The following is a 69,134-nucleotide window of genomic DNA, read 5'->3' as shown; positions in this document are numbered from 1 at the left end:
GATTGAGAGTTAGCAACAATTTGGTTTTTTTTTCCTAAATTTCATAATAGAAGTATTTATAGCTGTACTTAATCTCCCAACATCTCAAATTAATCAACCCTTTTACCTTCTTTCTGGATTTTATGACATTAGTGTACATTTATATTACTGCTGCTGTGCTCTAAAATTTTTTTTTTCCTTTAAGTCCCAAAAACATTATCCCAGGGTGGGGGGGGAGTAGGTTTACAGCTGTTCATATGCAAAGTAATACAATAATTAAAAGTAATGACACAGAATAAACTGTGTTTCAGGTACTCACAACTGTAAACCTCCTTTTGCCCCGCCCTGTGTTTTTGTAAGTAGCCCCTATTTGTTTAGATTTTTTTCTACAGGTTTCCCACTTTCTTTGCTCTAGAATCCTCTCCATCTGGAATCACTTAACTTCTGTCTGAGGGAAGCTTAGTTATTTTTTAAAATTGTTTTGTCCTCATGTGTGATTCTCTCTGTGGGTTGTAAGATTCCAGGTTGACCACGTCTTCCCAGCATGTTGATGTTCTCATTGCACTGCCTTTTTTCATCGGCATTGACAGCTGATCTCCTTCTGTCCCTCATCCACACGTTCTGGCTGCTCTCAGCCCTCACCCCATCACAGATGGAAAATCATTATCTTTATGTTTGGTGTTCTCCATGACTTATCCTACCAGGGGCAATAAGGAAGCTTGAACCTGGAGACTGGAGTCTTTCATCAGTTATACTAAACTTCTAGCCATTACTTCTTCAGATATTTTTTCTTCCTAGGATTCCCATTAAGTGTGCCAGAACTTCTCTATGTACATCTTTTTTTCCCCTCTTCATGCTGCATCTGCATAATTGTGATCTATCTTCTATTTTACTAATTTTCCCTCTAATTATGTCTAGTCTATTATTCAACCCATTTTACTAATTTTCCCTTTAATTGCATCAAGTCTACTGTTCAAACCATCTATTAGGGTTTTGATATTAGTTCTATTGATAATTTCTAGGTGTTCCACTGTATTTGTTTTCTCAATTTGCCGGTTTTATTTCATTTTATGACTTCCTTTTCCCTAAGGTGTTTAAACTTATTCTTTTCTTTTAAATAAAGGAAGTATAATGGTTTTATAGCTAATAAGCCTAGTTACTACTGTTTCTGAAGTTTGGTAGGTGTATCTGTTTCGTTCTTGCTCATAGTGTCATTTTTCCTTGTGTTTTAGGTTATTTTTAAGTATGTGTGGTATGTGACTATGAATGATTGTTTTAGGAATCAGTTGATAGCAAAGATTATGCTATTCTATTATCTACCTCCAAGGGAAATGTGTACTTGTTTTTTTCCCGGTTGTCTAGTTTAATATTTTTAAATATAAATGTATTTTTATATTGCCCTGGCTGGTGTGGCTCAGTGGATTGAGCACAGGCCTGTGAACAAAAGGGTTCCTGGTTTGATTCCCATTCAGGGCACATGCCTGGGTTGTGGGCTAAGTCCCCAGTGGGGGTGCATGAGAGACAACCACATATTGATGTTTTTCTCCCTCTCTTTCTCCCACCCTTCCCCTTTGTCTAAAAATAAAGAATTAAAATCTTTAAAAATATATTTTAATATATAAATTATATGTTACAAAATATATATAAACATACTTTAAATAAACATACAACTCTAGGATTTAGGGACAACCTCAAGTAGTCTGCATTTAGTCTACACAGACTAGTTCTGCATCAGCTTCTGGATATTTCTAATGTTTAAAAAATATTATCAGATATTTTTAGTATCTTGCAGTTCAAGGATTGAGCCAGATAGCCCTAACCCACCATTATGAAATCAAGAATGAATCTGACTCTTTTCTCACCTTATTTAGCTCACTCTCCAAGCAAGGGATACAACATTCTAAACTCTCAGATTTCTTGAGAGGTTCAGAAAAACAATTCTGCCTACTCCCACAAGTCTGTTGATTTCTCAGGGAGGGGCATTTGAGGATGAAATGCTATGCCAATGGGTCACTCCAGAACACCAACACCCACCACAGCTTACCCAAATATTTCTCAATTTTATAACACGAAATGAAGTCTTTTCATTCCCTGCTTTCCCATTTCCCTCTTAACTGCCCTTACTACTTCCTCAAGTATTCCTGTTTTTATCCATGTTCATTCTCACATATATTATTAGGTTTCCCATCCCCATGTTTAACCTTTCTACCTGAAATTTCAGCTTTTTCCCTTGATGAAACTTATACATATTATAGAATACATGGCAAATATCTAATCATAAAACTGTCCCTTTGCCCCGGCCAGGTGGCTAAGTTGGTTGAAGCATCATCCCATGCACCAAAAGGTTGAGGGTTCAATCCTGATGTTTCTGTTTCACCTCTCCCTTTCTCTCTCACTCATATCAATGGACATATGCTTGGGTAAGGATTAAAAAAAAAAAGCCCCTCAGCCCCAGTTGCAATTTCGCTCCCTCTTTTAGCTTTTATGTAGAGCCCAATAAAGGACCCCTTACCACACATTAAATCTGTGACTGGAGTCAAGAGACAGGTATGTTCACCTGAACATCTCCAGAATCTGAATGAAGTCGTTTTTAACTACCACCTTCTTGGTCATCGATACTATGGCCTTCCTCGATTCCAGGTGCCCTCCTCAGGAACCCCAGCCCCAGAGAAGGCGGCTTGGTCTTCCAAGTAAACCTCCAAGACACTTACCATAGTGACTTCAGGGAGCAGCCAGGATCTGTCAAGGCCTCACACAAGAGGTTCAAATTTTCGTATGTCAGGATGTTTGTGCTGATATCTAGATGGAGCAGGGTCTTGTTAAGCAGAAGAACCTCAGGCAGGCACCCCCAGCAATGTTCATTGATGTAGCAGCAAGTTAACCTGTGGGGACAAGCATTCGTGAGAAAAGGAGGAGAATGCCATGTCAGGGGGCGTGGTTTCACTCCATATTATGGAGACTATTCCTATAATCTTTTTTTTATCCTCACCCGAGGACATGTTAGAGATAGGGTAAGGGAGGGTGAGAAACATTGATGTGTGAGAGAAACAGCAATCTGCCTCTTGTACACAGCCTGACCTGAGATCAAACCCACCACCCAGGCACATACCCTGACTGCGAACTGAACCTGTGGATCTCGGTTGACAGGACAATGCTCCAACCAACTGAGTCACACCAGTGAGGGCTTCCTATAATCTTATACACATGAAATCCTCAAGGGAGGCCATGAATTTCTGCCATATCTGAAAATACCTCCCCTTTTTTCCTTCTTACGTATATGATAGAGAGATTAAAACAGAGAGCTGACCAAGTAATGGAGAAGGAAGAACAGAGCACAACTAATTCACAAGGAGAAGTTGGAAAGTGTTGGTTCTAATTTTACATCTGAGTCTGTCCTGGGCCAAAACCACTGCTTTGCCATGAACGAGTTGCGTGCATTGAATTACCTTACATGTAAAATCCATAACTTTTTCAGTTCTGTTCTTCTGTAATTTCTTTTTTTATTTTTCTATTACAGTTGACATGCAATATTATATTAGGATCAGATATATAACACAAGGATTAGACATTTATATAACTTAGGGAGAGATGCCCCCATGAATCTAGTACCCACCTGATGCCATGTATAGTTATTACAATATTATTGACTACATTCCCTATGCTGGACTTTATATCTGTTTTGTAACTACCAATTTGTATTTATTTATTTTTTTAAATTGCCACCTGAGGATATATTTATGGAGTTTAGAGAGAGAAGGGAAGTGGGTGGAGGGGAGAGAAAGAAAGAGACCTGTGCCCTGACCAGGAATCAAACCCACAATCTTTTGGTGCATGGGACGGCACTCGAATCAACTGAGTCACCCGGCCAGGGCAACTTGTATTTCTTAATCCCTTCATCTTTTCGCCCAGCCTGCCAAACGCCTCTCCCATCTGGTAACCATCTGTTTGTTCTGTGTCTATGAGTCTGTTTCTGTTCTGCTTGTTTGTTTACCTTGTTCTTTAGATTCCACATATCAGTGAAATCACTTGGCATTTGTCTTTCTCCATTTGACTCATTTCACTTAGCACAATATTATACCAGTTTGTGGCTTTCAAAAGGGTGCATGTTTACTTTGGGAAAATTGTCAGGTCTAGCTAAGTATAGAGCCGAGGTTGCAAGCTAGTGAGGTCGTCATCAATGGACAGATTTTGGTCAATGGGTTTGAGTTCAAACTCGAGGCCTCCACGGCTCTCCACAGTGGACCTTCCCAATGGTCACTTACACCAAGGCATAAAGGTAACAGGTCGGGTGGCGCAGGGCTTCACACAACAGGGACATCCCTGTGTCCAGGTAGTTGCAGGATAGGTTAAGGACCTTCAGCTTCGTGTTCTCCTGCAGGACGTCTCTGAAACCTTCACAGTCATCAGGTAAGAGGCCACAGTTGGTCAGCCTGTGGGAAAGAGAAAACATCCCCTTCATCAGATTCTATGTCCCTGATTAATGCCTCTTGCTAATCCTGTAAGAGTCAGGAAACCCACGTTTGCATTGCTCGAGACCCTCCCTGAGCCCCATCCATCCTTCTCTAGACTTCAGGCATGTATGCTCTAAGTCATTGTCTGTACACGGCTTCAACTTCCCCAGTGGAAAGCCCGAGGGGCACCATGTGATCCACAAGGCTCCTGCCTCTTCCTAAACCCATGTGTGCTGGTGACACTCACTGTGGTGATTTGCTTGACCTGTATCAGGTGTGATTCTTCAAGGTGTTCACTCATGTTTGCTGTTCCCCACACTCCCCCCCAGCTTGGGGTGTTTGTACTTGTTCACCCTGAATGGCCATGAAATGGACACACCTGTGTTACCAGGACTCAGGTCCAAGAATAGATCCTGTCCGTCACCTCCCCTCATGATCCTCACCTCTAACATCATAGACCTGCCTGACTTTGAACTTCATGTAAATGAAATCCTGTGATATATTTACTCTTAAGTTTGGCTCATTTCCACCACTGGGGGTCTGAGATTCATTCAAATTGTGGCTAGATGTGGATGGACCTGAAGAGCTTTATGCTCAGTGAAATAAGCTCATCAGAGAAAGACAAGTACCATATGATCTCACTTACATGTGGAATTTAATGAGCAAAATGAATTAACAAGCAAAATAGACATAGACTTATAGAGAGCAGGCTGACAGCTGTAGAGAGTGGAGCTGATGAGAGGATGGAGGAAAGGAGCAAAAAACAAAGAAAAAAGAAAAAACTCACAGACATGGACAATAGTGCGGTGACTGCAGTGGGGAGGGGAGTGAGGGTAGATGGAGGAGGGCACAGTGGGGATAAATGGTGATGAACAGCAACTTGACTTGGGGTGGTGAACACAAAATACAGTGTAGAGATGATGTGTTGTAGAATCATGCACCAGAAACCTGTATGATTTTGTTAACCAGTGTCAGCCCAATACATTCAATTAAAAGAGAAAAAAACAAACTGTTGTGCCCTGGCTGGTGTAGCTCAGTGGACTGAGTGCCGGCTTGAGAACCAAAGCGTTGCTGGTTCAATCCCAGTCAGGACATGTGCCTGGGTTGCGGGACAGGTCCCCAGTAGGGGGTGTGCGAGAGGGAACCACACACTGATGTTTCTCTCCCTCTCTTTCTCCTTCCCTTCCCCTCTCTCTAAAAATAAATAAAATCTTAACACACCCCTCCCCCAAATTGTTGCTATAATTGCAGATCATTCGTTCTTAGGAAGAGAGTCTATAACCACGGGTCTTTGCTCTAACTTACTGCTAGTAGGTATTTCCATCTTTCAGGTAATATGACTACTCATCATGAATGTTTTAGGACTTGTCCTTCAGTAAAGTTATTCACGCAGCTCTGTTGGGTGTATACCCCAAATGGCATTTTGAGGTTATAGGGAATGCCAGAACCCACGAAAGCTGGATAGAGGCAAATCGTTTTCCAAAAGGGTTGTATTGATTTAGAAATGTTAATTCCTGTCTTCGACTCTCAGGTTCACAAGAGGTTGAGGTTGCATGTGAAGCATAGAAAAGAGGATGAAAGTAGACAGATTAAAAAAAAATGCACGGTCCCTTCTGAAATCAAATGAGTGAGGCAGAGAGCTGGGAAACTTACAGTAAATCCTCTAGGTTGCACGCTGGGTTGTTCAAAGCTTGACAGAGCAGCATCACGTCATCACGGGAGAGACTTGTGCCACTGAGGTTCAGGTATTTTAAATCTGGGCTGTGAGTGAGCACCTCGAAGAAAAGCCAGCCGTCACCAGGGAAGGAAACACCATTTATCCTGCAAAAATGAAGAAAATTTTGGGTAGGTTTCATTCAACAAAACCTGAGTAGATGCATCTGTGTCTTTGATTTCCACCCTGTGACCTGTAATACTCTCCAGGGTGACAAACTCCCAAGTTTAAGTGAATTAACACAAAGTTTATTTTTCTCATATAATGGTTCAAATAAAGGTGCTACTGACTTTTTTGGGTGGGAGGGGAAATGTTCCTTTAAATCATAGTTCTCTACCTTGACTAACATTGAGATCGAGTGGGGATATTTTGATAAATTGATTTAGGGGCCTGACCTAGGCATGAAGATTTTTTTTTTTTTAGAGAGAGAAAGGAAGGGAGGGAGAAAGAGAGGGAGAGAAACATCGATATGTGGGAGTGAAATGCCAATCGGTTGCACATACCTCTAACTGGGGACGCAGCCTTAACCCCAGGCATGTGCCCTAACAGAACCAAACCAGTGACCTTTTGGCTCACAGTCTGGCCACACCAGCCAGACTTTTTAAATAGGTCTTTGTGGTCCTCAGTTGGTTCATCCCAATAGGCCAAGGGTGCAGGTTCAATCCCTGGTCAGGGCACATACAAGAATCAACCAATGAATGCATCAATAAGTGGAACAACAAATCACTGTTTCTCTCACTCTCTCTCTTTCTCTCTCTCTCTAAAAAAAAAATCAACAAATAAAAAATTTTAAAAATAAAATAAGTAAAAAGTACTTGCATGATTTTAACATGCAGTCAATATCAAGAAGTCCTGCCCTGGCTGGGTGGCTCAGTTGGGTGGAGTACCATCCCATGCACCAAAAGGTTGTGGGTTCAATTCCTAGTCAGGGCATGTACCTAGGTTGTAGGTTCGATTCCCGGTCAGGCCACATGTGGGAGGCAACCAACTGATGTTTCTCTCTCACATTAATGTCTCTCTCTCTCTCTCCCCCCCCCCAACCCTCTAAAAATCAATAAAAATCATAATCTTGGGTGAGAATTAAAAAAAAACAAACTATCCAAGGTCAGGACCATAACTCGAAGCCCCATTTATTTCTTGGGATTTGGTACAAAGCCAGACAACCAACTGGTCCTCGTATATTGGTTGATGTGATGTCCCTGAAGCATTTTAGGAAGCAGCAGGTACAGTGGCCACCAGCAGAAGCTCTGTGATTGATCAGCTCTGAGTCCAGAGCACAGCTTTGCCTTCTGTGAGCTTTGTGGCCTTGAGAATCTCACTGTATCCTGGTGAGTACGGAAAAGGTAGGTTGGATTCTCTCCATTTGCTCCTTTGTCCCCACCACCAGCTTGGGTCCAGCAGGACCTCCAACTCACGAAAGTTTTTGAAGGTGACACCAGGGATGCCTCAGCTGACTGCTCAGAGTTATAAAGGTTGACTCCTGGAAGTTACTGTGAATTACTTGAAGCTCCCTGAGGTTCTCGTTTGTAGTGAGCACGGAGCAGATGTGAGACCAAGAGGTTAAGTGGTTAGTTGACCTGCAAGGAAGGAAAATGTGAATGTTTGCCATGGATGAACAGTCAACCAAGTCATTCCTAACCTATAAGCATCAAATGTTGTCTTCCTGAACACAGGACATTTGACTGTGTTCAGATCAGACCCACCCCCGGTCATCTTGTATTCATGATTCTCAACCAGAGGCAACATTGTCCCTTCACCCAGGGGACACTGGGCAATGTCTGGGGACACTTTTGGTTGCTACCACTTGGGGAGAGGTACTCCTGGCATGTAGTGGGTAGAAACCAGGGATGCTTCTAAACATACTAGAATGCACAGAAAGCCACCCCCCCCATCTTGCCAACAATTATCCACCCCAAGTGTCAAAAATAAGTGCCAGGTCAGGAGCTTTGCCTTCTCTTTGGGCAGTTTTATAGAGAAAGCTTAGGCATCTCTCGAGCAGAACACATATGCCCAAACTGAACCTCCATCGCTTCCTCACTTGGGCAGCTTCCAAGACCTCTGCCTCAGTGTCCTCACCCGTAACATAATAGAGTAAGAGAATCTCTTTCATATGATATTTGTGAATATTAAAGTGAATTAAAATGCATTAGATTTTTCAGAATGCATACGAAAACCTAGCTTTTGGCTGGGAGGTCAAGAAAGTTGGAGTGTGGTCCTAGGGAAATGATACAGATATCAATTTAAGTACCTGTCAGCAAATATTAGAGCATAGGAAGCACACTGCCTACGGATCCTCATATTCATCTTCACAGTGCCTCACAAGGTGGTAGTTTGCATTGTTGCAATGAGGCAAGTTCAACGAAGAAAGAAGACCTCCCAAACAAGATCACATATTCCACAAGGAGTCCAACCAGGGTAGGAGCTGAGGTCCCAACCCAGGTCCCTCTATTGAAAAACTTGACTAGTGAAACCCACCCGGGAATAGGGACAGATGTGGAAAAGGCAATAGAAAGGAAATCATTGAAGGGACTCACATGGAAGGGTCTGCGCCCTCTTGTACCAAGACATTTTGGGTGGAAACACTAAGTTTCTTCAAGGCAGAACAGTGTTTTAAGCAGTAGGCAACAGGCGCCAAGTCCAACTTGTCATGAATACAAAGATGCATGTTTTGGGAGAGGTTCACTGCCCACCCTGCAAACGTTTCATTCTCCATCTCATACAGGCAGTAACAGAACGCCACGAAATCTACCTGTCTCCGGAGGTGTTCACTCTCACTTATGCTCTGTAAGTGCTGCAGAAGCGTCTGCTGGACCTCCTGCCGGCGCAGGTGGGAGCCGAAAAATGCCTCCAGCTTCTGTTGTTCTTTTTCACTTAAAAGGCCAAACAAGAAACACCCCAGAAAAACCCAATGGATCTTGGTTTTACTTAAAAAGGTAGATACCAGTGTCTCCATACTTTCCACAGCTGGGTTTGGATGGTCGGTGTGACTCTTCACGAAGTAGAACAGGGCGGCACAGAACTCCTGGATGCACAGATGGATGAAAGAGTATGAGTCCTCAGTGTCCCAGTGCCTGTGAAGAGCCTTGGCGTCCAGCAGTGCAGGGATGTCAGAATCAATTAGCCCATTTCTCCTGAGATCCTCTCTGCTGAATACAAACGTGTCGGTCCACATGCCCTCGGCAGCCAGGGAGCATAAGCCCATCAGGCGGCCTTGGCTTTGCCTGTCTAGACGACTAGCCCCCTTGGGTGTGAACAGGTTTAAGACAAAAGAAGAATAAAGGGAGGTGGTCCGTCGGAACGCCACAGCCAAATCTTGCCCTTTTTCCATCTCCCGCTTCATACAAGTGCCCACGGCCCAGCAAAGAGTGGGGATTTCACACATGGAAAAGAGGTGTTCGTTCTCTCTTAAGAGGCTGAAGGCTTTGATGCCTCTAGTCCTGTCTTGGAATAAGCAACAGAAATACAGCCTTTTCTCCGTCTCACCTAACCCCGTGAATATTTTGATCTCAGGGCACTCCAACCTGTCCTCAATGCTCTGTGGGTACTTGGGTACAGCAGCAATGAGCAGTGAGGACTCGGGGAGCATTTTCTTTCTCAGCAAGCTGCTCAGGACCACGCGGATGGGCCGCTGCTCCATACAGTCGCTGCACAGATCTGTGTCGGGTTCGTTCAGGTCGTATCTCAGTTCTTCGAAGCCATCGATGATGAACAAGAGTCTCTCTGGGTCAGACGTGATCTCTGCTACTGGGGAGAGGGAGTTGGACCAGTCTCTACAAATCAGTGCAGCCAAGCTGGTCTCCGTCATCTGCTTCACTTCCCGACAGCTGAAGTAGAAGATGTAGGAGAACTTCTGGTAGACAGTGCCCTCTGCCCAGGACAACATCAGCTTCGTCAGGACCGTTGTCTTCCCGACCCCCTGGAGTCCTCTAAGGACCACCGTCCGTCTCCCAGTTTCCTTGGGGGCAAAAAGACGCTCCATATATTCGTATTCTTTTAGGGTGAGTTTCTTGTCAAAGTGATCATAAATCCTGGTGACAGAGTCTCTGAACCACATTTTGGTGAATTTCTCCTTGATGTGAGCGCGATATATCTTTGTGTATCCTGAGTCGGTAAGCCCAAGAAAACAAAACACAACACAACACGTTTGAGTTAAAATACTCATGCAAACAATGGCTTTGTCCCTGCCCCTTCTCAACGTGTTTGCTTGGGGACCTGCCAACTGTGGCCCACAGGCCAAAGCTGGTTAACAGTCTGTTTTGTAAATAAAATTTCATTGGGACCCAGTGATACTCTTTGCTTACACATTGTCTACAGCTGCTTTGCCCCTACAATGGCAAAGATGAGCAGCTATGATGGAGATATGGCTCATGATGTCTAAGCTATGAACTCCATGGCTCCCTACATCCGACAAACCCTGCTCTAGACACACACACACACACACACACGTGCGCGAGGCTGTTCCTTGTTGCTACTATACAACAAACACTAGAGAATCACTTCTAACCATGGACAGAAGACTAGCTCAATTATTTATGGAATATGACATAGGTAGTAAAAGTATGTAATGATTTCTGTATTAAAAAAAAAAAGCCCTAGCTGGTGTGGCTCAGTGGATTGAGTGCCAGCCTGCAAATCAAAGGGTCGCTGGTTCGATTCCCAATCAGGGCACATGGCTGGGTTGCAGGCTAGGTTCCCAGTAGGGGGTGCACTAGAGGCAACCACACATTGACGTTTCTCTTCCTCTCTTTCTCCCTCACTTCTCCTTTGTCCAAAATAAATAGAGTATAAAAAAAAACAACCAACAACAACAGGAAAAAAACCCAAGACAGTTTCTCTACTGTGCACCCATTTATGTCTGCAGGAATTTAGACAGAGATAGCGGTTTTCTGGGTATGGAATTTATCTGAAGGACACGACACAGGGAAATTAGGTGTCATAGATATGATAGAAGGCCCCTTAATTGACAATTGGCTAAAAAATGTGGCACCTATATACAATGGAATACTACTCAGCCATAAAAAAAGAATGAAATCTTACCATTTGTGGTAACATGGATGGACATAGGGTGCTATGCTCCATGAAATAAGTCAGAAAAAGACAAATACCCTATAGCTTCATTTATATGTGGACTCCCCCTCCAAAAAAGCCCACAAATGAACAAACAAATCAAAAACCGACTCATAGAAACAAAGAACAGATAGATGGTTCCAGACGAGTGGGGGTAGGAAGGAAGAGTAAAAAAGCTGAAGCAGAATCTAGTCAATAATAGTGTGATAACTTGACATGGTAGAAGAAAAGTTCCGGTGAGGTATATAAATGTTGAGTCACTGTATTGTACACCTGAAACAACTGTCATATTGCATGCGACTATACTTGACTTAAAAAGTCAACATAAGGTCCTAACTGTCATAGTAAAATGGTATATATTCCAATATTTTAATGCTCCTCTGGGGCTACTGTGAGAATATAATGAAGCAGCTGAGAACCTGCATTATTTGTGAATATAGTATCTGCAAATGCAGATGGTTGTCACGGCGACTCAGAGATGGTGACAACTGTTGCTACTGGGTCTTCTATGTTGTAAGATGGCCAACAACCCTTGGTAAAGTTTTGAACAAGAGACAATCTTCCCTCAAAAAAATTGGCCCTTAAGACTGTATTGCTGTAGGTCATTGCTTCTCTGACATGATGTTTGCTTGTTAAATATTAAATATTAAAATATATACATATATGACAATTATTTAGAAATCTTACTAAATAAACACTGGCACTCTGTGACCTCTGAATACATACAGTTAACACCAGTTAATCTCAGTTCAAGGAGCCATCTACAAAAGATGTCAATTGTTATCTTTGCTGAACCACCAAGTCCATTGTTCCTGTGATACAACTTCACCTTAGAGCCTTGGCCAGGTGGCTCAGATGGTTGGAGCATTGTCCTGTGCACCGAAAAGTTGTGGGTTTGATCCCTGGTTGGGGCATGTATGAGAGTCAACCAAATTGATCTTTTCTTCCCTCCCTCCCTCCCTCCCTCCCTCTTTCTTTCTTTCTCTCTCTCTTTCTCTCTTTCTTTCTCTCTCTCTCCCTCTTTCACTTCCTCCCTCTCTCTCTAAAATCAATAAAAACATATCCTCAGGCAAGGATTAAAGTAGTAATAGTAATAATAATAATTAAAACTTCACTTTAGCGTTTCTGACTTGGATGCAAGGACAAATGATTGGCAGCCTAGACATGCAATCCAGACTAAGACATGGTCTCCACCCACATTCACCACATGGAACCACTGCCTTCTATCTACAGGGATAACCCTGTCCCACAGTGCACTCTCACCCTGCTGTGAAGATGGAGAAGATAGATGGAGACCATTTATCAAACTTGAGACATAATCCTAAGGATAAGAAGCCCTGTCCCCACCCGCTGATCCCAGATCCCCCCTCACCAGTAATCTCCTTCTTGGCCTTTTGGCAGAGATCCATTCTATTGATCTTCTGAAAGATGAAGAAGGTCACGTCCCAGGCTTGTTCTTCCCCATAATGTTTGGCCAGTAGGTTTGCCAGGTCTTCTCGAGTCCCTTTCTTCACGTCGGCCCAGGGCATTTGCTGGAGTCCAAGTTGCAAGGGCGTTTCCTTGAGGAGCTCCTTAAATTTCCTGAACTCGTCCTTTCTGAGCTCCCCCAGGTACCACATGAGGCCAAACTCAGAAAAGAATGATGAGGCCATCGTGACCAGGTCAGAGATGATGGTCTCCACAGAGAGAATGGCCAGGAACAAAGAATAAATGAAACCTGGGTAAAATTCAGAGAAGAACCACATTATGTGAAAATCCATTGATTGAGGTAACTCAATACCTTGTTAGTTTTGAGGGGGTGGTGACAAGGGCAGGAAGTTTTTTAGACCAGACTCATCTGTTCTCACCTTCTCATTGAACAAGGATACCTGAAATAAAGTTCCAGATGAATGAAAAATAATCCCCCTCAAAATTCCTGCTAACCCCAGTTCTGCTGATGGCTGGTGGAGCCATACAATGAAAGTATCTGAGTGGATATAGTATAGAATTGTATGCCTGAAACCTATATAATTTTATTAACCAATATCACCCTAATAAATTCAATAAAAAATAAACAAACTTTTAGCCCTGGCTGGTGTGGCTCAGTGGATTGAACACCAGACTGCGAAGCAAAGGCTCACTGTTTTGATTCCTAGTCAGGGCCCATGCCTGGGTTGCAGGCCAGGTCTGCTCTGGTTGGGAGGCACATGAGAGGCAACCACACATTACTGTTTCTCTCCCTCTTTCTCTCTCCCTTCCCCTCTCTCTAGAAATAAATAAAATTAAACAAATAAATTAAAAAAATAAATTTTTAAATGGGGGGTGACTAGTCTAGTAGTTTCTTTAGGCTGTATCAAAACCAAGTGGCTTAAAACAACAGAAATGTAATGTTTTGTGGTACTAGAGGCTTGAAGTCCACAGATGAAGGTGTCCCTGAACGCTGAGTCTTTGCCTGCTGCTTTCCAGTTTCTGGTGGTTTGCTGGCACTTCTTGGCTTGGAGCTGAATAACTCCCATCATTACCCCTATCCCCACACAACATTTTCCTGTGTCTCTGCCTTCAAGTGGCTTTCTTCTTGTAAGGACACCAGTCATCCTGAATTAGGGCAACCTCCTACTCCAGCAGCCCCTCATTTGACCTAATTAAATCAACAACAACCTTATTTCCAAACAAGGTCACATTCTGAGGTACGGCGAGTTTTAGGCCTTTCATGTGTGTACGGTTTTTAACGGGGACACATTTCAACTCATAATTAACTATAAAGACCAACTCATTGATGGGGGAGAGCTATTCTCTCTGTATATATTTATGTGATAGTCTAAATAAGTGTTACAAAACTAAGCAAAGTTTTCATCGATCACCCCTGAGAATTAGTTATCGAAGAGCTTTCTGTCTGAAGTCTGACAACAAGCTTAAGCTAGCCAAAGGGGTTAAACTTAATGTTCTTGGGGTGATGTCTCTGGACCTCATCTCTGTGTTTTCTTGTTGGTCTCAAGAGGTAGGACTCTAAAAAAATACTCATCCCTAAGCTCCAAGTTCTCCCATCCTCCTGATTCCTTTTGTGCATTAATGTCTTCCTGTGTGTTCAAGACACCCAACCCTTTGAGCTGATATGGAATTTACAAGCATACACAGTTCATCTGGTCTACCAGTTTAGAGTAGAAAAACCAGCTAAGTGGAGTAGGAGCAGCCTTTCTGGGCTAGCATTGGATGGGAGAGAGAGGGAAAGAGAGAGAGGAAAAAAGAGTGAGAAACATCGATTTGTTGTTCCACTTATTTATGCATTCATTAATTAATTCTTGTGTGTGCCCTGACCAGAACTAAACTCGCATGCAACCTTGACCTATCAGGTGGACACTCTAACCTGGCCTGAGCTACCTGGCCAGGGTACAGTCCATAGTACTGCACTAGAGCGTCTTGAGGCCCACAGGGCGAACACCAACATGGCAGTAATCTTTTAACTGAAATGTAACCTGTTAAAAAGTCACATTTCAGGGCCATGATGAAGGACACCAGGACACCTCTCTGGGCGGTCAAGAAAGGAGGCAGGACAAAGGGGAGAAAACGAAGACGGAGTGACAAACGAAATATTAACAGATGAAAGAGAGACCAAGGGGCAGGATCTGCTGACTCACCACTCCAAGTCTTCCTGGTGGGTCCTTAATGAGTGGCGGCTGGAACTGGGAAGAAATAGGCTTCGAGGACACCTGATTGGCCAATGAATTACTCCCCTCCCATTGGCTCAAGGGTGCTCTTGAAGACCAGGCCCAAGGATCTGTGAAACAAATTCCTCTCTCTTTGTTTTTTAAAAAAGAAGTTCCCCCCCTTGGGTGTGGTCCAGCTCTTTGGCCCTGGAGCCCTACCAGGGTAGGTATTTCAGATGGAGTTTCCGATTTTGGATTTTCCCAGGGCTTCCGTCTGCGAGAAAGTTCCTCCCGGCTCACCAAACTGGCTGACTTAGGAAGTGGTACGGACTCTCTTCTTTGTCTAAGTGATTATCGAAAGGATAAAGGCAGCCCCATTTGCCTAGCAGGCGTGGGACCTTGTTAAACGTGATTGCCATTTTACTCTCCCCAGCTCAAGAACTGGAGATTACGGGAAAGCAAGAACAGAACTAACCTCTCCCTGTAGCCACAGGCGGAAGATAACAGCGGAAGAAACTACAGCCTGCGGTTACGCCACACAATAGCACCACCTCCACCCTTTTTAAATCCAATCATAGTCCAATACAAACCCAAAGCCCCACTCCTCACAGCTGGTATGTCTCTCCCCACCACACCCCTCCCCTTTCTTGGTGAGTGAATAGAAACTTGATTCCCTGCACTTTCTTCTCTTTGTGAATTCTTTCACAGCCCACATCACGACCAGCCTAACAATTACGAAATTCGTATAAGCGATGGACTCCCTCTGACATCCGAAATGATGTTGTGCTGTGAACATTTTTCTGTCGCTCAGGAGAGGAACCTAGGGACTGCAGGCCGATGTCATTGGGAGTATGTATAGCATCAGGGCTCACGTGTTTCTGGGTGGTTTTCACTCTGCCCTGGGACTCCCCACTTGCCGCACTCATCTCTGAACGTCTGTGAGAACTGCATGGTGCCAGAAACGATCCTCATCTTATTATACATTTGCTCTCTCTTTACAGGAATTCTGTGAATTAAAGACTATTATTCTTGATCACCTGAACTACACACTCTTGGGATGTCCTTTTTGCCATTTATGTTGGTTCTCTGGATGTAATTGGGTTTTGATTGTTGTTGAGTCTTTCTTTGGTGAGTCCTTCCCTCCTGCTGGTTGACTGAGGGTCACTCTGCCCACCATGTCTCCTGTGCTGTTGTGCCAGGCAGATAGGTTGTGCCAAGGCTGATTATTCTGGCTGTAAGGTTATAAGGCTTCTCTCTCACTATTGCTAGTTGTTTGTTCCACGTGGTTTCTCCACAATTGAGTTGTGATTCCAGATTGGCCCTGGGAAGAGGTTAAGTGTGATTTCCACTCACTCCTCTGCCATCCTCCTTCTACCAAGAGTCTTCTCATAACATAGACAACATAATGGAAAACTTAAGGAATAACCACAGTCAGAACACGCTATCTCTGCTGCAGAACCTAGATGAAGAAATAGTTGCTGGCCCTGGCTGGGTGGCTCAGTTGGGTGGAGTGTCATTCCATACACCAAAAGGTTGCAGGTTTGATCCCCGACTGGGGCACATATGGGATGCAGCTGATGGATGTTTCTCTCTCATGTTGATCTCTCCCTCTCAAATTAATAAACATGTCCTCGGGTGAGGATTAAAGAAATAGCCACTGTAGAGCAGAGTCAAATATATGGTGATGGAAAAAGACTGGACTCTGAGTGGTGGACACACAGTGCAATATACAGAGGATGTATTATAGAACTGTACCCGTGAAACCTACATAATCTTATTAATCAATGTCACCTCAATAAGTTTAATTTTAAAAAGAAATAGACATTCTAAGGGTTTTTTTTTTTGTAGGCGCTGCCTCCCAGTCCCAGCTGCATGCCCTCTCCACCCTCCATATTTGCCAAATGAAGTGAATTTTGTGTTAATTATTCCCCATGACTTCCTCCCCCCACTGCCCGCCACTGATAAACGTTCTCCTAAGAGATGTGTTTAGTTCTCCCGGGTTTTGAATTAGAGAGAAGAGATCCTTCTAAGACTTGTTTCTTTTGCTTACTGTTGTGTTCTTCAGACTGTGCCAATGTGAAGTGTGTTTGTGTGAACCATTCACTTATTTCTTCCTGCCTTACAGGATGTAAATGTATGAATATATCACCATTTACCCATTTCACCACTGGCTGGTTTTGTTTCTCAGTTTCTCCTAAGGTGAACAACACTGTTTTGAATATCCTCGTACCTGTCTCCTTATTTCCATGCGCCTGAATATTGAATTTCTAAGAAGTGAAATTTCTGGATCATAGAGGGTTCAGAGGTTACTTACACCTATAATTATAGAAATACAGATCATTTTTATATTCATCAAAGCTGCCATTTTAAACTTGAGAACATTTATTCTTTTCCAGCTTTATTGAGATATAATTGGTATACAGGGGTGGGCAAAACTAGATTTACAGTTGTGAGGACATGAAACACATAGCTTATTCTTGTATTATTAATTAACTATTTATTAATGAAATGTATTACAACTGTAAACCTATTTTTACCCATCCCTGTGTAACAATGTATAAGTTTAAGGTGTCCAAACTGTTGATTTGATATATTTACATACTGCAGTATGATTACCACCATAGCATAGGTGGATACCTCCATCACATCACACAATTACCACTTAAGATCCAAAAGAGCCCTGACCAGTGTGGCTCAGTTTGTTCAGCATCATTCTGCAAATCGAAAAGTCAATGGTTCGATTCCTGGTAAGGGCACATGCCTGTGTTGCAGGTTCAGTCCCCAGGTGGGGTGCACATGAGAGGCAACTGATCAATGTTTCTTTCTCACATTGATGTTTCTCTCCTTCCCGCTACCCCTCCCCTTCCCTCTCTCCAAAATTAAATTAATTAAATCTTTAAAAATATCTGAAAGAGTTCTTTTTTAATTTAAAATATGTTTGTAAAGATTTTATTTATTTATTTTTAGAGAGAAGGGGAGGGAGGAAGAAAGAGAGGGAGAGAAACATCAATGTGTGGTTGCCTCTAGTGCACCCCCTACTGGGGAACTGGCCTGCAATCCAGGCATGTGCCCTGACTGGGAATTGAACCGGTGACCCTTTGGTTTGCAGGCTGGCACTCAATCCACTGAGATAACATTCAAATAAACTGCAGCCTCATGTTACAACGCCCCCAACAGCCCAGAGGCCACACAACAGCACCCCTCCACCACTTTTAATCCAGTAATAGTCCAGTAAAAACCTAAAGCCCCTGCACTTCACTGCAAGGGTTCTTAATTTGAAAACAAAAAGAACTACTCTCTTAGCAACTTTTGAGTATACAATACAATGTTAATCCTAACGGGGTTTTTTACATCAATTTGAGAGGAAATATAGTTTGCATAGATACAGCAAATCATCTCAAATTATAACTCTGCTTCTTTCTTTCGAATCCATTGTCTTGTCCTGCCGCCTTGGCTATACTCAGAGAACTACACTGAGGTAGGATTGGCAACAGAGGGCATGACTGTCTTGTGTCTTATCTTAAAGGATATTCTTTCATCACTTTTTCATTACTTAGGTTTTGGTTGTTTTTTGTTGGTTTGTACATTTGGGTGCTTTAAGGAAATTCCTGGGTTTTTTTTACTAGTTTACAAAGATACATCTAAGAGCAGTGGGCATGAAGCAGGATGCTGGTAGGTGAGAACAAGTGGCCAGGCATGTGTAAAGGTGCCAAGTGAGTGTAATTGGGTAGCCTTCTGGGAACCCCTGGGTTTGGGACTAGGAGTCCCTCCATGACACCTGTCATCCGTGTGATGCTTGTGTCTTCTCATTGTATTCACTCTAAATCTTATGTCATCCCCATATTTTTAAAAATCTATTGATTTTAGATAGAGAAAGAGAGGAAAAGGGGGAGGGGAGAGAGAGAGAAACATTGATTTGTTGTTGCATTCATTTGTTGATTCTTACATGTGCCCTGACCGGGGATTGATCCCACGACCTTAGTGTATCAGGATGATGCTCTAACCAACTGAACTACCCAGCCAGGTCTCATCTTGTGTTTGTAAGGCTCCTTGTTAGATCCTGATGGAGACTGAATAAAGTATTCCTCTTAGATAGTTTATGGTATCAATGGTTCTCTGAAGTTCTTGTCTTAGGCATGGCCCAGATCCCCCAGAGCACCAACATCAAACTTGGGTGTGGACTGTCTTGCAATCAGCAGAGGCCGTGAAGGAAGAAGAAGCTGGAGAAACACAGGTGAGCTTGAAAGCCCAGGTGAGGCAGTGTTTCCCTTCCACTGTGAAGCCAGTCACCCAGAACCCACCTTGGCCAATAAAAAAGAGAAGAAATCTTTGCGTGTAGCTTCTTGCTTCTCCCTCCTGGCTTGTGAGCCTTAGGAACTGGCCCGGAAGATGGTGTCAGGATTGATGAGGTCCCATTCTTGCCAATTGGCTTCTTTGGATTTTAAAACCCTTTTCTCTCTTTTCCCTTTATACTGTTCCAGAAGTTCCCCAGCTTGCTTGCTTTCTTTTTCCCTCCCTCCCTCCCTCCCTCCCTCCCTCCCTCTCTCCCTTCCTTCCTTCCTTCCTTCCTTCCTTCCTTCCTTCCTTCCTTCCTTCCTTCTCTCTGTGCTGTTTTTCTCAACCAGAGACTCATCCTTGTGCCCTTAGCATAGCCATCACTCCCATTTGGTGTGTGAACTGTTTGAGAGGGATGGAATGTTTTTGTTTGTTTGTTTGTTTGTTTCATTCTGGAATGCAAAACTCTTCTTAATTAAAGTACAGCTGACATACAATATTATATTAGTTTCAGGTGTAGAACATAGTGGGGTTTTATGTTTATATACCTTAGAAAATGATCACCTCAAAAGGTCTGCCATCATCTGTCACCCTACAAATTTACCGTGATACTATTGACTATATTCCCTTTGCTGTGTTGTACATCCCTGTGACTTATTTATGTCATAACTATAAGTTTGTACCTCTTAATTCCCCTCAGCTTCCTGCCCATACCCCCATTGCCCAACCGCCTGGCAACAATCAGTTTCTGTATCTGCAAGTCAGCTTGTTTTGTTTATTTGCATAGTTTTTTAGATTCCACCCATAAGTGTAATGGCACTTGTATTTGTCTTTCTCTGACTTATTTCACTGAGCATAATACTCTCTAGGTCTATTCACATGGTCACAGATGGCAAGACTTCATTCTTCTTCATAGCTAATATTCTACACACACAAATACAGGGTCCAGCAGAAGTAAGGCTTACTTGAGTGTGGGTGGTAGGGTACGTGAATGTCTCACATGAGCTGGGAAGTAATTTGAACATTCCACCTAAAGTGTTACATGGTGTGCTTGAGTGTGATACTGTTATTTATAGAATCACATGCTTCTGATTTTGAAGTAAAAGATCTTGTATTAAAAAAGAGGCATTCCTTGTGCTGGACCATGTATATCCACTTCTTTACTCTGTGTGTGTGTGTGTGTGTGTGTGTGTGTGTGAGAGAGAGAGAGAGAGAGAGAGAGAGAGACAGAGAGAGAGACAGAGAGAGAGAGAGAAACATCAATCTGTTGTCTCCCATACACACCCTGACCGGGGATCGAACCTGCAACTTAGGAATGTGCCCTGATGGAGAATCAGGAGAATCAAACCCTGAACCTTTTCATGTAGGGATGACTCTCCAACCAAATGAGCCACCCAACCAGGATGAGTATTTTTTTTGAGACATTAATTAACTTTTTTTGGAGTGGTTGTACTATTATGCATTCCCACCAGCAACAGTAGTTCTAACTAGATTATTTCTACACCTTCCTTAATATGACTTCACTCATCTAAATCACACACTTTACTGAGCAGCAGTCATGTAAGTAAAATCCAGGTTTAAAGGGAAATCTAGCCCTGGCTGGTGTGGCTCAGTGAGTGTCGTCCTGTAATCGAAGGGTTGCTGGTTGAATCCCCCATCAGGGTGTGAATAGGAGGTAACTAATTAATGCTTCTCTTGTATCCATTTTTCTCTTTCTCCCTTCTTCTCTCTCTAGAAGCAAAGAAAAAATGTCCTTAGGTGAGGATAAAGTTTTTTTAATAAAAATTAAAGATAAAGGAGAAACTACCCATTAGACAATATCTACATTCTGTATAACATGACAGCATATTGGAGAAATATGAATGAAATAAAGATAAAAATAATATATGTAAACACATTTTTATCTGCCAGGTTTCTTCATCTATGGAATAAAATCTACACCCACTGTGTAATAATATTTTTCTGGAATGTATTGGATTATGTGGCAATGTGTGTCAGGAATTATCCATATCCACATTGGGAAGATAAAACTTAGGGAAAAACTTCAAATATTCCCATAAAAATGTGATTTCTTTCAGATAGCTGCACTGGAAGTATAGTTTATAATGACTACAACAACCACTAAAAAAGCAATAATTTAAAACCAGTAATTTATATAAAATATAAAAAATACAAGACTGCTGCAAAAGAAAATAAAAACAGAGGAAAAACAAATGAATAGCATACCCTGGCTGGTGTGGCTCAGTGGATTGAGCACAGGCTATGAACCAAAGGGTCACCAGTTCGATTCCCAGTCAGGGCGCATGTCTGGGTTCTGGCCAGATCCTCAGTGGGACCTCCCTCTCCTTCTCCTTCCTTTCTCTCTAAAAATAAATAAGTACAATCTTAAAAAAAAATGAGTAGCACAAAAGGAAAACAAAACCCCCACTTCTATTTTTCAATGATAAAATAAAATTTCTATGGACAAATCTATAAATGGCAGGTTTGAGACATTTTAATAGCATTTCATCCAACCAACAAACTTCACAGAGAGTCAAGTGTAAAAAAACAAAAACAAAAAACTTCAACCCTGGCCCTGTGGCTCAGTTCATTGGAGTGTCGTACACCAAAAGGTTGTGGGTCACATCCTCAAACAGAGCACCCACCTAGGTTGTGGGTACAATCCTCAATAAGGGCACAGATGGGAGGTAACTGGCCCATGTTTCTCTCTTGCTCTCTCTCTGTCTCTGTCTCCCTCTCCTCTCTCTAAAACCAGCAAACAGATCCTCCAGTGAGAATTCTTTGAAATCTTCACATGTGGACAGTAGCACCTCCATGAAACAACCCTTATTTTACATGTAACATGCCAGCATATGGGAGAAATACGAAAAAAATAAAGAGACAAAATAATGTAGAAAGCACATCTCCATTTCCTAGGATTGTCTTCATCGAGTGGATAAAATATGCATCATTTTTTGGACAGGTATAAGGAGGGTGAGTGTAGAAGTGGTGAAGAGCACAGCAGGACAATCTCAGAATATCTCCCTGTAAATTACTGATGAATGACAAACACCAAATGGTGACTGTATGATGGGGAGACCTGGCCATCACCAACCTGGGTGAGTGACCAAGGTGACTGTCACCACTGTTGGGACAGGTGGGTGCAGTGTCCAGTCCTTGTTCTTTCCTCATCTGAGTTCTGGCTCCCTTGGTGGCCTCATCCATGCTCACGGGTTTAAATGTCATTTTCGTAGCATCACTTCCACATCTATGTCTCCAGTCCAGACATTTCTCCTCAAGGTCCCCACACTCATCTGTCCAACCTGACACCTCACTGGTGTTTCTCACAGAAATCTCACCTTGACCTTTTCATTCTCTGAATGCTTGAAATGCCCACCCCTCCCCCTCACATGCGCTGCCAGTGTCTTCCCCATCTCTGCTGATGTAACCCCATCTTTCTGCTGGCACAGTACAAATGTGGGGTGTCCTTTTTTTAAAAATATATCTTATTGATTATGCTATTACAGTTGTCCCATTACCCCACCTTCACTCCCCTCCACCCTGCACACCCTCTCCCACCCACATTCCCCCCTTTAGTTCATGTCCATGTGTCATAAGTTCTTTAGCTTCTACATTTCCCATACTATTCTTGCCCTCCCCCTGTTTATTTTCTACCTACCATCTATACTACTTATTTTCTGTACCTTTGCCCCCTCTCTCCTCCTCTCACTTCCCTGTTGCTAACCCTCCATGTGATCTCCATTTCTGTGGTTCTGTTCCTGTTCTAGTTGTTTGCTTAGTTTTTTGTTTTTGTTTTTGTTTTAGGTGTGGTTGTTAATAATTGTGAGTTTGCTGTCATTTTACTATACATGTTTTTTATCTTCTTTTTCTTACATAAGTCCCTTTAACATTTTACAAAATAAGGGCTTGGTGATGATGAACTCCTTGAACTTGACCTTATCTGAGAAGCACTTTATCTGCCCTTCCATTCTAAATGAAAGCTTTGCTGGATAGAACAATCTTGAGTGTAGGTCCTTGCCTTTCATGACTTAGAATACTTCTTTCCATCCCCTTCTTGCCTGCAAGGTCTCTTTGGAGAAATCAGCTGACAGTCTGATAGAAACACCTTTGTAGGTCACTGTCTCCTTATCTCTTGCTGCTTCTAGGATTCTCTCCTTCATTTTCACCTTGGCTAATGTAATTATGATGTGCCTTGGCATGTTCCTCCTTGGGTCCAGCTTATTTGGGACACTCTGAGCTTCCTGGACTTCCTGGAAGTTTATTTCCTTTGCCAGATTGGGGAAGTTCTCCTTTATTATTTGTTCAAATAACTTTTCCACTGGTTGCTCTTCCTCTTCCCCTTCTAGTACCCCTATAATTTGGATGTTGGAAGGTTTAAAGATGTCCTGGAGGTTCCTAAGCCTCTCCTCATTGTTCCTGAATTCTTGTTTCTTCATTCTTTTCTGTTTGGTTGTTTCTTTCTACCTTCTGGTCCACTCTATTGATTTGAGTCCCAGTTTTCTTCCTATCAGTGTTGGTTCCCTGTGCATTTTCCTTTATTTCACCTAGCATAGCCTTCATTTTTTCATGTAATTTGTGACCAAATTCAACCAGTTCTGTGAGCATCCTGATCACCAGTGCTTTGAACTGTGCATCTGATAGGTTGGCTACCTCTTGGTCACTTAGTTGTATTTGTTCTGGAGCATTGATCTGTTCTTCCGTTTGGACCTTTTTTTTTTTTTTTTTTGGCTTGTTGTGCCTGTTGGGTATGAGGGGCAGAGCCTTAGATGTTCATCAGGGTGGGGCAACCCAGTCACTGGGTTGTGATGCTGTATGTAAGGGTGGGTCCGAGAGGGAACAATGGCACTTGCTCCACTCTCCATCGGACTTCAGTCCCTTCCACCACGTCCCCCAAGCAAACTGGGCCTTTCTGGTGCTAATTCCCATGTGGGTGGGCTTGTGTACATTCTAGGACCCTGTGGGTCTCTCCAACGAACTCTCCTGTGAGGCTGGGAGTCTCTCCCTGTGCCTCAGCCCCCACAGGTGTTTTCAATCAGTGCCCGGAGGCTCTATTTTGCAGTGCTGGGACCCTGGGTTGCACGCAGTGCCTTGCTTCACAATCGCTGACTTGCTGGGTCTGCCGGGTGCCACCCCATGCCTGGGGTTTGCCAGTCGCCACCTGCGCTCCAGTCTTGTGCACCCGGGATGCCTTACATGCCCGATCCCACCGCTCTTTGTGTCTCGACCCCTCTCCACGCCTCCTATTGGTTTGGATGAACGTGTCTATTTTAACTTCTTGGTTGTCTGACTTCCATACAGTTCAATTTTCTATCAGTTCTGGTTGTTATTCTGTTTTTAAATTGCTGTTGTCCCTATCTTGGTTGTGCGAGGAGGCACAGTGTGTCTACCTATGCTTCCATCTTGGCTGAAGTCTGGGGTGTCCTCCTTGACTCCTTCCCCACACCCCAGATGGAATCATTAGGGAATGCTGTGAAATCCATCTTTGAAATGCATTCAGTGTCCAGTCCCTTCCCACTGTTTCTGCCACTCACAGCCCTGTCAGAACACCCAGCACCTGCAGCCTGGAACCATGGGAGCTTCCCCACACCTTTCCCTCCTGCCTCACTGGTCCCTTGTCTCCTGATTCTGTCCTCAGCTTAGCAGCCAGGCTGACTTAAGTCTGACTTAGCAGCCAGATTTCCAACAGGCCTCCCCCCTCTCCCAACACAACCCAGTATGTGTTGTGTCCCAAGGCCTCTCTCCTGGGGAGGAACTCTCAGAGGAAGCCACTAAGGAATTCAGCTCCCTGGGCTTGACCTTCCAGGACTCAGCATCTGCAGAATGAGAGCAGTGTTTACAGCGGGTTAAGGATCATGGATGCTAGAACAGTTCCTGCTTTAAGCAGGTGTTCTCACCTTCTGATTGGTCAGCTCTCTGACCCCACATGAACACCTCTGCGGTCTACAAGAGTGGGGACTGGAAGCTTGGGGTGACTCCTAGGCTACAAAGCAGCAATTGGTTAGAATCAGGGGACTCAACCAGCCATAGCCAGAGGCTCCAAAAGGTCACATTTGGATGTGCTGAAAGGAACCCTTAATTGCCCATGGAGCACAGGTGGTCACAGGGAACATCACTGGGAAGCCATGAAGTCCCCTTGTCCCGTGGCACACAGTTTGTCCCTCCCAGGTTGTCTCCACACTTCATGGTAAGTGCATGAATGTAAAGTTACGTAGAACAGCTTAATAAATGGGGTGAAGGTGTAGATACACTAACACCTATGGGAAACCACACACTTTGGAGCTTTTCATCTAAGTCAGTTCTGCTATATATACATACTTGTAATTTTACAATAAATCTTTCTGTAACTAAAAAAAAAAATTAAATAGCCCTGGCTGGCGTGGCTCAGTGGATTGAGTGCCAGACTGTGAAGCAAAGGGTCACAGATTTGATTCCCAGTCAGGGCACATGGCTGCGTTTCTGGCCAGGTCCAAACCCTGCTCCCCCTTCTGTGGGGAGTAAGAGGAAACCACATATTGATGTTTCTCTCCCTCTCTTTCTTCTTCCTTTCCCCTCTGTCTAAAACTAAATATATAAAATCTAAAAAATAAAATTAAGTAAAAGGGAAGTCATGCTATATCTGTCTTTGCTCAAAAATGACTCCCTCAAGGTGAAAACTCTCCCAATCTCCCCCAGGCCTGCATGATGTGGCCAGAATCTGACCCCCTCCCAAGACTCCGCTGCAGCCACACTGGCTCCTGGCTGTTCCAAACCACACCCAGAGGCTCCCTCCCCAGGGCGTCTTCATGGGAGGCTCCCTGCCTGGAAGGAGCCTGCCCCAGGCCTCCTGCTGGGCAATGGCTAGTGTCCTTCTCATCTCTCCTCCAAGGCCACCTTCCCGGGAGGCCCACGCTGACCACCTGAATTCTAACAGGCCTCCTGCCTCTCCCAACATACCCCAGTGTGTCCGCTTCTCCACAGCACCTCCTGCCTGCTCACAGGAACTCTTTCCTCACTGACTGTGGTCACAGGGCAGTTTGTCCCCTTGCCACAACACGGGCTCTGTGAGGCCGGCCATTCAGCCTGTGCTTGGTCACTGACACACAGGTGTACAGCGTGCTGCTGCACTTCATAGAGACTGCATTGTTTAATTTTCATCCTCACCCAGGGTTGTTGTTACTGATTTTACAGAGAGGAAGGCAGAGAGAGAGAGAGAGAGAGAGAGAGAGAGAGAGAGAGAGAGAGAGAAACATCGATGTGAGAGAAACGTTAGTTAGTCGCCTCCTGTACCCACCCTAACCAGAAATTCAACCCTAGCTGGGTAGTGCCCTCAATGGAGATGGAGATGGAACCCGTATTGTTGGGAGCCTACCAACAGCAGACCTTTGACACAGTCGGGTCAGGTGAGATGCATCTGTACATCTATCTCCTCCTGTATGCCTGTTCCTGCTAGCAATAGGTGGTGGGATTTTTGGACACCTGTGTGTTATAACAAAAAGTCTGCACGATGCCTCTGATTCTGCGTGAAATGACTTGCTGACCACAGAATAGGGACCCCTAGCAACCCTAATGTTGCCAGCTTCCCCCACCTGGGAAGTTCAGGACAAAATTAAACTATGGGCAGACCAACTGCCAGAATGCTGGAGGAAGCTGTTGCTAGGAATGTTTCTTAAGGAGTCACCACTCAAAAGCTTAAGATTTATTAGAGCCACTCCCCCTCCCATACCCTGGACAGGAGTGTAAAGAAGCAAGGAGTTCTAGTTGGAAATAATGATCTCAATACATGGAAACGAATACAAAACCTGTCCCCTCAAGATGTATAAAATCAAAAAACTCTGGCAAAAAACCAGTTACCTAACCGATAAATTTAACCTTAATGGATAAATTCATTTCTATATATCTATAAATCACCCTTTGCACCCTTTTAATTTAGACCAGTCCCTAGAATCTTAATAGATACCTAGTTACTAATTAGCACCTGAAAAGTCTGTGCCTGTATAGCTTTGTTGGCTAACTGATTGACCCTCTTGGTCAAAAAAAGCTTTAATATGGTTGATCTGTGGGACTTCCTGTACATTTCCATTTTTTTTTAACATGATTGATCTGTAAAACCTTCGTTTTTAGAAATTATTTCTGTGGTAACTGTTTCTGTTTTAATAACCACACTATGCATTGAATGTTGTATAACCTCCCTTATAAAAATATTGATTTTTTTCGGTCAGTCAGGCCCCAAAAAGCCTGGCTGTCCTCCGGCACCCCACTGGGTGTCTCAATTCACTCGTTTTGCCTTAGCTGTGCATCCTTTGGGGACCCTGAGACCCCGCTGAGGCTGGACCCCGGCACCGTAACCTTTGGTGTGTGGGGCAATGCTCCAACCAAGCCCTGCCCAATCAGGCTGTGTTTGTTTTGAAATTGAAGGTAAGATTTCCCACCAGCAAAAGATTACAACTCACTAAAGGTTCAGATGATAGTAGCATTTTTATTAACAACAAAGTATATTTTAATAAAGGTATGTATATTGCTTTCTAAAAAATTTTATTTTTAGAGAGGGGAAAGGAGGAAGAAAGAGAGGGAAACATCAATGTGTGGTTGCCTTTCACCCTCCCCTCACTGGGGACCTGGTCCACAACCCAGGCAAGTGCCCTGACTGGGAATCGAACCCATGTCCCTCTGGTTCACTAGCCTGCACTCAATCCACTGAGCTACACCAGCCAGGGCTATACATTACTTTTTAGACATAATACCTTTTAACACTTATAGCCTAAAGTTACCGTGAGCTTAACATCATATGCTCAGGGAAACCAAAACGTTTGTGTGACTCACTTTATTGTGATACCTGCTTTACTGTGTCGGTCTATACACTAAACCACATATCTGCAGGTGCATCTGGATTCCAGATGTAAAAGTGGAGCGTCATTTACCCAGGACTCAAAAACCACTGGTGGAGTGACTCCTCATTGCACAGTATCATAGAAATATACAACTGAATCCTATATGATCCCAGTAACCAAAGGCACTGAAATACATTTATTAAAAATAATATACTCCAATAAGTTCAGAAAACAAAAATAGGTACAACATCTACAAAAACAAAGAAACAGCAAATGACCAAAAGATACAGGTTGAGGAAAAGACCCAGGTCTGAGCCCTGGCTGACGGCCCATGAGGCCGTCACTGAGTACAGTCCTGGAGCCATGACAAGGCCTGGGTGACACTGAAGTCCCTGGGAGCCCAGGTCTTAGTGGGACAAGGCTCTCCTGAAGCAGCAAGGACAAAGGAGCAACAAAGATGAGGAAGCAGAAGAAATACCAGGATGGGGATGGGCTCACCCCATCTCTGCTAGGACAAGATAGTCCCCAGGGGAGAGGAGGAAGGTCCTTGTGGGGAGAGTGGCCTGGTGACCAGCTCCTCACATAATGCTGATGAAAATGTAAACACATTCTGATGCTGGTTGCAGAAACAGCAGACAGGGATCCTGAAATTCCCAAGGGGAGGCTGCAACAAGTGTTTAAGCACCAAGTCTTGTAGAAAGCAGCTCTGTCACACTGGAAAGAAAGTTGTTGTGAACAAATTCAGGTCAGTCTCAGAAGTGTCACATTCCCCCACAGCCACCTCATGCTCAGAATGTCCCACTCTGAAAATTCCCAAAACAGATTTGTGCCCCTAGGACCCAATGCCCCCACTTCCTACCCTCAGAGTCTCACCATTATGAGCTGTGAGAGACACATCAGAGCCCTGGGCACTGCTGCTGCCTGGGGAAGACACAACAGCAGAGTTAGGGGTGGGGGAGCCCCTCTTACACTCCAGCCCACACTTTCCCAAGGGTCCCAGATGTCACCTCCCCAACACCTAGACTTACAGGCAGCCTGAATGTAGCTCTTCCTGCCTCTGGCTGTGGGAAGAAAACGTTCTGTGAGAAGTCAGGGGGAAGGCTGGGTCCCGTGACTCAGTGTTAGGAAATAGGCCCCAGATGGACAAGCACCCGTGTGGGGACACGATGCCCATTAAGGAGGCAGAGCACACTTCCACCTGGACTTGACCTCCAGGGGTTCAGGGAACTCAGCCCCACCCCTTGCCCACCTGAGTACTTCCTCCTCCACAGCACAGCTCCAGTGACCACAGCTCCAAGGAGACCCAGGGCAGCAGCGATGCCCACAATGATGATGGTGGTCTGAGAAGGAGGTTCTGCGAGGGAAGGTGAAAGGTCAACCTCAGGCCTGAGTCCTGACCCTGCTCAGGGATGCCCTGAGGAGAGGCTCTGTGCCCACATCCCCTCCTCACCCCATCTCAGGGTCAGGGGCTCGGGCAGCCCCTGGTGCTGCACATGGCATGTGTATCTCTGCTCCTCTCCAGGGGGCACGGCCACAGCTGCCCACTTCTGGAAGGTACCATCCCCTGCAGGCCTGGTCTCCACAAGCTCCATGTCCTGGGTCAGGTCCTCCCCTTCACGCTGCCAGGTCAGGGTGATGTCCGCAGGGTAGAAGCCCAGGGCCCAGCACTTCAGGGTGACCTCGTGGTCAGAGATGGGGTGGTGGGTCAGGTGTGTCTTTGGAGGGTCTGAGGGGAGGGTGAGAAAATTTGGGAACTCTGCATGGTCATGGGACACTCCAGCAGTGCTTGTGTGACCACCCTGAGAGTGGACAGGACAGTGGGGTGGGGGAAGGGAGTGCACCACTCAGACACCAGCCTGGACAAAGGCACAAAGGATAATCTATTTTTTAGAAATTTCCAGAATCAGGGTGAGAACCTAGGGTAGGAGTGTCCAGGTCTCTAAGGGGAGACACACACTCAGGTGGAGGCTGATGACTCAGAAAAGCCAGAGTCAGGCCTCCAGAGAGGGTCTCAGCCTGAGAACCAGGGAGAGTGTCCTGGTGCACCAGGTGCTGCAGGGTGTGAGGGAACTGCTGTGGGGTGTTTCAGGGAGAGGCTGGGTCCCTTATTGTCCTTTAGAGAAAGCTGGGCCGACGGGTGAGGCACAGAATGAGGAAACCTGGGGGACTCTTCCCTCTCCCGAGCAGGAGGTACATTCTGACACTGCCCCATTTCCCTCCTCTCCTTGTAGGAAGCCGCCCCAGCCCACAGATTCCCTCCTCGGGGAGGCCCGGGTGCTAGTACCTGCTCTACCTGCTTGTAGCAGGGTCCTCTTCCTCTTCTCCAGGAACAGGCGGAGCCGGTGCACACACTTGCCCTTCAGGAAGACCCTTGTGACGTCTGCGTCAGGGACCCGCACAACATTGTTCCTGTTGACCCCCGCGGCCGTGGTGGTCCAGGAGCCCAGGTCCTCGTTCAGGGCGACGTTCAGGGCGACGTAGTCGGCGCCGTCGTAGGCGAACAGACTGAACCCGCGGAGGAAGCGCTTGTCCGACCCCACGACGCAGCCGGTCATTTCCTGCCAAGTGTGAGACCCTGACCCCGCCTCGCAGTCAGCCCAGCTCCCCCGAGTTAGCCCCTCCCCGCTCCCACAGGGCTAAGGCCTCCAGGTGAGGCTCCACTGGATAAGCCGCGCGACCCGGCCCGTCTGTGAGGATGGGGCTCGTCCCCGAGCCCTGGGAGCGCGTGCCTCACCGTTGTCGTTCTGGTTGTAGTGGGCGCGCAGCTTGTTCAGGTTCGCTATGCTCCCCTGTTCGTTGTGCTCGATTTCCCGCGTCTGCTCCTTCCAAAACTGTGCGCCCTCCTGCTCCACCCACGACTGCTCCAACCACGGTACCCGCTGCTGCAGCTTATGGTCGTTGTCGTAACTCAGGATCGGCGTATCGTCCACATAGACAACGACGACGACGTACGGGTATTTCTCGCGGCCCGGTTTGTACACGGTGGTGCTTAAATATTTCAGGGTGTGGGAGCCAGGAGTCGGGGAGGACGCGTGTCCTGGGTTCTCGGTGGCGCCTGCAGGGCCTGGGCGCCCGGGGGACAGAAAGGAGGGCCGCGGGTGAGAAGAGGAGACCGGCAAGCAGTAGGCCCGGGGGAAGGCGGGCCGCTCTGCACGTCTGGAGTCCGTGCAGCAGCGCTGGACACTGGTCTTCCTCGGGTCATGCGCCCCTGCGGGCCCCCTCGCTCCTACCCCGCAGAGGCCGTTCCCTCCCGACTCCGCACTCACCCGTCCAGGCCTGGGTCAGGGTCAGGGTCCCCGAGAGCAGCAGGAGGAGGGTTCGGGGCGCCATGGGCCTGAGTGGAGCGTCAGAGAAGTAGTTCCTCTTCCCGCGGCGGGCGCTCTTCTGGGCTGATCTGCAGCTGATTGGTGCTCTTCATACCCGACGCAAGTGACGACGCGTGGAGCGTCACGAGTATCCAGGGCTGGGGACTCAGCTTTGTCTTGACTCCTCCTCCCACACCCAGAACTCTCCGCCCTTCCCTGTAGGAGGGCCACGTGCGCTACCTCTTGGCTGTAAACACGCAGCACAGAGAGTTCAGGGCGCTCGTTTATTTCTGTTCCTCAATCCGTTGAGCGTTTACTGACCTCTCATCACATTCCACACTTGTCCGACAGATGATAGGCTTCTAATAAAGTACTCTTGCTCTCTGCACCTAATAACACTTGAAGTCGGTGTGACCACCTTCACCCTGCAGCTGTTACCCTCTTTACAGCATGGAGACAGTTGTGTTGTGCGGACTGACCACCTGCTGGTTCCTAGGAGTGATGTACAGGAAACTCCTGCTGCTGCTGCTGTAATTTGGTTACAGAGGGATGTTATCTGAAGGTTAAGTGCACAATCTGTCCCTTTGCCACACAGTATGTGCTCTGTAAGGACGGCCATTCTGCCTGTGCTCGGTTCACTGACTCACAGGTATGCAGCAGGCTGCTGCACTTCACAGATCTGCAGTTTAATTTCCATCCTCACCTGAGACTTGTTGTTTTACAGAGGGAGGAAGGCAGAGAGAGAGAGAGAGAGAGAGAGAGAGAGAGAGAAATTGGTTCCCTGAGGTGCCCACCCTGAGCAGAAATTAAACCTGCAGCCAGGTACATGCCCATAACGGAGATAGAACCCGTAAGCTTTTGGTGTGTGCGGTGACACTCCAGCCGAGCACCCTAGTCAGGCTGTGTTTGTTTTATAGCTGAAGGTAAGATTTCCCACTGGCAAAAGATTACAACTAATTAAAGGGTCAGATGATAGCATTTTTATTAATGACAAAGTATTTAATAAAGTCATATACATTATTTTTAGACATAATACGATTGAACACACAATAGAGTACAGTACAGCATAAGCCTAACATTTATATTCACGATGGAACCAGGAAGTTCGTGAGATTCACTTTATTGTGATTGTCCTTTATTGTGATGGTTTAGACCCAGTCTCGAGTATCTCCATGACATGTTGGTATTCCAGGTGTAAAAATGGTGTGTCATCTACCCGGTACTCAAAAACTACTAGTTGAGTGACCCATCCCTGTAGGACAACTCCCTGTTGTAGTGACAGTGTCTTTATGATGTGGCCCCAGCCCCCAGCTGTGCTGGCCACAACACAACACAACCTGCACTCACACTGCCATCGATGCCCCCACATGTCCCTACAGTACTGCCCCCCTAAACCTGCAGGGGCCTCTGTTCTGTGAATCCCCGAGTTTGCACTGGGGCCCCCACTAGATCAAAGGGCTGGGGGAGACGGCAGCCGAGCAGAGTAGAATCGCAGCGGGAACATATCTGAGATGAGACATTACAGGCCCCCTGCTCTCTGCTGATTCCAGAACCCGGTTCCCTGGAGGAGGCTGGGAAAAGGTGGGAGAACAATCACACCCAGGGAGGTAAGAGCAGGATGAGTCTGAAACTTCCACTCTCGACACCACAGATTCCTAAGTGCAGGGGCCACCCTGGTCATGTGGGGACAATGACAGGCAAAATGCCTCCTGTTGCTGTCAGAGGTGGACAGGCAGAGGAGGATAAGATGAGAAGAATTACTCGGCTATAAGACAACAGGGAATACAGGGAATACTATAAGACAACATGGATGGGCCTGGAGAGTATCATGCTTGGTAATCTGGTCAGAAAAAGCTAAGAACCATATGAGTTCACTCACATGTGGGACATAAACCTGAAACTCATGGACACAGACAGCAGTGTGGTGGCTCCCAGAGGGAAGGAGGTTGGGGGAGGAGGGACCTAGTACCTGGTGATGGAAGATGATTTGACTTTGGGTGGTGGGCACCCAGTGTAATATACAGATTCTGTATCATAGAAATGTGTACCTGAAACCTACAGAATCCTCTTAACCATTGTACCCCAATAAATTTAATAAAGACACACACTTAACATTTAATAAAAATACCCCAATAACTTTATTTTTAAAAAGTCTTAAAATGTACAATATCTACAAAAAAAAAAGTACAAGTACTCAAAAGATAGGGGCTGCAGGACAGACCCAGGCCTGAGCCCAGGCTGAAGTGGCCACAGGAAGCCCTCACTGAGCACAGTGCTGGAGCTAGGACAAGGTCTGGGTGACCCTCAAGTCCCTAGGATCCCAGGTCCTGGTGGCACAAGGTTCTCCTGAAGTGGCAAGGACAAAGGACTAACAGAGATGACCCAGACGAGGATGATCCGGATGGGGATGGCCTCACCCCAACTCTGCTAGTACAGTTTGCAGGGGAGAGGACACAGGTCCCTGTAGTGAGGGTAGCCTGGGGACCACCTCCTGACATGATGCGGATAAGAACACTGACACATTTCCACGCTGGTTGCAGAAACAGCACACAGGGATCCTGAAAGTCCCAAGGGGAGGCTGCAATGATTATTTAGTACCAAACCTGGACAAGGCAGCTCTGTCACACTGGGAAAGTTGTCCTGACCAAAGTCAGGTCATCTCAGAAGTGTCACATTGTCCCACAGCCCAACACATGCTCAGAATGTCCCACTCTGAGAATCCCGAAAACACAGCTGTGCCCCTTAGTCCAAATGCCCCCACTTCCTGCCCTCAGGGTCTCACCATCAGGAGCTGTGAGAGACACATCAGAGCCCTGGGCACTGTCACTGTCTGGGGAAGACAAAATAGCAGAGTTATGGGGTTGGGGAGCCCCCCTCACAGACTCCAGCCCACATTCTCCCAAGGGTCCCAGATATCACCTGCCCAACAACACCCAGACTTACAGGCAGCCTGAGCATATATTTCCCTGCTTCTGCCTGTGAGAAGAAAACGTTCTGTGAGAAGTCAGGGGGAAGGCTGGGTCTTGTGACCCTAAAGGAGCCCCACATTTCTGAAGCACCGGGAAGGTTCCAGAACTGTGACTGAACACCCAGGGTAGGATCAGGAAATATGGGGAATGTACATGTGCTAGGACTGGACAAACCGCAAGTCTGGACATCTGTCCTCAGCAGGGACCTTCCCTTCTGACCTGGGACAGCTGGGAATCAGTCCCCATCACTAGAATCATCAGCTGATAAATGTGTCCCTCACTTTCCCACGGGGCCTCACTAAAGAGTCAGTGTTAGGAAATAGGCCCCAGATGGACAAGCATCCGTGTGGGGACACGATGCCCATTAATGAGGCAGAGCACACTTCCACCTGGGCTTGACCCCCAGGGGGACAGGAAACTCCACCCCTTGCCCACCTGAGCTCTTCTTCCTCCACAGCACAGCTCCAGTGACCACAGCTACAAGGAGACCCAGGGCAGCAGCAATGCCCACAAAGATGATGATGATGATGGTGGTCTGAGAAGGAGGTTCTGCGAGAGAAGGTGAAAGGTCAATCTCAGGCCTGAGTCCTGACCCTGCTCAGGGATGCCCTGAGGAGAGGCTCTGTGCCCATGCCCCCTCCTCACCCCATCTCAGAGTCAGGGGCTCAGGCAGCCCCTGGTGCTGCACACGGCATGTGTATCTCTGCTCTTCTCCAGGGGGCACTGCCACAGCCGCCCACTTCTGGAAGGTTCCATCCCCCGCAGGCCTGGTCTCCACAAGCTCCATGTCCTGGGTCAGGTCCTCCCCTTCACGCTGCCAGGTCAGGGTGATGTCCGCAGGGTAGAAGCCCAGGGCCCAGCACCTCAGGGTGACCTCATGGTCAGAGATGGGGTGGCGGGTCATGTGAGTCTTTGGAGGGTCTGAGAGGAGGGTGAGAAAATTCAGAAACTCTGCACGGTCGTGGGACACTCCAGCAGTGCTCACGTGACCACTGTGAGAGTGAACAGGACAGTGGGGTGGGGGAAGGGAGTGCCCCACCCAGACACCAGCCTGGACAGAGGCACAAAGGATAATCTCCTATTTTTTCGAAATTTCCAGAATCAGGGTAAGAACCTAGGGTAGGAGTGTCCAGGTCTCTAAGAGGATACACACACTCAGGTGGAGGCTGAATAACTTAGAAAAGCCAGAGTCAGGCCTGCAGAGACTGTCTCAGCCCAGAACCAGGGAGAGCGTCCTGGTACACGAGGCGCTGCAGTGTGTGAGGGAACCGGAACCGCTGTGGGGTGTTTCAGGGAAAGGCTGTGTCTCTTATTGTCTTTAGAAGAAAGAACTCTGGGGAGCTGTTTCTTCTCCGGAGCAGGAGGGACATTCTGTCACTGCCTCAGTTTCCTCCTCTCCTTGTAGGAAGCCGCCCCAGCCCACAGATCCCCTCCTCGGGGAGGCCAGCGCCCTGGTACCTGCTCTTTGCAGCGTCTCCTTCCCCTTCTCCAGGAGCAGGCTGAGCCGGCGCACGCACGTATCCTCCAGGAAGACTCTCCGGACGTCCGCATTAGGGACCAGCAGAACGTTGCTCCAGATGATCCCTGTGGGAGCGGTCCAGGAGCCCAGGTCCTCGTTCAGGGCGACGTAGTCGGCGCCGTCGTAGGCGAACAGACTGAACCCGCGGAGGAAGCGCTTGTCCGACCCCACGACGCAGCCGGTCACTTCCTGCCAAGTGTGAGACCCTTACCCCACCCCGTAGTCAGCCCCGCCGAGTTAGCCCCTCCCCTCCCCAAGGGGCTAAGGCCTCCGATTTAGGCTCCACCGGATATGCCCAGCGACCCTGGCCTGTCTCTGAGGATGGGTTCGTACCCGAGCCCCGGGCGCGCGTGGCTCACCGTGGCTCTGGTTGTAGTGGGCGTGCAGGTTGTTCAGGTTCGCTCTGCTCCTCTGTTCGTTGTGCTTGATTTCCCTCGTCTGCTCCTCCCAAAATTGGGCACCCTCCTGCTCCACCCACGACTGCTCCATCCATGGCACTCGCGGCTCCAGCTTCGGCCTCGAAGCGTTGCTGTCGAACCGCACGATCTCCGTGTCGTCCACGTAGATGACGCGGATGTACCGGTTCTTCCCGCCACCGTGTTTGTGCACAGCAGCGTGGAGGTACGTCAGGCTGTGGGGGCCTGGGGGCGGGGAGCACGTGTATCCTCAGTTCGTGGTGCGGCCCGTAGGGTCAGGGCGCCCGGGGGACAGAAAGGAAGGCCGCGGTTGAGAAGTGGGCCCGGGAAGTCGTAGGGTTGGTGGAGGGCGGGCCGATGCGCGAGTTTGGAGTCCGTGCTGGGGCGCCGGATACTGGTCTTCCCTGGGTCCTGCGCCCCCAGCAGGACACCCTCGCTCCTGGCCCGCAGAAGCCGTTCCCTCTGGACCCCGCACTCACCTGCCCAGGTCTGGGTCAGGGACAGGGTCCCCGAGAGCAGCAGTAGGGTTCGGGGCCCCATGGGCCCATCAGAGGTGAAGGAGTTCCTGTTTCCGGCTGAGGGCGCTCACCCGGGCCGATCTGCCGCTGATTGGTGCTCTCCACACCCAATGCAAGGGAGGACGGGTGGAGCGTCACGAGTATACAGGGCTGGGGACTTGGGGCTTTGTCTTGACTCCTCCGCCTGCACCCAGAACTCTTCGCCCCTCCCTGTAGGAGGGCCACGTGCGCTACCTCTTGGCTGTAAACACGCAGCATAGAGAGTTGAGGGCGCTCGTTTATTTCTGTTCCTCAATCCGTTGAGCGTTTACTGACCTCTCATCACATTCCACACTTGTCCGACAGATGATAGGCTTCTAATAAAGTACTCTTGGTCTCTGCACCTAATAACTACTTGAACTCGGTGTGACCACCTTCACCCTGCAGCTGTTACCCTCTTTACAGCATGGAGACAGTTGTGTTGTGCTGACTGACCACCTGCTGGTCCCTAGGAGTGATGTACAGGAAACTCCTACTGCTGCTGCTGCTGTAATTTGGTTACAGAGGGATGTTATCTGAAGGTTAAGTGCACAATCTGTCCCTTTGCCACACAGTATGTGCTCTGTAAGGACGGCCATTCAGCCTGTGCTCGGTTCACTGACTCACAGGTATACAGCAGGCTACTGCACTTCACAGATCTGCGTGTTTTAATTTTTATCCTCACCTGAGGATTGTTGTTACAGGTTTTATAGAGAGAGGAAGGCAGAGAGACAGAGAGAGAGAGAGAGAGAGAGAGAGAGAGAGAGAGAGAAACATTGATGTAAGAAGAACATTGATTGGTTCCCTGAGGTGCCCACCCTGATCAGAAATTGAATCTGCAAGCCAGATACATGCCCTTAACAGAGATCGAACCTGTAACCTTTTGGTATGTGGGCCATGCTCCAGCCGAGCCCTGCAGCCAGGCTGTGTTTGTTTTACAGTTGAAGGTAAGACTTCCTACCAGCAAAAAGATTACAGCTCACTAAAGGGTCAGATGAGAGTTAGCATTTTTATTAACAACAAAGTATATTTTAATAAAGTCATATACATTATTTTTAGACATAATACTATTGAACACATAATAGACTACAGTACAACATAAGCCTAACATTTATATTTATGATGGAACCAGGAAGTTTAAAGTGAGACTCACTTTATTGTGATTATACTTTATTGTGATGGTTTGGACCCAGTCTTGAAATATCTCCAGGAATTGTCTGTATTCCAGATGTAAAAATGGTGTGTCATCTACCTAGTACTCAAAAACTACTAGTTGAGTGACTCATCCCTGTAGGACACCTCCCTATTGTAGTGACAGTGTCTTTATTGATGTGGCCCAGTCCCCAACTGTGCTTTGGCAGTCACAGCATAACCTGCACTCACACTGCCATTGATGCCCCACATGTCCCCGCCAGTGCTGCCCCCCTAAACCTGCAGGGGCCTCTGCTCTGTGAATCCCTGAGTTTGCACTGGGGCCCCCACTAGAGTGAAGGGCTGGGTGAGACGGTGGCTGAGCAGAGCAGAATCGCAGCAGGAATGTGTCTGAGATGAGACATTACAGGCCCCCTGCTCTCTGCTGATTCCAGAACCCAGTTCCCTGGAGGAGGCTGGGAAAAGGTGGGAGAACAATCATGCCCAGGGAGGTAAGAGCAGGATGAGTCTGAAACTTCCTCTCTCGACACCATGGATTCCTGAGTACAGGGGCCACCCTGGTCATGTGGGGACAATGACAGGCAAAATGCCTCCTGTTGCTGTCAGAGGGAGACACCCAGAGGAGGATGAGATGAGAAACTCATACACCAAACCTATTCATCCACAGGACAACACAGAATACTACCCTCTCTAACAACATGGATGGGCCTGGAGAATATCACACTTGGTAACCTGGCCAGAAAAAGCTAAGAACCCTATGATTTCACTCACAGGTGGAATATAAACCTGAAACTCATGGACACAGACAGCAGTGTGGTGGTTCCCAGAGGGAAGGGGGTTGGGGGAAGGAGGGGCTTCATACTTGGTGATGGAAGATGGTTTGAGTTTGGGTGGTGGGCACCCAGTGCAATGTACAGATCCTGTATCATGGAAATGTACACCTGAAACCTACACAATCCTGTTAACCAATGCACCCCAATAAATTTAATAAGAGCACAAACCAATAATTTAATAAACACACCCCAATAATTTTATTGTATTTTTAAAAGATTTTATTTATTTATTTTTAGAAAGTGAGGAAGGATTGGTTGGAGAAACAGAGGAAAACATCAATGTGTGGTTGCCTCTAGAGCGCCCTCTACTGGGGACCGGGGCACAGACCCAGGCATGTACCCTAGACTGGGAATCAAACTGGCAACCCTTTGGTTTGCAGCTGGTGCTCAGTCCACTGAGTCACACCACCCAGGGCCAAATAATTCTATTTTCAAAAAGCAACAATAAGTATAACACCTACAAAAAGAAACACAAATGCCCAAAAGGGGCCAATGGGTAGACCAAGCCATGATCTAGGCTGACGTGGCTACAGGAAGCCCTCACCGGCTACAGGAAGCCCTACAGTCCTGGAGCCACGATAAGAGCCATGTGACAATTAAGCCCTTGGGATCCCAGGTCCTGGTGGGACAAGGTTCTCCTGAAGCAGCAAGGACAAAAGAGCAACAAAGATGACTTACTCAAGGAATGACCAGGAAGGGGATGGCCTCACCCCAACTCTGCTAGGACAGGACAGTCCCCAGGGGAGAGGACACAGGCCCCAGGGGAGGGTGGCCTGGTGACCAGCCCCTCACTGACACTGCTAAGAACACAGACATGTTCCGATGCTGGTTGCAGAAAGAGCAGTCAGGGATCCTTAAAGTCCCAAGGGGAGGCTGCAGTGACTATTTCAGCACCAAGTCCCGTAGAAAGCAGCTCTGTTACCTGGGAAAGAAAGTTGTCATGAACAAGTTCAGGTCAGTCTCAGAAGTGTCACATTCTCCCACAGCCCACCACATGCTCAGAATGTCCCATTCTGAGAGTCCCCAAACCCCAGTCATGCCCTTCTGTCCCAAGCCCCCCACTTCCTGCCCACTCGACCTCACAAGTAAAAGCTTTGAGAGTTACCCCAGAGCCCTGGGTGCTGTTGCTGCCTGGGGAAGACCCAACAGCAGAGTAACAGGGTGGGGGAGCCCTCCTCACAGACTCCAGCCCACACTCTCCCAAGGGTCCCAGATGTCACCTCCCCAACACCCAGACTTACAGGCAGCCTGAGTGTAGTTCTCCCTGCCTCTGCCTGTGGGAAGAAAATGTTCTGTGAGAAGTCAGGGGGAAGGCTGGGTCCTGTGACCCTAAAGGAGCCCCATACTCCTGAAGCACAGGGAAGATTCCAGAACTGTGACTGAACACCCAGGGTAGGATCAGGAAACACAGGGTAAGTACATGTGTAGGGAGTGAATCAGCAACCCACCTGGACGTCTGTCATAGCAGAGACCCTACACTCTGACCTGGGACAGCTGGGAACCAGTTCCCATTGCTAGAACCATCAGGTGATAAATGTGTCCCTCACTTTCCCATGGGCCTCACTAAAGAGTCAGTGTTAGGAAATAGGCCCCAGATGGACAAGCACCTGTGTGGGGACACGATGCCCATTAAGGAGGCAGAGCACACTTCCACCTGGGCTTGACCCCCAGGGGGACAGGAAACTCAGCCCCACCCCTTGCCCACCTGAGCACTTCCTCCTCCACAGCACAGCTCCAGTGATCACAGCTCCAAGGAGACCCAGGGCAGCAGCAATGCCCACGATGGTGATGGTGGTCTGAGGAGGGGGGTCTGTGAGGGGAAAGTGAGAGGTCAGCCTCAGGCCTGAGTCCTGACCCTGTTCAGGGACACCCTGAGGAGTGGCTCTGTCCCCTCCTCACCCCATCTCAGGGTCAGGGGCTTGAGTAGCCCCTGGTGCTGCACATGGCACGTGTATCTCTGCTCCTCTCCAGGGGGCACGGCCACAGCTGCCCACTTCTGGAAGGTCCCATCCCCTGCAGGCCTGGTGTCCACCAGCTCCATGTCCTGGGTCAGGTCCTCCCCTTCACGCTGCCAGGTCAGGGTGATGTTCGAAGGGTAGAAGCCCAGGGCCCAGCACCTCAGGGTGACCTCATGGTCAGAGATGGGGTGGTGGGTCAGGTGTGTCTTTGGAGGGTCTGAGGGGAGGGTGAGAAAATTTGGGAACTCTGCATGGTCATGGGACACTCCAGCAGTGCTCATGTGACCACCCTGACAGTGGACAGGACAGCGGGGGTGGGGGAAGGGAGAGCAACACCCAGACACCAGCCTGGACAGAGGCACATGGGATAATCTCCTTTCTTGGAAATTTCCAAAATCAGGGTGAGAACCTAGGGTAGGAGTGTGCAGGTCTCTAAGGGGAGACACAGACTCAGGTGGAGGCTGATGACTCAGCAAAAGCCAGAGTCAGGCCTCCAGAGAGGATCTCAGCCTGAGAACCAGGGACAGCGTCCTGGTGCACCAGGTGAGGGAATGGCTGTGGGGTGTTTCAGGGAGAGGCTGGGTCCCTTATTCCTTTAGAGAGAGGTGGGTCCAAGGGGTGTCAGTGAATGACACTTGGGGGACTCTTCCCTCTCTGGAGCAGGAGAGACATTCTGACACTGCCCCATTTCCCTCCTCTCCTTGCAGGAAGCCGCCCCAGCCCACAGGTCCCCTCCTCGGGGAGGCAGAAGCCCTGGTACCTGCTCGGAGCAGGGTCTCCCTGCCCTTCTTCAGGAACAGGCGGAGCCAGCGCACGCAGGTGAACTCCAGGTAATCCCTCCAGCCATCCACGTCGTGTTCCTCCACCGTGTCGCGCCCGACAGCGACAGTGATCCGGACCTCCGAGTCAGCCTCGGTGGAAGAGCCTCGCTCCACAGCCAGGTCGAAGGTTTTGGTGCGGTCGTAGGCCGACTGAGTGTATCCGTGGAGGAAGCGCCGGTCCGACCCCACGACGCAGCCTGTCATTTCCTGCTGGGTGTGGGGCCCTGACACCGCCCACAGGTTAGGCACAACCACTTAGCCCAGGCCCAAGGCAAGTGTGTCCCAGTCCGGATTAGTTGCCACCCCCTCGGGGATTAATCCTAAACTGAATGAAAATCTAACCAGGGCCAATCCCCGGGGGCTCCTCCCGCCCTGGGGGCTCGGAGCTTCCTGCAGCCTGGGGCGGGGGGGGGGGGGGGGGGGGGATGCTGTGACTCGAAGACTTGGGCGACCCCCGGTGGGTCTGTGCTCGTGGGGGTCGTGGCAGGACCCGGGAGTGCGTGGCTCACCATCCTCGCTGTCGTTGTAGCAGGCGCTCAGGTAGTTCAGGTCCTCTCGGAAGCTCTCTTCGATGTCCTCCAGGACCTGCGTCGTCTGCTCGTCCCACCCATCTGGATCCTCCTGCTCCATGAGCGGCGGCTCCAGCCATGGCACCCGCGGCTCCAGCCTCGGACACGCGGTGTCGCTGTCGAACCGCAAGATCTCCGTGTCGTCCACGTAGCCCAGGGCGATGTACCCGTTCTTCCCTTGGCCCGGTCCAGTCACGAAGGTGTGGAAATATCTGAAGCTGTGGGGTCCTGGGGGCGGGGAGGACCGGCGTCCTGAGTCTTCAGTCGGGTGGGTAGGCGCAGGGCGCAGGGGGTGGGGGGGGGCAGGGAGAAGGAGGCGGTGGTTTCGAGGAGGGGTGAGAGGAGGGGCAGGGGCGGAGCCGATGCGGGAGTCGGGGGTCTGGGGTCTGGGCCTGGGGTGCTGCAGGCTCGCTGTTGCCCTCTGGGTCCCCTCGCTTAGGCCCCTTACAGGTAGTTCCCTCCCGACCCCGCACTCACCAGCCCAGGTCTCTGTCAGGGCCAGGGCCCCCGAGAGCAGCAGGAGCAGGGTTTGGGGTTCCATCACCCGACCCTGAGTGTCGGGGAAGAAGGCATCTGAGTACTAGGTGAGGACTTTATATCAGAAAGCACGGTGACGCTGATTGGCTGATCTAGGATTGGGACACCCAAGGGAGAAGTGCAGTAGCGTTTTGAGTTTCCAAGCAGAAAAGGTCCCGTGAGATGGAGAAGGGAAACCCCAACACTGAGAGTCCCCGCCCCAGACTGACACCCTGGTCTTCTGGCTGACGCTCTGGGAGCCAGGCCTGGGGACCCGGGACTCTGCCCCGAGCCCTCCTCCTGCACGGAGAACTCTGTCCCTCTGTCTCCCTGACTCCCTGCCCACGGGCTGTTTTATTCAGTGACTCTCAAACATTTTGTATTCAGAGCATCTATACAGTCTTATAAAATAGGGACGACCCCCAAAATAATTTTGTTTGTGTGGGTTATAGCTATCAATATTTATCATACAAAAAATAAAACTGAAGAAATTAATTTATTTACAATAATATTATTAACTTTTGATATGTTAACAGAAATTACAGCCTCAGAAATATGTAGGGGGAGCATTTTTAATGACCTTTTCAGGTAAGTGTGGATATTCATCTTGGATCATACACTAAAGCCACACAAGTGGTAGTTCCTGAAAAGCTCTTTGCAAAGTGGAACCTGAAACAAACCCACTGAATATTTCCTATTCTGTTACGTTACTTTAGAGCCTTGTGTACTGATGCAGGATTATTTGAAAGTGATCCATTGTTTCACTAAGTGATAGAGATCTCCCAGTGTTGGTGCATTTAATGACACATCATCAAAAATCACATTTGTTAATGTTACCACAGACCCCACTGGAAATGGTTGTCAGCTCTGGGAAGCTGTCTGGCTGCTGTGAGGAGACACACATTTGCCAGAACCCTGGTTTTCCTTTGAGGACTTCCATTCCATCCAGACAACAAGTGCTGTCAGGTGTCTACTGCCTGTTGACTCTCCTTGAGGGAGAAGATCACGTTCATTTGAGAGAGTGTTCGCCAGTTCACCACACCTCAGTCATCACAGGTTCTGTGTCTCTCATTCTCTTCAGTGAACTTGCTGTTCTGTGAAGAAGAGGCTGACTCAGCCCTCACAGGTCACTTTCCTGGGCTCATAGCACTTGGGAATGAATGTAGCAGAAGTGTGTTTGTGCACTTTCACGGTCATCCTAGGAGGTATTTTACATTTTATTCTCCATTTTCATTAAGGGTAGTGAAGAAATGAATCCATTTATATAATGAATTCAAGATATATTTTAAATATTTTTAATTTTTAAATTAGTTGATGTACAATAATGCATTAGTTTCAGGTGTATGACTCTGTGATTACACATTTATATAAATCATGAACCAATCACTCTGATAAATCCAGTACTCTTCTGACACCATTTGTAGTTATTACAATATTAACGACTCTATTCCCAGTGCTGCACTTTACATCTCCATGACTGTTCTTTAACCACCAATGTGTGCTTCTTAATCCCTTCACCTTTTTTCACCAGGTCCCTGTAACTTCCCTCCCTTCTAAAAACCTTCAGTCTGTTCCCTGTACATATGAGTCTGTTTCTGTTCACCTTGATTCCTTTATTTTTTATTTTATTTTATTTGTTTAGAAATTTTATTTATTTATTTTCAGACAGAGGGGAAGAGAGAGAAACATCAGTGTGTGGTTGCCTCTCCCTTGCCCCCTACTGGGGACCTGGTCCACAACCCAGGCATGTGCCCTGACTGGGAATTGAACTGGTGACCCTTTTGTTTGCAGCTGGTGCTCAACCTACTGGACCACAGCAGTCAGAGCTGATTACTTTATTTTTCAGATTCCACATATAAGTGCAGTCATCTGGCATTTGTCTTTCTCTGTCTGACTTATTTCACTCAGCACCATACCCTCCATCATATTGTTGCCAATGGAGAGATTTCATTCTTTTTGTGTGTGTGGCTGAGTCAGATTTTGCTGTGCATGTGCACCACTTCCTTATCTCTCCATCTGTGGATGGACACTTAGGCTGCTTCCCAATCTGGCTTTTGTAAATAATGCTGCAATGAACATATGGATGTGTATGTGGTTTTGTATTCATGTTTTGAGTTTCTTCAGGTAAATACCCAGAAGTGGAATGGTTGGGTCCTTCTTTCTCTCTTGTCATATAGCCTTTTATTTAAAATCTATTTTCTCCGGTATAAGCATTGATACCACAGCATTTTTTTGTGTTTGTTTGTTTACTGGTTTCCATTTTCATGAAATAGCTTTTTCCATCTGTTTACTCTTAGTCTGTGTTTTTCTTTTGATCTGAATTGAATCTCTTGTAGACATCATATATGAGGGTCTTGTTTTGTTATTCTTTCAGCCACCATATGTCTTTTGATTATAGCAATTGATTTATTTTCACTTAATTTTTAAAAAGATTTTTATTTATTTATTTTTACAGAGGGGAAAGGAGGGAGAAAGAGAGGGAGCGAAATATCAATGTATGCTTATGTCTCGTGCACCCCCTACTGAGGACCTAGCCCACCACCCAGGCATGTGCCTGGATGGGAATGGGACCAGTGACCCTTTGGTTCAAAGGCCCACATTCAATCCACTGAGCTACACCAGCCAAGGTCACTTAAAGTAATTTTTGATAAATATGCATTTATAGCCATTTTATTATTGACATTTTTCGTTTATTTTTCCTCTTCTTGAAGAAGATCATTTAACATTTCTTGTACTTTTGGTTTGGTGATAATAAACTCCTTTAGCTTTTTCTGGACTGGGTGGCTCTTTATCTGTCCTTTGATTAAAAATGATAGATTTGCCAATCTCTTTTGACCTGTCTATTGAGAAATCGGCTGACAGTCTTATGGGAGCTCCCATGTAGGTAACTAACTTCTTTTATCTTGGTGCTTTTAAAATTCTGTGTTTGTCTTTAACCTTTGGCATTTTAATGATGATGTGTCTTGGTGTGGCCTTTTTGGTTCCTCTTGTTTGGGACTCTGCCTTTCTGAACCTATACATCAACTTCCTTCACCAGGTTAGCAAAGCTTTCAATCATTATTTTCAATAGGTTTCAATTCCTTGCTCTCTCTTCTCTTGAAGGCATCAGCCATAATGCAAATGTGGGTATGCTTGAAGTTGTTCCAGAGACTCCTTATACTCTCCTCATTTTTTTTTTCTTTCTTTCTCTTTCCTAGTCTGATTGGGTGTTTTCTGCTTCTTATCTTCTTGAACTCTTATTTCATCCTATGCTTCAACTAGTCCACGGTTGATTTTCTGTAATGTATTCTTCATTTCAGGAATGGAATTTTTCATTTTTAATGTTCCCTGTTTTATTTTTCTGTGTCCTATCTCTTTGTTGAAGTTCACACTAACTTCATGTACTCTTCCCTTAAGTTGTACTCTTCCCTTAAGGATGCATTTGTACAAGCAGCGTTTTGAACTCTGCATCTGGTAGATTGCTTGAGTCCACTCCTTGAGTGTGTTGCTATGCAGGTGGTAGGGTGTACTTTGCTGAGGTCTGAAGCTATCCATCAGGTGTGCTGGCTCGGGGACCTCTTTGGAGGTGCAGGCCATAGTCAGCCATAACCTGTCTCTGCCCTGGGTCACCTGGCATGAGCTACAAAGCAATCTATAGATGGGGGCTACTTGTGCTGCGCTTGGAGGTGCTTGGGAGAGGCCAAGCTGCAAAGGAAGTCTGGCTGCCACAAGTGCTGGTATCAGGAGCCAAGCAACAGCTGACCCTTGACACAGTCTGGTCGGGTGAGACGCATCTGCACAGCAGAGGTGACCGTGGTCGGATTTCCTGTCTATCTCCTCCTGTATGCCTGTTCCTACTAGCAATTGGTGGTGGGATTTTTGGACACCTGTGTGTTATAACAAAAAATCTGCATGATGCCTCTGATTCTGTGTGAAATGACTTGCTGACCACAGAATAGGGACCCCTAGCAACCCTAGTGCTGCCTGCTTCCCCCACCTGGGAAGTTAAGGACAAAATTAAACTATGGACATACCAACTGCCAGAATGCTGGAGGAAGCTGTTGCTAGGAATGTTTCTTAAGGAGTCACCACTCAAAAGCTTAAGATTTATTAGAGCCACTCCCCCTCCCATACCCTGGACAGGAGTGTAAAGAAGCAAGGAGTTCTAGTTGGAAATAATAATCTCAATACATGGAAACAAATACAAAATCTGCCCCCCCAAGATGTATAAATCAAAAAACTTAGGCAAAAAACCAGTTACCTAACCGAGATAAATTTAACCTTAGTGGATAATAGTTGATTTCTATATACCTATAAATCACCGCTTGCATCCTTTTAATTTAGACCAGTCCCTAGAATCTTAATAGATACCTAGTTACTAATTGGCACCTGAAAGTTTGTGCCCGTATAGCTTCATTGGCTATCTGACTAATGCCTCTCTTGGTCAAAATAACCTTTATTTAATATGGTTGATCTATGAGACCTCCTATACTTTTCCATTATTTCTTTGTTTAACATGAGTGATCTGTAAAACCTTCTGTGTTTTTAGAAATTATTTCTGTGGTAACTGTGTCTGTTTTAATAATCACACTATGCATTGAATGTTGAATAACCTCCCCTATAAAAATAAAGATTGATTTTTCTCGGTGAGTCAGTCGGGCCCAAAAAGCCTGACTGTCCTCTAGCACCCCACTGGGTGTATTGTTTCAGTCACTTTGCCTTAGCTGTGCATCCTTCCGGGACCCTGAGACCCCACCGAGGCTGGACCCTGGCATGCTGGGGTGGGAGCCTGATAGCTGGAGATAGAGAGCATGTCTAGGTCAAAAGCTGCTTGCATGAGATGTTTCAGGGAAGTCCTCAGTACAGGCCAAGACAGGCTGTTTGTATGCGAATATCACTAAAAGAATCATGGGGTGCCTGCAAGTTGGTGAGGATGATGTTTCAGGGAATCACGAGGGTGGGAAAAACAGTGAGAGCCAGGTTGTTGGAGGCTCAGGTATGGCGCCCACCTGCCAGCTCTGAGTGGGGGAGGGCTCAAAAGAGGACAATGGCCTCTGCCAGTACTTCTTTCAGGGGGACACCTGCCCCTCAGCTCTCACCCCGATGCCAGACCATTTAGTTGCTCCCCATATGTTCCTGGTGCCTTTTGAGCTGCTGCCCCAGCACTGGAGCTCAGAGCAAGTCCGTGTGTGTGTGTACCTTTTAAGAGGAAGTGCCTGGGATTGCAGAAGCCTCCCTCTCACTCAGCCACAATAACCACTGGCTTTTACAACCAGAAGTTGTGGAGACCTGTCTTCCTGGCACTGAAACCCTGGGCTGAGGAGTGTCATGTGGATCTTGGGCCTTTTGCTCCTGGTGGGGACCTCTGCAGCTGAGATATTCCTTTGATTTTTATCTGCCGCCCATGGGTGTGGCACCAGCCTGTTCTGCATCTCTGCCTCTCCTGCCAGTCTCCATGTGGCTTCTTAATCCTCTAGTTGTGGGACTTGTGTTCACCTAGATCTCAGGTGATTTTGAATGATGGTTGCTTGTAGTGTAGTTATAATTCTGATGTGGTTGTGGGGTGATGAGAATATTGCATTTACCTGCACAGCCATCTTGACCAGAAGCCAAGAGATTTAAAAAATGTCAATTAAGGATGATGGTTTAGTAAAGATAATGATGTTTAATCCTTTGACTGTGTCCTTCTAAAGTGACACTGGTATTGTTTTCTAGTCTGTGAGGGGTGGTGGTGACAAATGCCTGCTAATGCAGTTGGGTGTCCCAGTCTCCATTCTTGCTGAGTTTACCTCAGTGCAAATGTGGGCACAATGAAAAGGCAAAGGATGTCCTTCATCGTATGAAAATAGTTTTGACCCAATAGATTCTGTGAAAGGCTCTTAGAAACTTCAAGGGTTCCACAGCCTACACTTTGAGAATGGTTGTTCTGCATAAACCACTGGCAACATCTTTTGCACCCTCCTCATTTCCTAGAACCCTTTTCCCTGAGGTGGGATCCCTGTCTCCCCACACTCTGCTGAAAGCATTGCCCCTGGGTTTTTTTTTTAGAACAAAGCTCACCCCCTGGAAATGAGGTTTCAGAGAGTGTCCTCAGCCTGGGAAGGCAGGTGGGGGGACAGGTGTTTCCCCTTTAGTACTGTGAACAGTCTGTGTCTGAACGTGCCAGACTTACAGGTAACCTAGTTGTGTTTGTTATATACACGTGGTACATATTCATATCCCAGATAGAAATCTGATGTTCTTGGACAGAGAGATATCTTGGCTCTTTCCTTTTTCCTGGGTCCAGAACTATGACTAGAGGCTCAGACAACACGAATCTCAGTTCTGTGTGATAGAGTGTTCTGGACCAAGGGATTATTTAGTGTCTGTATATCCAACATGACAGCCCTGGCTGCAAGTGGATGTTGAACACTGGAAGTATGACCTGTGTGCAGAACAGTTGAACTTTTCATTTTACTTACTTTTAATTTGAAAACCATGAGTGCCTCGTAGCTGCCATATGAGACAGTGCTTCTCTAGAATGTTTGTTGTTTTCAGCCTCTGCCCGCCCCTCAAAGACACCATGTGACTCAGAGACTGATGTACATTGAAACTGTTGTCACATGGAAGTCACAGGTCTTCATTCATCTGTGAGGGTTTAGATTCATCTTCAAAATACAGCATGTTCAAGGAAGATTACTTAATATGCACTTAACAACTAGAGTGTGCAGACATTAACCAGGATGTGATGGAATGCGTTAGGGTTGTAAATGGTCAAACACGCTCCTCACTGGAGCTGGTCCTGGTGCACATCACTTTGGGACCCTTGGTGTTGTGTTTTCGAACCTGGAGACATCAGCAGGAACATAAGTCTTTAATAACTCAAGAGAAAATACTTATTGGACACAATGTACACCAAATATTTGTGAGCCCCATATATACTTAGAAAAGTTCTAAAGTGGATGATGTAAACTTTGGAGTTCCACCTTAGAATTCCTCATCTGTCTTTCTTCCCCATATAGCCCTCAGAATTCAAATAATTCTGTTTCTCTTCACCCTTGGACTTCTCTCACCTAGATGTAAATTGACCTGAAGTTTTTATAATTGTGGAATGAGAAATTCTCTAAGCAAGACCCAAAGGAAAAAACCTTGAAGGAAAACATAAAACTTTCCTATGTGAACCACACACTCTGTGGTACAAACTGATGCCAGTAATCAAACTCGGAGATGCATAAAAATGTTGACAGAGGAAGGTAGTGTGTGTCAGTGTTTTTCTGTCAAAGACCCAAGGAGGTCCTGGGGGCAGACAATGGGCTGTTTGCATCGCTGCTGCGAGGGAGAGCGCACACTTGGGGACTTGGGTACCTTTGAGGGGTGGGGTGAGACAGGATGCGCCCCAGACGTGGACTCGTGGACTTGTGGACTCGGGATGGTTATCTCGGGAGGATCTGTGGGTGCGGGGCCCCTCTAGATTGGCGTCATCAGGACGTGGGGGCAAGTCTGTGATTGGGCATCTCAGGAAATACCTAGGGATGCAGCAGAAGAAAGCGAGGGTGAGGGCGATAGGAAAGATGCTGCCTTCCCTTCTGTTCACCAGTCCGGGAGCTGCTTGGTGCCCTGTGAGCCACACTGTGTCTTGTTTCTGTCTGTGCTGAGACAACACGTAGTGTGGTCTGGGGATGTCCTTGTCTGATGCTGATGTTCTGTGAGACCGCGTGTGTCCAAGCAGAGAATAATCCGGCCTACTGGTGAGCACCAGACTGGCTCCCGGCAACACAGGGCCTCGCTGTAATGTCAGACAAATTCTGATGTTGGGGCTGGTTTTCCTTCCTTTTTAAATTCGATATTTAAAAGTATTTACAACTCAGTCAAAACATAAAGAACATTAAGAAGCAATTTGCAAAAGAAGACATGCAGGTGTTAATTATATTTGTAACAAATACTTGTAAACAAAAATGAGAATATGGATAAGAAAAATAGGAATAAAAAATAAAATTTATCCGTTCGGCAAAGATGAATGAAAGTGAAGAGCCCATCATCAGAGGGTGGGGAACACATTCTGTTGTGAAGGATGAAGGGATCGAAAACCAGGACAAAACTCCTGAAGGATGCTTTTGTAAAAGCTCTCACGAATTGAAATGTGCTTCCATTTTGACACAGAAATTTCTCTTTGAGGAATTCATCCTAAGTAGATAATCATATATGTATGTCTGCTTGTGTGTGTGTTTTGTGTATTGTGGTTTTATAAAAGGATGCAATATATCTAAATGCTTCAATCAAAAAATGATGGTAACTATGCACAGAGGAAAGCTTCATGTGTGTCAGGCAGTGACACTGTGGGATCTACGTAGAGGGTCAAGTGTAATCTTCAGAGCTAACCCATTGGGCACTCGATATGGGATCCCTGTAGGGAACAGGAGAAAGGAGACTCAGAGAGTTTCGGTGTGGGGGAGCTGCAGTGGGAGCCTTGATGACTCACTTGCACTGGGTCCTTGGCAACCTGTTGTCCTGAGAAGGACCCAGGCCTGAGGGGTTCTGCCTCAGGACAGCCTGTGGTGTGTGGTGTGTGGTGTGTTGGTGCTTGACTTCCTCTGGATAAGATTCCACAGCTCGAGTCCAGGGGATTTTGAAAGTATGTTTATTAAAGCTGGGGACAATGACACTAAGGAAGGACTTAGGGTAGAAGTCACTGGAGAGAGCCTAGGTGGGGCTCTCTGGTTCCTGAAAATACAGGAAACTAGTGAGTCAAGGCTGGGTTTCAGTCAGCTCACTGGGAAGTAAAACTGACAGAGACAGAAGTGAGCCAAGGTGGGGGCTGCTGTCAGGCCCCAGGGAAGCAAAGGTCACAATGACTAGGAGTGAGCCAAGGCAGGAGGGCTGTCAGCTCACTGGGGAGTCAGAGATAAAGGGGGCGCTGGGGACAGGATGCGGGATCAGCCTGAGACCAGCTGCTGTTGTTCCCCTGGATGAAAATCTCAAGGGCACCTTAGAGCTCAGAAGGAGAGAAAGAAGTTCATGTCTGAAAGCAGGCCGTGGGTGTGCTCTAGAGGGAGCTGCCCCAGGTCTCTGTCTGGAAGGTTTTCGTCTCTCTTCTCTGTGTGAGAATCTTAGGGGAGGATTTCAGCAGAATATTCATCAGCTTTCCAGGCATGTTTTTAATACGCTGATGCATCAAAATGAGTACTAAGTGGGGTTTGGATTATTCTTTGTTCAGCTTCACTCTTTTACTTTGATCTTAGGTTTGTCTGGCTCCAATGGTTTTTCTTTTCTTCTATTTGTCCTGTTGACTTCATCTGTCCTTGGCTTCATCTGGTGAAAATGACATTAATTGGGTCTCTGTTGTTTATTTCCCCTAACCAGGGAGGTTTAAGCTATGTGTTCTCTGGTTTGGAAGGAGAGGTACAAACCATTTGTTTTGGAGTGTCCTTGGTTAGGGGAGGTAAAGTCCTGTGCTTCACCAGCTGGTTGTAAGTTCTTCAGCCTCTTTGGCCTTGCCTAAGTTTCTTGCCTCAGTTTCCCCATTCTGCTTCCCCAGGAGTTTTCCTAGTTTCTTCCTATCCTTCCTCACTATGACTCTGCACTGCATGCAAGTGAACTATTGCAATGTTCCAGAATGTTCTGTGATAGGAGGCTGCTCAGCTCATCTCAGGAGGACATCAAGGGGCTGTGTACGTTAGCTATTGAGACCATAGTCAAGTCCATCACCCAGCATTGATTTTAAGGCCTCCACTGTGTCAGGGTTAGTTAGAGTCTGGAGACAGAATGCACACCCAGAGTAGGACCCTGGCTCTGTGACTCTGGCATGGTCGTGGGGGAGATGGACCACTAGTAGAAATGACAAAGGTGAACATAATCATGACCCAGTGCTGTGAGGGAAAGTTCCTGATGTCACAGAAGTGGATAACCAGGAGACCTATGGGTCCCCTCCACTGGTCTCCATCTTATTTGAAAGATGTAAAAGACAATGCCATCTGAAACAGAACAATTATGCACAATCATAGAACAGGAAAGGTCTGTTGAGAATAAAATACCATCATAGAAACAAATAATTGAGTAGGTGAACTGGAAGATTCAAGGAGTTCTCTTACTGAGTCGTACAAATGGAAAAGTGTGGGCAAGCTGGGGAAAAGCCCATTAGTCTTTCATTCAAGAGATTCCAACAAGTTAATAATGACAGTTTAAAAGTAGTATGGAAAAATCAAAATAAAACTTATGAGTAGTAGGAAATGATTTACAAAATTTCCAGGAATATTTCTTGAAGTTTAGAGATGAAAATTTACTTTTTGAATGGTCTGATCAAAGTCTTACTGCAGCAGGTAAAAACAGACCCACACCTGAACATATCGTGATGGAATTTCAGAAAGAGGGTAGGAGAGACCTTGAAAACTTCAAGAGGCAGCAAACATGGGCCTGGAGACTAGAAGAGGTTGTAGCAATGTTTTCCTATTTCTGGAGAAAAAAAAATTTCCAAAACACAGTTCTATTATAAGTCAAGATGTGAATAAGGGCTAAGAAAGCCTAAAGTTTCTTCATGTGTTTAGAGTTTTCATAGTAAGTTTGCACGTTCTCTTTTGGAAAATACAACCAGGAAAAGTGGGCAAAATCAGGAAGTAAACCAAACAAGGGGAACATGTGGGATCCAGGTGACAGGGGAGCCAGAACAAGAGAGGCTAGGGCTGCCTGAGACGAGGTGAAGGACATCCAGGGTGTCTGCCCAGTTCCAGGTCTGCAGGAACCCTGTCCACCTGCGGCAGGACTGAGGGCTGTGGACAGGTGTCTGCAGAGAGGAAAGTGGTTGGAGATCTGATGTGTTCAAATACGTTCTCATGAAGATGTAGACTCTGGGGAGAGCAATGGCATGAACTTGTGAAACCTGACAGAGTGGCCCATGGCTGAATTAGTAGGAGATGCAATGACCAACCACCCCCTACCCTAGTGCTGACCAATCAGTGGAGACCTTGACCCTAAGTCCCTCAGTCCTCTATGGAGCCCATCCCCTAGAAGCCATCAGGGAGGCAGGTCTTAGAGCACCAACTCACCTGTGACTCTGGGTTTGGTGCCACTTCCTTAAATAAATCATTAATTTCTTTTTTAAAAAATACCTGAGACTTTTTTTTTCATTGCTTTCAGAGAGAGAGGAAAGGAGAGAGGGAGAAACATTGATGTGAGAGAGAAACATCAACTGATTTCCTTCCACAGGCACGCAGACCAGAGATCATTGTCACAACCTAGGTGTGTGCTCTGAGCAGGAATCTGTTTGCAACCTTTCAGTCATGGGATGATTCTCCAACCAACTGAGCCACACCAGCCAGGGCTAAACCTTTACTTTTTTGCTGCGAACTGCTGTTTGCATTGGATCAGGCTTGAATGTGCACAGGTGAATAAACTCCTTTAGTTTACTAAGAATTTATCATTTATAACTTAATGTTTTATAATTTTTATAATGAATATACATTCATCATATAAATTGCATATTATCTATATACACACAATTTACTTTAAAAAGCTTTGTTTACCTGTGTAAAAGGGAAGGGAGATGGGGAGGAAAGTGATGAGCTCAGCCCTGGGCTGACAGTGCTGGGCTCCATGTCTGGGCTCTGGGCCATGAACTTGCACACCTTCCCCCACTGCTCACAGGGTGTTTCCCTCTGTGTAGGGCAAGCTAGGTCTTTCTCTCCTTTTGGGGTGTGGTCATTAGTGTCTCGTCACACTCCTTGTTGCTTTTAAGAATCAGTTTTTGTATTACACATGGCATTTTTAGCTATTTCCAGTGGGAGGATTTGTCCATAGAGCCAGCCAAATTTGTTAGGAATGGAATTTCTAAGGCAAATGGTTGGTCTTAGAGAAAGGATCAGAGTCTGCATTTTAAATCATGATGTAAGGATGGTGTGTCAGGAGATTTATAAGGGTAGAGATTTTGCTGTAACTTGTTCTTAGGAAAAAATATTCATGCACATACAAAAAACTCCAAAGACTCTCAAGAATACAAAAAATTAAACAAGTCATGTAATCCCCTTGCTCCCTCAGTCACCTGAGTCCTGTAGCAGGAAATCACCACAGTGTGTCACTGCTGATTTGTCTTCCCAGGAAAATATACAATTTTTTTTAGAATGCACGTAGGAAGACTCAAACTCAGCAATAAGGTAAAAATAACTCAATAAAAATTAATTACAATTGTAAACAGGCACTTCACCAAAGAATTTATGCCAGCTGGCCAGGTGGTTGAATTGATTAGAAGGTCATCACAAATACCAAAATGTTGTGGGTTTGATCCCTGGTCAGGATGCCTCTGGGAGGCAACTTGACTCTCTCTCTCTCTCTCTCTCTCTCTCTCTCTCTCTCTCACACACACACACACACACACACACACACACTCTGTGTCTCTCCAATAAATTACCATCGCCTTGGGTGACAGTTTTTTAAAGGCTTGCAGTAGAACAGTGTGCTTTGTTATGGCTGTAGCAGCCTCATACCTGTGTTTATCGGGTCTCTTGAAGGCGTCATTGTTTCTGGTGTTGATTTAATCTGGTGTTGTTTTCTATAACATCATGCTGTGCAGGCTTGCAGCCCAGAAGCAATAGGCTGTGCCCTGCAGTGTAGGTGAGCAGTAGGGAGACCAACCAGGTGTGAGGGCCTCTGTGCTGTGTGCACAACCACAACATCACACAACCACATGTTTCTCAGGGTGGATCACCACCGTTATGTGGCACATGAGTGAATGTAAGTGCTCCTATATAAACTCGCTGGACACATTACACTTACAGGAGGTTGTGTGTCAACTGTATTTTTTTAAAGATTTTATTTATTATTATTTTAGAGAGAGGGAAGGGAGGGAGAAAGAGAGAGAGAGAGAGAAACATTAATGTGCGGTTGCTGGGGTCGTGGCCTGCAACCCAGGCATGTACCCTGACTGGGAATCGAACCTGGGACACTTTGGTTCGCAGCCCGCACTCAATCCACTGAGCTATGCCAGCCAGGGCTGTCAATTGTATTTTGATTTGAAAATAAAGTTCATAGTGGATTTTATGTACAACACTCATTCAGTGAAGGATCAGTAAACAGTGTAATTAAGAATATTATACACACTGACACCCACAGATTAGATTGTCAAGAGTCACTTCCAGTAGCCCCTAGTTCCTCACTATGTTCATCCCATGTGATCTAGGGGCTGATTTCTGCCCACAAGTGCCTCCCACTTGTTGTTCCTTGTGATGGGGGCTGGTCTTCTTGTGCATTTCAGTCCCACAGCTCTTGCTGCTCATGGCCTCAGGTGTGTTTAGTCTGGAAAATACCCCCAATTGAAGCCACTGTGTCTGTCTCCCGTCCTGGGGTGTCCCTCTGTCCATGTGACCCTAAAGGACAGTGTAATTACCTCTCCATTGCTCACAGAGTCCCGTGCTGGAGTCTCTCATTGGACCAGCCTGTCCCTGTGTTCTGGATGATGACTGTGGGGAGAAGCCTTCCTGGTCGTACAGATAGGGATTAGGACAAACCAATGATGGGGAAATACAGGGAGATAACATTAAAATTGATCACTGCAATATTCGATTGACAGTAAGAAATGTCAATTGATAATCAGATCTTAGAAACCAGCTGTGCCAGCACACTGGCCTGAAGTCATCCTTCTGAGACACCACAAGGAGCAAGGGGCACAGCCCACTGTTTCTGCCACTCCTTCTGCTGTGGCCAGTGCACTGGACACATGGACCTGTCACTTTAGGTAGAGCGGTCATTCAAGCTGAGACAGGCAGGTGGGACATCCAGGGCTTCTATACAGTATCCAGCTGTGGCCCCTCACGGGGAAATAAAAATGCTCTGCACCTCACCTCTGGTCTCCTTCCGTCCCCACACATGTGACCACTCTGTTCTCTTCTTCCCCTGCTACTTCCTTCCCTCTGGTGACCACCATCCTGTTGTCTGTGTCTGTGACCATCTTTGTATTTGCCATGTTCATTTGCTTTGTTAATAGGCACCTGGGCTGCTTCCAGAGCTTGGCTGTTGTAAATAACGCTGGAATGGACTTGGGGTGCATATTCTTTCAAATTAGTGTTTTGGATTTCTTCAGGTAAACACCCAGAAGTAGGATTGCTGGGTCAATGGGCACTTCCACAGTTAATATTTTGAGGGAATTCCACACTGTTTCCCACAGGGGCTGCACCAGTCTGCATTACCACCAACAGTGCATGAGGGTCCCTTCTCTCCACATTCTGGCCAGCACTGGTTTGTTGCTTTATCGAAGGTAGATTTTCCCATAAGCATGAAGTGATACTTCATTGTGGTTTTAATTTGCATGTCTCTGATGCAAATTAAATGATTTGCTCAATGATTAGTGACATTGAGCATTTTTTCATGTCTACTGGCCATCTGTAAGTCCTCTTAGGAGAAGTGTTTGTTCAGGTCCTCTGCCCATTGTTTTTCAATTCTCACCTGAGGGTATGTTTATTGATTTTAGAGACAGAAGAAGGGGTAGAAAGGAGAGAGAGAGAGGGAGAGAGAGATGTGTGTGTTTCAAGCCCCCAGGAGGAATCAAGCCCTCAAATTTTTGGTGTACTGGAAGATGCTCCAACCCACTGACCCTCTCACCGAGAGCTGCCTATTTTAAAATCAGATTGTTTCATCTCCCCCTTCCCTGTGAGCGCCTGTGTGTCCTTGGGTTGAGATGGGTCTCTTATGGGCAGCACAGAGTTGGGCCTTGTTTTCAACCCACTCAGCTTCTCTGTGCACCAGCTTTTGGTTGGTGAGTTCGGTCCATGTCCATTCAGGTGATTATTGACCTACGAGGACTCTCTCCACTCATTTTACCTTTGGTTTCTCATTGCCTTGTGTCCCCAGTGTTTACTTTCCCCGATTTCCCGTCTGTTAGTTCAGTTCTGAGGCTCTCTGTGCCTCCTGTCCCCATGGCCACTAGCCCCCCTGTACTACCCAGCATCCTTGAATCTGTCCCTGGTTTTAGCCACAAAATGCAGGGCCCTGGCTCTGGGGCCTGAATGCTGCTTCTGCCCTCGGGCTCTCTGTGGGTTGTCAGGAGCCCTGCAGGGGGAGCAAGGCAGCAGAGCATGGCTTCCCCTCCCCCCCTGCCCCTCCCCAGCCCGTTCTGATTCGTTGTGGGTCTTACAGACGGGCTGGTGTGGGGAGCGTCACAGTGTCTGCCTTGTCACTCTCAGGGGTGTTCTCACCTTGCCAGGATGATGACGTCCCACCCTCTGTCTGCCACCCGGCACATCAGCGCTTCTGCTGCACCTGCAGCCCCATCCTAGCCCTGCCCCTTCAAGAATCTGTGAGTCTTACTCCAAGGAGGACTAGGACCCTCTGGTGGGAGCTGAGTGAGCAGCTGTGGAGCTGGTGCGGGGAAACCCTGCTGTGAGGAAACTTGGGTAGAAGTGGGGGTGGGGGGACTGTGGCAGAGTCACCCCTGGGTCACCTGAGGAATGTTCTCTATGACCATTTCCATTCTCATCACTCAAAGCTGAGAGCTAATGAAGACTCACTAACTGTGAACATTGTAAATGAAAATGACGATTATTTGGGGGCATGAGCCTTCTGTGTCCAGCTGCTCCTGAAGTCCTCCTGCCTTCCTCCAGGGTCTCAGGGACATTCGCTGGGCACTAGAAACAAATGTGTTTTTCCATTGTTGTGAGAAATGGTACACACACACACCTCTGGGGCAGGGAGGGGGTCTTCTGGCTTGAGTGCTTGTTTTAAATCCTCACACAAGGATGTGTTTATTGATTTGAGAGAGAGAAACATGGATGAGTTGCCTGTGGTACATTGACCAGGCATCAGAAACCTGAAACCTTTTGGTGCAGGGACCGACACTCCAATCAACTGAGCCACCTGGTCAGGACACATCTCTGTTTGATCTTTTTATATAGGTCCACTAAGGACGTCAGGTCCTTGGCCATGATCTTCTAGGACTCAGCATGTGCAGAATGAGAGCAGTGTCTGTAGTGGATTAATGACAATGGACGCTGGAACAGCTCCTGCTTTAAGCAGGTGTCCTCACCTTCTGATTGGTCAGCTCTCTGACCCCACACGGACACCCCTGAGGTCTACAAGAGGGGGGCCTGGAAGCCTGAGGTGACTCTTAGGCAACAACACAGCACTTGGTTAGAATCAGGGGACTCTACCAGTCACAGCCAGAGGCTCCAAAATGTACATTTGGATGTGTGGGGAGAAACCCTGAATAGTGCATGGAGCACTGGTGGTCACATGGTCCCCTTGTCATATGACACCCATTCTGTTCTTCCTTGGATTTTCCACACCTCGTTGTACATTTATGAACTTAAAGTGACTGGAAATGCCTTAATAAAAGGGTGAAGGTTTCGAGCACAGTACATGTGTTCTGTAAGGTCGGCAGTTCAGACTATGCTCAGTTCACTGATATACAGGGGTGCAGCATGCTATTGCACTTCACTGATATTGCAGTTTTTAATTTAACACTCACCTGAGAGTTGTTGTTACTGATTTTACAGAGGGGGGGGGGAGAGAGAGAGAGAGAGAGAGAGAGAGAGAGAGAGAGAGAGAGAGGGAAACATTGATGTGAGAGAAACATTGACCAGTTGCCTCATGTACCCACCCTGACCAGAAATTCAAACCCAGCCGGGTATGTGCCCTTAACGGAGAGCGAACCTGTAAGCATTGGTGTGTGGACGATGCTCCAGCTGAGCCCCCAGCCAGGCTGTGTTTGTATTACAACTGAAGTTACAGCTGATTTCCCACCAGCAAAAAGATTACAACTCAATAAAGGGCCAGATGAGAGATAGCATTTTTATTAAGAACAAAGTATATTTTGATAAAGGCATGCACATTATTTTTTAGACATAATACTATTGAATACTTAATAGACTATGGTACAACATAAACCTAGCATTTATGATCACAAAGAAACCAAAAAAATTGTGTGACTCACTTTCTAGGTATATTTACTTTATTGCAGTGGTTTGGACTTGAACCAGAAACATCTCCAAGGTATGTCTGTGTTCCAGGTGTAAAAGCACTGTGTCATCTTCCCCAGACTCAAAAACTACTTGCAGAATGACTCATCATTGTAGGACCCCTCTGTGTTCTAGTGCCAGTGTCCACTGATGTGGCCTGCAATGAATGTTTTAGCACCAAGTCCAGTAGAAAGCAGCTCTGTCACACTGTGAAAGAAACCATGAAGAAATTCAGGTCACTCTCAGAAGTGTCACATTCCCCCAGAACCACCACATGCTCAACGTTTCACTCTGAGAGTCCCCAAAACCCAGCTGTGCCCCTGGGTCCCAATACCCTCAGTTTCTGCCCTCGGGGTCTCACCCATAGCATCTGTGAGAGACACATCAGAGCCCTGGGCACTGTCGCAGCCTGGGGGAGACACAACAGCACAGTTACGGGGTGGGGGAGCCCCCCTCACAGATCTAGCCCACACTCTCCCCAGGGCCCGAGACATCACCTCCCCAACACCCAGACTTATAGGCAGCCCAAGCACAGCTCTTCTTGCCTCTGTCTGTGGAAAGAAAATGTTCTGTGAGAAGTCAGGGGGAAGGCTGGGTCCCATGACCCCTAAAAAAGCCTCACACTCCTGAGGCACAGGGAAGGTTCCAGAACTGTGACTGAACACCCAGGGGAGGATGAGGAAATACAGGGAAACTGCATGTGTGCTGGGACTGGACCAATCACCTGTCTGGATGTCTATCCTCAGAAAGGACCTTCCCCTCTGACCTCTGACAGCTGGGATCAGTCCCCATTGCTAGAATCATCAGGTGATAAATGTGTCCCTCACTTTCCCACAGGCCTCACTAAGAGTCAGTGTTAGCAAACAGGCCCCCAGATGGACAAGCACCCGTGTGGGGACACGATGTCCATTAAGGAGGCAAAACACAATTCCACCTGGGCTTGACACCCCGAGGGGGACAGGAAACTCAGCCCCACTCCTTGCCCACCTGAGCACTTCCTCCTCCACAGCACAGCTCCAGCAGCTGTAGCTCCAAGGAGACCCAGGGTAGCAGCAATACCCACAATGATGATGGTGGTCTGAGAAGGGGGGTCTGGGAGGGGAAGGTGAGAAGTCAACCTCAGGCCTGAGTGCTGACCCTGTTCAGGGATACCCTGAGGAGTGGCTCTGTGCCCACACCCCCTCCTCACCCCATCTCAGGGTCAGGGGCTCAGGAAGACCCTGGTGCTGCACATGGCACGTATATCTCTGCTCCTCTCCAGGGGACACAGTCAGAGCTGCCCACTTCTGGAAGGTCCCGTCCCCTGCAGGCCTGGTGTCCACCAGCTCCATGTCCTGGGTCAGGTCCTCCCCTTCATGCTGCCAGGTCAGGGTGATGTCCGCAGGGTAGAAGCCCAGGGCCCAGCACCTCAGGGTCACCTCATGGTCAGAGATGGGGTGGTGGGTCATGCGTGTCTTTGGAGGGTCTGAGGGGAGGGTGAGAAAAATTCGGGAACTCTGCATGGTCATGGGACACTCCAGCGGTGCTTCTGTGACCACCCTGAGAGTGGACAGGACAGCGGGGGTGGGGGAAGGGAGAGCAACACCCAGACACCAGCCTGGACAGAGGCACATGGGATAATCTCCTATTCCTTAGAAATTTCCGGAATCAGGGTGAGAACCTAGGGGAGGAGTGTTCAGGTCTTTAAGCGGAGACACAGACTCAGGTGGAGGCTGATGATGACTGAGAAAAGCCAGAGTCAGGTCTCCAGAGAAGGTCTCAGCTCTGAGAACCAGGGAGAGTGTCCTGGTGCACCAGGTGCTGCAGGGTGTGAGGGAACCGCTGTGGGCTGTTTCAGGGAGAGGCTGGGTCCCTTACTGTCCTTTAGAGAACGCTGGGCCCGCAGGTGAGTCACAGAATAAGGACACCTGGGGGACTATTCCCTCTCCCGTGAAGGGGGGCAGGCCCTGACACCGTCCCATTTTCCTCCTCTCCTTGTAGGAACCCGCCCCAGCCCACAGATCCCCTCCTCGGAGAGGCCCGCACCCTGGTACCTGCTCGGAGCAGCGTCTCCTTCCCCTTCTGCAGGAACAGGCGGAGCCAGGGCACGCACACGTTCTTCAGGTAGGTCCTCCAGTGCTCTGCAGCCTGGTCCTGCACCATGTCGCTCTCGGCAGTTATCGGGACTTGGGCCGAGGTGGAGGAGCACCGGTCCACGTTCACCTCAAAGGTTTCGTTGCCATCGTAGGCGGACTGAAAGTACCCGCGGAGGAAGCGCCGGTCCGACCCCACGACACAGCCTGTCATGTGCTGGTGGGTGTGCGACACTGACCCCGCCCGGAGGTTGGCCAGGGCCACTTAGCCCCTCCCCGAGGACAGTTGTGTCCTCCACCTGACCATTCTCCACCCGTCCCATGTCCCACGGCGATTAATCCTGAATTAAACTGAATGAAAATCTAACCGGGGCCAAATCCCTGCGGGCTCCTCCCGGGACCGGGGCCGGGCAGGTCCCGCCTGCAGCCTCTGGGCGACCCAGGCCCATCCGTAGGGATGGGGGTCATGACCGGACCCTGACGCTCGTGGCTCACCGTCCTCGCTCTCGTTGAAGTAGGTGCGCAGGTAGTTCAAGTAGTTTCGGAAGTTCTCTTCGTTGTGCTTGATGTTCTGTGCCTGCTGGTCCCACCAGTCTGGATCCTCCCGCTCCACCCACAGCTGCTCCAGCCACGGCACCCGCAGCTGCGTCCCGGGACCCACTGCGTCCTTGTCGAACCGCATGATCTCCGTGTCGTCCACGTAGCTGATGCTGATTGCCCGGTACTTGCCTTGTCCAGGTCCGGTCACGAGGATGTTTAAATATCTCAGGGTGTGGGGACCTGGGGGCGGGGAGGGCCAGCGGCCTAGGTCTCTAGTCGGGGGCAATGGGGGCAGGGGGCTTGGGGGGCTGAGAAAGGTCTGGTAGAGGAGGGGGTGCGAGAAGCGGCAGGAGCGGAGCTGAAGCGGGATTGGGGACATCTGGGGTCTGGGCTGGGGGTGCTGCAGACGCGCGGTCTCCTGTTCCTGCATCCCCGGCGGGTCCCCTCGCCCCTGCCCCTTACAGGTAGTTCCCTCCCGACCCCGCACTCACCAGCCCAGGTCTCTGTCAGGGCCAGGGCCCCCGAGAGCAGCAGGAGCAGGGTCTGGGGTTCCATCACCCGACCCTGAGCGTCGGGGAAGAAGGCATCCGAGAACCAGGTGAGGACTTTATATCAGAAAGCACGGTGTCGCTGATTGGCTGGTCTAGGATTGGGACACCCAAGGGAGAAGTGCAGTAGCGTCTTGAGTTTCCAGGCAGAAAAGGTCCCGCGAGATGGAGAAGGGAAACCCCAACACTGAGAGTCCCCGCCCCAGACTCGGTCCTGGGTCTGACACCCTGGGAGCCAGGCCTGGGGACCCGGGACTCTGCCCCAACCCTCCTTCTGCACGGAGACCTCTGTCCCGCTGTCTCCCTGAGTCCCTGCCCACGGGCTGTTTTATTCAGCGACTCTCAAACATTTTGGTGTCAGAACATTTATACAGTCTTACAAAATAGGGACGAGCCCCAAATAATTTTGTTTGTGTGGGTTAAAGCTATCAATATTTACCATACAAACACACACATACACACAAACCCAAAACAGTTTGAAAAATCAGTTCATTTAGAATAACGTCAATAAACTATGATATATTAACACAAATAATTTTTTAATGAAAAACACTATTTCCCAAATACAAGGTAGTGAGAAGAGTGGGTCTGGTTACATTTTGCAATTTTGCAAATCTCAGTTCTTGTCGGTATCATTAGAAGTCTGCTGGATTTTCATATTTACTTTTGCTTTTAATCTGTTACTTTAGTTGCTATATATAAAAAAATATACAGTCTCTGAAATATGTAGGAGGTGCATTTTTAATAAGCTTTTCAGATAAGTGTGGATATTCATCTTGGATCATACACTAAAGCCACACAAGTGGTAGTTTGTAAAAATCCCTTTGCAAAGTGGAACCTGAAACACCAACATTGAGTATTTCCTATTCTGGTACATTGCTTGAGTGGCTCTTGTACTGATGCAGGATTATTTGAAAGTGATGCATTGTTTCACTAAGTGACAGAGATCTCCCAGTGTTGGTGCATTTAATGACAGATCATCAAAAATCACATTTGTTAACATTACCGCAGACCCCACTGGAAACGGTTGTCAGCTCTGGGAAGCTGTCTGGCTGCCGTGGAGAGACACACGTTTGCCAGAATCCTGGTTTTCCCCTGAGAGCTTCCATTCCATCCAGACAACAAGTGCTGTCAGGTGTCTACTGCCCATTGACATTTCTTGAGGGAGAAGCTCACATTCATTTGAGAGAGTGTTCGCCAGTTCACCACACCTCAGCCATCACAGCTTCTGTGTCTCTCATGCTCTTAAGTGAACTTGCTGTTCTGTGAAGAAGAGGCTGACTCAGCCCTCACAGGTCACTTTCCTGGGCTCATGGCATTTGGGAATGAATGTAGCAGAAGTGTCTTTGTGCACTTTCCCAGTTATCATGGGATATATTTTACTTCTTTGTTCTCCATTTTTTTGAAGGACAATTAAGAAATTAATCCATTTGTATAATGAATTCAAGATATATTTATCTTCTTTAAAATATTTTTATTTTTCAATGACAGTCGATGTACAATATTATATTAGTTTCAGGTGTGTAAGTCTGTGATTAGATATTTATGTAACTTATAAAGTGATCCCCCAATAAATCTAATACCTACCTGACACCATATGTAGTTATTACAATATTAACGACTCTATTCCCAGTGCTGCACTTTACATCCCCATGACTGTTCTGTAACCACCAATGTGTGCCTCTTAATCCTTTCACCTTTCTCACCCAATCCCTGTAACTCCCCTCCCCTCTGGCAACCTTCAGTCTGTCCCCTATGTCTATGAGTCTGTTTCTGTTCAGCTTGTTCATTTACTTTGTCCTTTATATTCTACAGATAGATGCAATCATCTTTTTGTTTCTCTGTCTGACTCGTTTCACTCAGCAACATACCCTTCATCATGTTGTTGCCAATGGAGAGATTTCATTCTCTTTGTGTGTGTGGCTGAGTCAGACTTTGTTGTGCATGCACACCACTTCTTTATCTAATCATCTGTCGACGGACACTTGGGTAGCTTCTCTACTTGGCTTTTGTGAATAATGCTGCAATGAACATGTGGATGTGGATGTGGTTTTGTATTCATGTTTTGAATTTCTTCAGGTAAATACTCAGAAGTGGAATGGCTGGGTCCTTCTTTCTCTCTTGTCATATAGCCTTTTATTTAAAGTCTATTTTGTCTGGTATAAGCATTGATACCACAGCTTTTTTGTTTGTTTGTTTACTGGTTACCATTTTCATGAAATAGCTTTTCCATCTGTTTACTCTTAGTCTGTGTTTTTCTTTTGATCTGAATTGAATCTCTTGTAGACAGCATATATGAGGGTCTTGTTTTGTTATTCTTTCAGCCACCATATGTCTTTTGATTATAGCAATTGATTTATTTTCACTTAATTTTTAAAAAGATTTTTATTTATTTATTTTTAGAAAGGGGAAAGGAGGGAGAAAGAGAGAGAGAGAGAAATATCAATGTGTGGTTATATCTCGTGCACCCCCTACTGAGGACCTGGCCCACAACCCAGGCATGTGCCTGGATGGGAATTGAACCAGTGACCCTTTGGTTTACAGGCCCACATTCAATCCACTGAGCTACACCAGCCAAGGCTACTTAAAGTAATTTTTGATAGATATGCATTTATAGCCATTTTATTATTGACATTTTTATTTTTCTTCTTCCTCTTCATGAAGAAGACCATCTAACATTTCTTGTACTTTTGGTTTGGTGGTAATAGACTTCTTTAGCTTTTTCTGGACTGGGTAGCTCTTTATCTGTCCTTTGATTAAAAATGATAGATTTGCCAATCTCTTTTGACATGAAAAGTGTCTATTGAGAAATCAGCTGACAGTCTTATGGGAGCTCCCATGTAGGTAACTAACTTCTTTTATCTTGGTGCTTTTAAAATTCTGTGTTTGTCTTTAACCTTTGGCATTTTAATGATGATGTGTCTTGGTGTGGCCTTTTTGGTTCCTCTTGTTTGGGGCTCTGCCTTTCTGAACCTATACATCAACTTCCTTCACCAGGTTAGCAAAGCTTTCCATCATTATTTTCAATAGGTTTCAATTCCCTGCTCTCTCTTCTCTTGGAGGCATCAGCCATGATGCAAATGTGGGTGTGCTTGAAGTTGTTCCAGAGACTCCTTATACTCTCCTCATTTTTTTTGTATTTCTTTCTCTTTCCTAGCCTGATTGGGTGTTTTCTGCTTCTTATCTTCTCAAACTCTTATTTCATCCTATGCTTCAACTAGTCCACAGTTGATTTTCTGTAATGTATTCTTCATTTTCAAGAATGGAATTTTTCATTTTTATTGTTCCCTGTTTTATTTTTCTGTGTCCTATCTCTTTGTTGAAGTTCACACTAACTTGATGTACTCTTCCCTTAAGTTGACTTAAGGATGCATTTGTACAAGCAGCATTTTCAACTCTTCATCTGGTAGATTGCTTGAGTCCACCCCTTGAGTGTGTTGCTGTGCAGGTGGTAGGGTGTACTTTGCTGAGGTCTGAAGCTATCCATCAGGTGTGCTGGCTTGGGGCCCTCTTTGGAGGTGCAGGCCATAGTTAGCCATTACCAGTCTTTGCCCTGGGCCACTTGGCATGAGCTACAAAGAAATCTGCAGGTGGCTGCTACTTATGCTGGGCTTGGAGGTGCCATGGAGAGGCCAAGCTGCAAAGCAAGGCCAGCTGCCACAAGTGCTGGGCCGAGGGCCTCATAGCTGAAGATACAGAGCATGTTTAGGTCAGAAGTTGTTTGTCTGAGACGTTTCAGGGAAGTCCTCAATACAAGCCAAGTCAGGCTGTTTGTATGCAAATATCACTAAAAGAGCCATGAGGTGCCTGCAAGTTGGTGAGGATGATGTTTCAGGGAATCACCAGGATGGGAAAAATAGTGTGAGCGAGGTTGTTGGAGGTTCAGATATGGTGCCCACCTGCCAGCTCTGAGTGGGGGAGGGATCAGAAAGGAGCAATGGCCTCTGCCAGTACTTCTTTCTGGGGGACACCTGCCCCTCAGCTCTCACCTTGATGCCAGACCACTCAGTTGCTTCCCATATGTTCCTGGTGCCTTTTGAGCTGCTGTCCCAGCACTGGAGCTCACAGCAAGCCCGTGTGTGTGTATACCTTTTAAGAGGAAGTGCCTGGGATTCCAGAAGCTTCCCTCCCATTGAGCCACCATCACCACTGGCTTTTACAACCAGAAGTTGTGGAGACCTGTCTTCCTGGCACTGAAACCCTGGGCTGGGGAGTGTCATGTGGATCTTGGGCCTTTTGCTCCTGGTGGGGACCTCTGCAGCTGAGATAGCCCTTTGATTTTTATCTGCCGCCCATGGGTGTGGGACCAGCCTGTTCTGCATCTCTACCTCTCCTGCCAGTCTCCACGTGGCTTCTTAATCCTCTAGTTGTGGGACTTGTGTTCACCTAGATCTCAAGTGATTCTGAATGATGGTTGTTTGTAGTGTAGTTGTAATTCTGATGTGGTTGTGGGGTGAAGAGAATACTGTATTTACCTACACAGCCATCTTGACCAGAAGCCAAGAGATTTAAAAAAATGTCAATTAAGGATGATGGTTTAGTAAAGATAATGATGTTTAATCCTTTGACTGTGTCCTAAAGTGACACTGGTATTGTTTTCTAGTCTGTGAGGGGTGGTGGTGACAAATGCCTGCTAATGCAGTTGTCACCACCACCTGCAGACTGGTGTCCCAGTCTCCATTCTTGCTGAGTTTACCTCAGTGCAAATGTGGGCACAGTGAAAAGGCAAAGGATGTCCTTCATCCTATGAAAATAGTTTTGACCCAATAGATCCTGTGAAAGGCTCTTATAAACTTCAAGGGTTCCACAGCCCACACTTTGAGAATGGTTGTTCTGGATAAACCAAGGGGAGTCTCCCCACAGGCCCCATCTTTTACACCCTCCTCACTTCTTAAAACCCCTCTCTCTGAGGTGGGATCCCTGCTTCCCCACACTCTGCTGAAAGCATTGCCCCTGGGTTTTTCTAGAAGAAAGCTCACCCCCTGGAAATGAGATTTCAGAGAGTGTCCTCAGTCTGGGAAGGCAGGTGGGGGGACAGGTGTTTCCCCTTTAGTACTGTGAACAGTCTGTGTCTGAAGGCGCTAGACTCACAGGTAACCTAGTTGTGTTTGTTATATACAAGTGGTACATAGTCACATCCCAGACAGAAATCTGATGTCCTTGGATAGAGAGATATCTTGGCCCTTTCCTTTTTCTTGGGTCCAGAACTATGACTAGAGGCTCAGACAACATGAAGCTCAGTTCTGTGTGATAGAATGTTCTGGACCAAGGGATTATTTAGTGTCTGTACATCCAACACGACAGCCCTGGCTGCAGGTGGATGTTGCGCACTGGAAGTGTGACCTGTGTGCAGAACAGTTGAACTTTCCATTTTACTTACTTTTAATTTGAAAACCATGAGTGCCTTTTAGCTACCACATGAGACAGTGCTCCTCTAGAATGTGTGTAGTTTTCAGTCTCTGCCCACCCCCCAAGGACACCATGTGACTCAGAGATTGATGTGCATTAAAATTGTCATCATATGGAAGTCACAGGTCTTCATTCATCTGTGAGGATTTAGATTCGTCTTCAAAATGCAGCATGTCCAAGGAAGATTACTTAATATGCACTTAACAACTAGAGTGTGCAGACATTAACCAAGATGTGATGGAATGCATTAGGGTTGTAAATGGTCAAACACGCTCCTCACTGGACCTGGTCCTGGTGCTCACCAGTTTGGGACCCTTGGTGTTGTGTTTTCGAACCTGGAGACATCAGCAGGAACATAAGTCTTTAATAACTCAAGAGAAAATACTTATCGGACACAATGTACACCAAAATATCTGTGAGCCCCATATATACTTAGAAAAGTTCTAAAGTGGATGATGTAAACTTTGGAGTTCCACCTTAGAATTCCTCATCTGTCTTTCTTCCCCATACAGCCCTCAGAATTCAAGTAATTCTGTTTCTCTCACACCCGTGGACCTCTCTCCCCTAGATGAAAATTGACCTGAAGTTTTTATAATTGTGGAATGAGAAATTCTCTAAGCAAGACCCAAAGGAAAAAACCTTGAAGGAAAACATAAAACGTTCCTATGTGAACCACACACTCTGTGGATACAAACTGATGCCAGTAATCAAACTCGGAGACGCATAAAAATGTTGACAGAGGAAGGCAGTGTGTGTCAGTGTTTTTCTGTCAAAGACCCGAGGAGGTCCTGGGGCAGACAGGGGGCTGTTTGCATCGCTGCTGCGAGGGGGAGCACACACTTGGGGACTTGAGTACCTTTGAGGGGCGGGGTGAGACAGGATGCACCCCAGACGTGGACTCGGGATGGTTATCTCAGGAGGATCTGTGGGTGCGGGGCCCCTCTAGATTGGCGTCGTCAGGACGTGGGGGCAAGTCTGTGATTGGGCATCTCAGGAAATACCTAGGGATGCAGCAGAAGAAAGCGAGGGTAAGGGCGATAGGAAAGATGCTGCCTTCCCTTCTGTTCACCAGTCCCGGAGCTGCTTGGTGCCGTGTGAGCCACACTGTGCCTGGTTTGTGTCTGTGCTGAGACAACACGCAATGTGGTGTTTTGTCTCCTGTC

The 69,134-nt window shown here is 47.0% G+C and overlaps 5 protein-coding genes across 7 annotated transcripts in view; all 5 read right to left on the bottom strand.

Annotated features, from left to right (window-relative positions):
- Positions 1-12,863, bottom strand: part of NLRP4 (NLR family pyrin domain containing 4) — a 17,476-nt gene extending 4,613 nt beyond the window's left edge. Inside the window, exons 1-6 of the mRNA XM_045849501.1 lie at positions 12,584-12,863; positions 8,679-10,245; positions 7,560-7,721; positions 6,084-6,251; positions 4,242-4,409; positions 2,691-2,861 (exon numbers count right to left, since the gene is read on the bottom strand). Coding sequence (XP_045705457.1) covers positions 2,691-2,861; positions 4,242-4,409; positions 6,084-6,251; positions 7,560-7,721; positions 8,679-10,245; positions 12,584-12,863 — 2,516 coding nt within the window. The remainder of the gene's footprint in view (positions 1-2,690; positions 2,862-4,241; positions 4,410-6,083; positions 6,252-7,559; positions 7,722-8,678; positions 10,246-12,583) is intronic.
- A 14,825-nt stretch (positions 12,864-27,688) lies between these two features.
- LOC123825316 (patr class I histocompatibility antigen, A-126 alpha chain-like) lies at positions 27,689-31,287 on the bottom strand. Of its 2 annotated transcripts, none has more exons than XM_045848729.1 (8): positions 31,183-31,287; positions 30,651-30,980; positions 30,201-30,491; positions 29,367-29,642; positions 29,166-29,270; positions 28,945-28,977; positions 28,790-28,837; positions 27,689-28,630 (listed from the first exon to the last, which is right to left on the bottom strand). In XM_045848729.1, exons 1-8 carry the CDS (start codon positions 31,244-31,246, stop codon positions 28,626-28,628), a joined length of 1,152 nt encoding a protein of 383 aa, XP_045704685.1. In that variant the 5' UTR covers positions 31,247-31,287; the 3' UTR covers positions 27,689-28,625. The 2 variants fall into 2 exon arrangements, with proteins under 2 accessions (XP_045704685.1, XP_045704694.1); XM_045848738.1 differs by having other exon boundaries at positions 30,210-30,491.
- A 2,067-nt stretch (positions 31,288-33,354) lies between these two features.
- LOC123825277 (patr class I histocompatibility antigen, A-126 alpha chain-like) lies at positions 33,355-36,744 on the bottom strand. 2 transcript variants are annotated; one of them, XM_045848672.1, is made up of 8 exons: positions 36,605-36,744; positions 36,069-36,350; positions 35,649-35,915; positions 34,836-35,111; positions 34,626-34,739; positions 34,165-34,197; positions 34,004-34,051; positions 33,355-33,779 (listed from the first exon to the last, which is right to left on the bottom strand). In XM_045848672.1, exons 1-8 carry the CDS (start codon positions 36,663-36,665, stop codon positions 33,649-33,651), a joined length of 1,212 nt encoding a protein of 403 aa, XP_045704628.1. In that variant the 5' UTR covers positions 36,666-36,744; the 3' UTR covers positions 33,355-33,648. The 2 variants fall into 2 exon arrangements, with proteins under 2 accessions (XP_045704628.1, XP_045704636.1); XM_045848680.1 differs by having other exon boundaries at positions 35,649-35,774; positions 36,605-36,686.
- A 2,235-nt stretch (positions 36,745-38,979) lies between these two features.
- Positions 38,980-42,611, bottom strand: LOC123825325 (patr class I histocompatibility antigen, A-2 alpha chain-like). Its single transcript, XM_045848747.1, has 7 exons — positions 42,472-42,611; positions 41,935-42,222; positions 41,365-41,649; positions 40,546-40,821; positions 40,352-40,456; positions 39,888-39,920; positions 38,980-39,568 (listed from the first exon to the last, which is right to left on the bottom strand). Exons 1-7 carry the CDS (start codon positions 42,533-42,535, stop codon positions 39,534-39,536), a joined length of 1,086 nt encoding a protein of 361 aa, XP_045704703.1. The 5' UTR covers positions 42,536-42,611; the 3' UTR covers positions 38,980-39,533.
- Positions 42,612-59,228: 16,617 nt separating this feature from the next.
- LOC123825342 (patr class I histocompatibility antigen, A-108 alpha chain-like) lies at positions 59,229-62,578 on the bottom strand. The gene is made up of 7 exons (XM_045848748.1): positions 62,506-62,578; positions 61,970-62,254; positions 61,436-61,708; positions 60,592-60,867; positions 60,390-60,494; positions 59,764-59,811; positions 59,229-59,609 (listed from the first exon to the last, which is right to left on the bottom strand). Exons 1-7 carry the CDS (start codon positions 62,567-62,569, stop codon positions 59,605-59,607), a joined length of 1,056 nt encoding a protein of 351 aa, XP_045704704.1. The 5' UTR covers positions 62,570-62,578; the 3' UTR covers positions 59,229-59,604.
- Positions 62,579-69,134: the final 6,556 nt, after the last annotated feature.

This window comes from Phyllostomus hastatus, unplaced genomic scaffold (assembly GCF_019186645.2).
Source record: "Phyllostomus hastatus isolate PE091 unplaced genomic scaffold, TTU_PhHast_1.1 phas_contig_133, whole genome shotgun sequence".
NCBI lineage: Eukaryota > Metazoa > Chordata > Mammalia > Chiroptera > Phyllostomidae > Phyllostomus > Phyllostomus hastatus.
The sequence above is the reverse complement of the archived record's forward strand: the minus strand, read 5'-3'. Positions and strand labels throughout refer to the sequence as shown.

Coding starts and splice junctions, on each gene's coding strand:
- LOC123825277 (XM_045848672.1), bottom strand. CDS start 36,665: ATGGGGCCCCGAACCCTACTGCTGCTCTCGGGGACCCTGTCCCTGACC. Junction 34,740..34,835: donor GCCCCTGACTCTGAGATGGG/GTGAGGAGGGGG, acceptor CTTCTCTCGCAG/AACCTCCTTCTCAGACCACC. Junction 34,052..34,164: donor AATATATGCTCAGGCTGCCT/GTAAGTCTGGGT, acceptor TGTCTTCCCCAG/ACAGTGACAGTGCCCAGGGC.
- LOC123825316 (XM_045848729.1), bottom strand. CDS start 31,246: ATGGCGCCCCGAACCCTCCTCCTGCTGCTCTCGGGGACCCTGACCCTG. Junction 29,271..29,366: donor GCCCCTGACCCTGAGATGGG/GTGAGGAGGGGA, acceptor CTTCCCTCGCAG/AACCTCCTTCTCAGACCACC. Junction 28,978..29,165: donor GTGGAGGAGGAAGTACTCAG/GTGGGCAAGGGG, acceptor TTCTTCCCACAG/CCAGAGGCAGGAAGAGCTAC.
- LOC123825325 (XM_045848747.1), bottom strand. CDS start 42,535: ATGGAACCCCAAACCCTGCTCCTGCTGCTCTCGGGGGCCCTGGCCCTG. Junction 40,457..40,545: donor GCCCCTGACCCTGAGATGGG/GTGAGGAGGGGA, acceptor TTCCCCTCACAG/ACCCCCCTCCTCAGACCACC. Junction 39,921..40,351: donor GTGGAGGAGGAAGTGCTCAG/GTGGGCAAGGGG, acceptor TTCTTCCCACAG/GCAGAGGCAGGGAGAACTAC.
- LOC123825342 (XM_045848748.1), bottom strand. CDS start 62,569: ATGGAACCCCAGACCCTGCTCCTGCTGCTCTCGGGGGCCCTGGCCCTG. Junction 61,709..61,969: donor CTTCAACGAGAGCGAGGACG/GTGAGCCACGAG, acceptor GGGCGGGGTCAG/TGTCGCACACCCACCAGCAC. Junction 59,812..60,389: donor GTGGAGGAGGAAGTGCTCAG/GTGGGCAAGGAG, acceptor TGTCTCCCCCAG/GCTGCGACAGTGCCCAGGGC.